Source organism: Lemur catta, chromosome 5, assembly GCF_020740605.2.
Source record: "Lemur catta isolate mLemCat1 chromosome 5, mLemCat1.pri, whole genome shotgun sequence".
Classification (NCBI taxonomy): domain Eukaryota; kingdom Metazoa; phylum Chordata; class Mammalia; order Primates; family Lemuridae; genus Lemur; species Lemur catta.
Window position 1 is genome coordinate 34,783,068 of NC_059132.1, and position 71,211 is coordinate 34,854,278.

General features: G+C 46.5%; 1 protein-coding gene, 1 non-coding gene and 1 pseudogene across 3 annotated transcripts; all 3 read left to right on the top strand.

Annotated features, from left to right (window-relative positions):
* Positions 1 to 21,022: 21,022 nt before the first annotated feature.
* On the top strand, positions 21,023 to 51,642 carry TMEM40 (transmembrane protein 40). Of its 2 annotated transcripts, XM_045551523.1 has the most exons (12): positions 21,023 to 21,083; positions 36,792 to 36,872; positions 37,498 to 37,620; positions 41,551 to 41,640; positions 42,905 to 42,958; positions 44,943 to 44,978; positions 45,342 to 45,374; positions 45,756 to 45,803; positions 49,334 to 49,405; positions 49,496 to 49,570; positions 50,236 to 50,298; positions 51,031 to 51,642. In XM_045551523.1, the coding sequence occupies exons 2-12, from the start codon at positions 36,800 to 36,802 to the stop codon at positions 51,048 to 51,050; spliced, it is 687 nt and encodes a 228-aa protein (XP_045407479.1). In that variant the 5' UTR covers positions 21,023 to 21,083; positions 36,792 to 36,799; the 3' UTR covers positions 51,051 to 51,642. The 2 variants fall into 2 exon arrangements, with proteins under 2 accessions (XP_045407479.1, XP_045407478.1); XM_045551522.1 differs by lacking the exon at positions 41,551 to 41,640.
* On the top strand, positions 40,898 to 41,037 carry LOC123638953. The gene has a single exon (XR_006735527.1). It is a non-coding gene; the product is annotated as a U4 spliceosomal RNA (small nuclear RNA).
* A 16,463-nt stretch (positions 51,643 to 68,105) lies between the features above and the next one.
* Positions 68,106 to 68,202, top strand: LOC123639029 (annotated as a pseudogene).
* Positions 68,203 to 71,211: the final 3,009 nt, after the last annotated feature.

Genomic DNA, 71,211 nt, shown 5'->3' on the forward strand with positions numbered 1-71,211 from the left:
ACATGTATATCTATAATGAAAACCACAAGTTCATACTAATATTTCTGATTTCAATCCCATACCACAGAGTTCATTCTAGCCTTCTCCATTTCCTTATTTGTAACTTCTTTGACAGTGATAAATCTTGCTCTCATATCTATAACATACTTATTTGTTCAGTTCTAATATATATATATATAGTACTTTCAGAATTGATTACCCATACCCCAGTGAGAAATAAATTTATTAACTAGAGTACAGTATTTGTATGTGATTCTGTCTTTAGCCTTACAAAATTCAGTTCAAATGCTGTATTCCATAGTTAGGTGACTTATGTATTTTATTCCCCATTCCTGTCAGTGTGGTCTGTTATTCTTTTGTAATACAGTTAGGTTTGTTTGTTAGTGTTTGTATTCCACTTTGGGTCCCAATGTTCTGGTTATTTTTGTTGTTACTTATTTGGGGAGGTAATGTGAAACTTTACCATTGTTCCAAGAGTCAAAGTTAGCCAAAAAGACATCCTCAAGAGGAGTGTGGCTTCTTCTCCCCTGGTTCCCATTCCTCTTGTCACCCTTTTGTGTCCCCCTCTGTAGGCAACCAATTTCTTTAATTTCTGTTTTACTCTTTCTAGATTTCTTTTGCACAAATGAGCAGATACATGCACATTTTCCTTTCTCCTCTTCTTTCTAACATGAGGGTAGCACACCACGGATGCTTTTTTGCACTTTCCTTTTCTCCCCTTAACTGTCTGTCTGCAAGTTACTTCATAGCAGCTCCTAAAGATCTCATTCGTTTTTACAGCTGTGTGGTACTCCATTGTGTGGCGATACCATGGTTTATTCAACCACTCTCCTATGTTTGCACATTTAAGTTGTTTCTAATATTGTGCAAATACAAACCATGCTGCAATGAATAACCTTATAAATATGTATTTTCTAATTGTTGAAGATACATCCTTAGAGTGAATTCCTAGCAGTGGGGTTACTGAGTCAAAAGGTAAGTGTCTATATAATTTTCTCAGGTATTACCAAATTCTCCTCCAGAAGGGTTGTCTAGTTTGCATTCCCACCAGCAATGTGGGAAAATATCTGTTTCCCCACAGCCTCATTAACAGGATGTGTTGTCATGCATTTTAATCTTTGCCAATCATATCAGTGAGAAATGGTATCTCAGTGTTGTTTTAATTTGCATGTCTCTAATTATGAGTAATTTTGAACATTTTTTTCAAATGTATGGGGGCCACTTTTGTATCTTTTTGTGACTTATCTGTTCATGTCTTTCCCTCATTTTTCTATCCAGTTTTTAGTTCTTTGTCCCTCAAATTTTTTAAAAGTAAACTTTTAATTTTAGAACAGTTTTAGATTTACAGAAAAACTGTGAACAGTACACAGAGTTCCTATATCCCTATCCCCAGCTCCCCTGATGTTAGCATTTTACATTGATGTGGGATATTTGTCAAAATGAATGAACCAAAAAAAAAAATGAATGAACCAATATTTATACATTACTATTAACTAAAGACCATATTTCTTTCAGATTTACTTAGTTTTTACCTAATGTCTTTTTTGTTGTTGTTCCAGGATATCAATACATTTAGTTGTCATGTCTCCATCTTGGTTGTGACAGTTTCTCAGACTTTCCTTGTTTTTGATGACTGTGACAGTTTTGAGGAGTACTGTTCAGGTATTTTGTAGCATATCCTTGAATTGGAATTTGTCTAAAGTTTTTTTTTGTTTTTTTTTTGAGACAGAGTCTCGATCTGTTGCCTGGGCTAGAGTGCCGTGGCATCCGCCTAGCTCACAGCAACCTCAAACTCCTGGGCTCAAGCGATCCTACTGCCTCAGCCTCCTGAGTAGCTGGGACTACAGGCATGCACCACCATGCCCGGCTAATTTTTTCTCTATATATATTTTTTAGCTGTCCAAATCATTTCTTTCTATTTTTAGTGGAGACGGGGGTCTCACTCTTGCTCAGGCTGGTCTCGAACTCCTGACCTTGAGCGATCCTCCTGCCTCGGCCTCCCAGAGTGCTAGGATTACGGGCGTGAGCCACCACGCCCAGCCACTTGTCTGATGTTTTTGTTACAGTTAGACTAGGGTAATACACTTGTGGGAGGAAGACTATAGAGGTATGGTGTCGTTCTCACCACATATCAGGGGCCCATACTGCCAATATGAATTGTCGCTGTTGATGTTAACCTTGACCACCTGGCTTGAGGCACTGTTTGTCAGGTTTCTTTACTGTAAAGTTATTCTTTTCTTTCCTTCCCTTTCCATACTCTACTTTTTGGAATAAGGTCACTATGTGCAGCCTGCATTTAAGAAGTGGGGAGTTATGCTCCACCCCCTTAAGGGTAGAGTATCTACACCAGTTATTTGAAATTCTTTGGCACTAGATATTCATCTATTCTCCCCCATTTATTTATTTCTTCAATCTTTTATTTATCTCAGTATGGACTCATGGATATTTATTTTATACTTTGAGTTATCATCCAATACTATTTTACTTTGTTGCTCAAATTGTTCCAACTCTGGCCATCAGGAGCTCTTTCAGTTGACTCTTGTGTCCCTTTGACATACCCCAGTCATACTGTGTGTGTGTGTGTGTGTGTTTGAATACTTCCGTATTTACTGGCACTACAAGATGCTTCAGGCTCATCTTGCAATTTCGTGACACAGTCCGAAAATCAGCCATTTCTCCAAGAAGAAATTCTTGGTTCCTTTTATTGGAGAGTGGTATTAGAAACCAAGATCTGCGTGCTATCGGTGCTGTTGTTACGGGGTGTCATTACTTGTAGGCCCTCTCAGCTGACAGAGCAAGGTGATACATGTATGTGTATTAACCCATGTATATCCATGTATCTATAAATATGTCTATATGGAACCATTTATATCTCTATTAGGGTAAACACAAACTCATACTGATGTCACCAACTCGAATCCTTTATCCCATAGTCACTTCCAGCCACCTCCCCTTGCTTCACTGGAACTCCTGCTCCGACAGAGAGAGACCTGGCTCCCACTGTCAGGTACCGTTTACCTAATTGTTCAGTTCCAGTCTGTATGTAGATTGGTATCAGAATTGTTAATCTGTTCTCTGTAGGAAACAACTTTATCGACTAGAGCAATGGTCCCCAACCTTCTTGGCACCAGGGACTGGTTTCCATGGACTGGGGGTGAAAGGATGGTTTCGGGATGATTCAAGTGCATTACATTTATTGTGCAGTCAAACCTCTCTGCTAATAATAGTCTATATCTGCAGCCTCTTCCCAGTGCTAGCATCACCACCCAGCTCCACCTCAGATCATCAGGCATTAGATTCTCATAAGGAGAGTGTCACCTAGATCCTTCACAGTTTACAGTGGAGTTCAAGCTCCCAGGAGAATCCACTGCCACTGCTGATCTGACAGGAGGCGGAGCTTATGCAGTGATGAGAGCCATGGGGACTGGCTGTAAGTACAGACAAAGCTTGCCTGTCATTCACCTCCTGCTCTGCGGCCAGGTCCTAACAGGCCACAGACCAGTACCAGTCCAAGCAGCCCAGGGGTTTGGGGACCGCAGGACTAGGGGATGGTGCTTATGTATATCTTCTTTTGTTTTCAGTCTTGCAGATTCCATTCATTTCCAAAGCTACTTAAGTCAGCACCTTTCTCCCCCATCCCATTCACTGAGGTTATTTCATATATCTATAATATAGTTAGATTATTTTGTCACACTCTATATTCCATCCTGGAATCCCCTCACCTAAATGATTTTGTAAAACTGGTATATATTAGGATTCACCTTTGTTCTGTAAAGTTCTGTGGGTTTTGACAAATGTGTAGTGTGGTGTATTCACTATTACAGTACCATGCGTAGTTACTGTATATAGCTTCACTATGCTAAACAGTCCCCCGTGCTTCACCTGTTTACCTCTCCTCCTTCCCCTGGAGCCTCTGGCAACCACTGATCTTTTTACCTCGCTGTTGTTTTGCCTTTGCCAGGATGTTCTACAGCTGCTGGCATATAGTATATAGACTTTCCAGACTGGCTTCTTTCACTTACTAATACGCATTTAAGATTCATCCATGTTTTTTCATGAGAACCACAGAACTCTTGGCATATAACAACTCCATCCAAACCCCTGCACTGAGACTGGACCAAACTCTAGCGTGGCTTCTAGAAGCATAAGAATGTGCCCCTAGGTTGACCCCAGTCCGCTATTAAAATACCTTAAGAAAGCTCAGACTGCTGGAGAACTTACTGTCTGTTCTAGCCCAACACTGTTTGATAAACCTCTGACCTCCCTTCCTTGGAATATCTGCTAAAAATGGCTTACAAGTGTGACTGTGTATCTCTCACAACTCAAAAGTGTTTCTCTCCAGGACCTGAGAGCCATTCCTTTGAAAGATAATCATCAGAAGGATAGGGCCTCTGTCTCCCAGTCGCTGAGGGAGGATAGAATCTAACTTCTATAACTGCCAATTAGCAAACACAGCTGACCCAGCTGCATTTACACTGACGAACCCTTTGTAATTTTTCACTTCTTTGACTCTACTACTGAGGCCCTGCTCTCTCCCTCCCTCATTCTCCCTTTAAAACATCCAAATCCCCTCTGCACAAATCGAAATGGAGCTCTGCTTTTCCCCCTACTGTCAGTAGTTGTTGAATAAAACCAACTTTCTCTGCTTTAACTAATGTCTGGCTGTGTGTTTTTTGTTGTTTTGTTGTCTTTAGAGATAGTCTTGCTCTATATCCCAGGCTAGAGTGCAGTGGCACAATCATAGCTCACTGCAGCCTTGAACTCCTGGGCTCAGGTGATCCTCCTGCCTTAGCCTCTTGAGTAGCTAGGACTACAGGCATGTGCCACCACACCTGGCTAATTTTTTATTTTTTGTAGAGATGGGGTCTCACTCTGCTGCCCAGGCTGGTCTTGAGCTCCTGCCCTCAAGTAATCCTCCTGCCTTGGCCTCCCAAAATGCTGGGATTACAGATGGGAGCCACCATACCCCACCTGTGTTTATCTTTGACAATAGCCCATTTCTTTTTATTGCTGAATAATATTCCATTCTATGGATGTATCATAGTTTGTTTATCCATTTGTCAATTGAAGACATTTTGGTTTCTTCCAGTTTTTAGCAATTATTAATAAAGCTGCAATAAACATTCATATAAGCATTTTTGTGTGGACCTAAGTTTCAGATTAGTTGCATAAATACCTAGGAGTGTCACTGCTGGCTGGATGGTATGGTAAGCTATGTATAGCTTTGTAAGAAACTGCCAAACTGTCTTCCAAAGTGGTTGCACCATTTTGCATTCCACGCAGCAATGAATGAGAGTTCCTCTTGCTCCACATCTTCACCAGCATTTAATGTTGTCAGTTTTTTAAATTTTAGCCTTTCTGATAGGTGCATAAGTGGTAGGTATCTCATTCTTTTAATTTGCATTTCTCCAATGACAAATGATGTTAGGCATTTTTATATGCTTATTTACTATCTGTATATCTTCTTTGGTGAGGTATCTGTTCAGATCTTTTGCTCATTTTAAAATTGGGTTGTTTTCTTATTGTTGAGTTTCAAGAGTTTTTTGTATATTTTTGGAAACAAGTTCTTTACCAGAAATGTGATTTGCAATTATTTTCTCATAATCTGTGGCTTGTCTTTTCATTCTCTCTCTTTTTAAAACTTTCTTTCTTTCTTTTTTTTTTTTTTTGAGACAGGATCTCACACTATGTTGCCCAGGCTGGTCTCAAACTCCCGAACTCCTGGCCTCAACTGATCCTCCCCCCTCAGTTTCCCAAGTAGCTGGGATTACAGGAGCAAGCCACTGTGCTGGGCTTTTCATTCTCTTAATAGCATCTTTTGACTGGGAGTTGTGGCTCACACTTGTAATCCCAGGCTACTGGAGAGGCTGAGAAGGGAGAATTGCTTGAGGCCAGGAATGTGAGGTGAGCCTGGGCAGCATAGTGAGACCGTGTCTCTTAAAAATAAAAGTCTTTTCTGGGAGGCCGAGGTGGGTGGATTGTTTGAGCTCAGGAGTTCGAGACCAGCCTGAGCAAGAGCAAGACCCCATCTCTACTAAAAAAATAGAAAGAAATTAGCTAGACAACTAAAAACATATACAGAAAAAATTAGCCAGGCATGGTGGTGCGTGCCTTTAGTCCCAGCTACTTGGGAGGCTGAGGCAGGAGGATTGCTTAAGCCCAGGAGTTTGAGGTTGCTGTGAGGTAGGTAGGCTGATGCTACGGCACTCTAGCCTGGGCAACAGAGTGAGACTCTGTCTCAAAAAATAAATAAATAAATAAATAAAAGTCTTTTGCAAAGCAGTAGGTTTTGCTTTTAATAAAGTTCAACTTATCATTTTTTTCTTTCATGAATCATGCTTTTGGTGTTGTATGTAAAAACTCATCACATTGAGTCTATTGCATTTCCCAAGATCACTGTATGGTCAAATATTGCCACTCTAACTCCTGCTTTCACATTCACATTCCAGAAAAGAAGCAAGGGGCCAAGGTCATATGGCTGATGTGTTTTAAGAAACATTCTCAGAAGCTACCACTAGATACTTTTATAATATTTACAATCCTTTGACCTCTTGTAGCTATTAGAGCACTGGAAAATGTAGTTTATATTCTAGTACTCATGTGCCCAGATATAATATTACTATGGAAAAGGGAGAAACAAATATTTGGCTTCTGCCACAAGGAATTAATACCTCCTAGTCCTTCCTGGGACATCTGTAGGTCTCTCTTTGCTTCCCCAGCGCTATGCACATACTTCAGAGTATATATATATATATATATATACATATATATATATATATATATATTTTTTTTTTTTTTTTTTTTTTGGCTGGGCATGGTGGCTCACGCCTGTAATCCTAGCACTCTGGGAAGCCCAGGTGGGAGGATTGCTTGAGGTCAGCAGTTCGAGACCAGCCTGAGCAATAGCAAGACCCTGTCTCTACTAAAAATAAAAAAAAAATTAGCCGGGCGTGGTAGCAAGTGCTTGTAGTCCCAGCTACTCTGGAGGCTGAGGCAGGAAGATTGCTTGAGCCCAGGAGTTTGAGGTTGCTGTGAGCTAGGCTGATGCCACAGCACTCTAGCCTGAGCAATATAGAAAGACTCTGTCTCAAAAAAAAAAAAAAAGTATATATTTATAATATATATTTTTTCTGGTTTTGTATTCTCCAACACCACCTGCACTTTCCTACCTTTGCTGTAGTTCAGGATTCAACAAACTGCGACCCACAGCCCAAACTCAGCCTGCCACCTGTTTTTGGAATACAGCTGCGCTCATTCATTTAGAATTCTCTATGACTATTGTGGAAGTCGAAATAAAAATGCAGAGATGAATCTCTGAAATCAAAATGTTTTATTTGGGAAGAAAGAATTGCAATTTGGGGCATACAGGGAGACCAGGTGGTCTGTAATATGTCCTAAGAACAAAGAGGAGGTTGGAGCTTTTATAAAAAGGAAAAATGTTACGTATTGCTCTTTGAAAAATTTCATTAGTAAGGTTCTGGGGAGCTGGCAAGCTCTGACTGGTGAGCAACGGCAGTGGACAAAATGAGTCCTAGAGTTGCACCAAATCGTCTCAGCAGTTACAGATAAAACTTGTCTTAAGTTACAACAGGCAGTTTCAGCAGCCAAACTTGCAGAGAATCACGTTTTTGGAGCAATGTTATGTGTCCTGAATGCTTTTTTCTCCTTGGCCTCTCAACTCTCTTTTAGTTGGATATGACAAGAATGACCCAATTCGTATGATCATCTCTCACACTGTTTTCACACTACAATGGCAGAGTTGAATAGCTGCGACAAAGACCGCCTGGCCTGCAAAGCTTAAAATATGTTCTCCCTGGCGGTTTACAGAAAGTTTGCCAACCCCTGAGTCTAGATGCTCACAGCCCTCTGACCCCATCTTTCACACAGACTGACCCTCAGGGGTATGCTTCCCTCCTCCCCCAGGGTTATTTATATTTCAAAAGATTCGAGGGAAAGCCTAGGTGTCCAATGCTAGGGAATGGTCAAGTAAACTAGGATGCAGCCATATAAAGCAGCCATTTAAAAAGTCATTATGGAAGAACATTAGCTAAAATGTCAAAATTTTCACACTATTATATTTGGTGATTTAGGTTTAGGGGTTAAATAAACCCTTTCCCTTTCACAGTTTGGAACCAATTAAGAAACAGAGACAGAAGGCAGACAAATGAAGACAAAAGTGACTAGAGAAGGTGGCTTTAGATGCTCCACCGCACGAATCTTACTAATTCTAGGTTCCTGTATAAGCGGACATCTCTGGTCCACCAGATGCCTGGGGGCTTGGCCTGCGTCCCGCGCAAGCCGGCCGGTCTGGGCATGCGCAGGTCCCTCTCCCTCCCTGCCCGCCTCGCCCCCGCCCAGGGACACGACCTCCTCCTCGCTTAGCTAGAGGCTGGGAGAAGGCTCGGCCCCTGTCGCTGGGGGGAAAACTGCCTCCCGACCTGGGAAGCAGCCTCCACGGGCTGCTGTCACACGTGTGAGAAATGAAGTATTCACAGATGGAAAAAAGATGAAGGCTGTAAGCATACACCCGTCTCAACAGTCATTTCTGGGTGGTGGGAATTCCAGGAAATTTTTTTCCTTTTTTTGCTTATCTGTTTTTTACTGAAGTTGCTGTAAGGAATCAGTGCTACTTCTGTCAGGGGGTGGGAGAAGTTATTTAAAAAACAGCAAAGTCACCAAACAGACCCCAACCCACCTACAGAACCAGCTGTCATCTCCTTGGAGCCTTCCTGGATGTCCCCTCCCGCGCCTGCTTTCGCACCGCTCCTCTCTGCCACCCCCAATCTCCCTGCCCGCTGTCTCTCCATATCCGCGGCAGACTGGGAAATCCTCTTTTTGACTGGGAAAGGGAGAGTAGCAGAAGGAGGCTGGGCGTTGAGAGTCAGAGTCCCTGGGTTCAAACTCGCCTGGCTAACAGCGATCGCTCGGCGGTGGCCTCCGCGCGCCGGCATAATGGGCCGCACCGAGCCCCAGGGCGGCGCGAAGACGGAAAGGAAGGTATGATCTGCAAGTGTTTTGTAGTCTGTGAAACCAGAGATTCATTTATGCCATCTCCCACCCCTAGGCTGAGCGGCGGGGCTGGCTCCTTCCCGGACCCTCCCCCTCTTAAGTACCCCTAGGGGTCTGAAGGTGGGTTTCATCGTCCGCCTTCCTCGCGAGGGTCCACGGCCCAGGCCCGACGTGCTGCCCGAGGAGAAGGCCCGGGTACCAGGACCGGCCTCTTCCCCAGACACAGCCTCCTGCCCCTGGAGTCCTTCCGCCTGGCCCGGTGGGGAGGCCGGCGGCTGCCTCTGGGCCCCACTTCTGCCTGGATCTCGGCAGACGCTTCTGTCCATGTCCAGGAGCTCCGTGTGTAAGATCCAGCCCCTCACAGGGGCGCTGGAGGAATTCCTTAACCCCTTCCTGGAGAGCTAAAAAGGGAGCATTTGCTGAGCACTCTCTGACGCCTTCCCCTGTGGGGTGTAAAACAGGAAGGAGAGCAGGAGTGACTCCATGACAGGCTGAACGTCCTGGAATAGGCCTAAGTTTTGGTTTCCCTGACGGGGGTCCTCCCCTTCCCCGAAATGATGCTGATAACAACTAAAAGGTTCCAAGACTTGGATCCAACCAATCAGGAGCCAACACGACCTTGGAGCCAACCAATCAGGAGCCAACACGACCTTGGAGCCAACCAATGAGGAGCCAACACGACCTTGGAGCCAACCAATCAGGAGCCATCACGATCAGCCACTCTTGAAGGAGCAAATGAACCAAGCGGGGAGGCGGATGGTGTGCCAAGGGTATGTAACCTACTGAAAAGTATAAAAGCTTGACTCTCACCCCAGGGCGGGGTCCTGGTTCGTGGAGAGGTCACTGCGTTGGTGCTCTGGGACTTGGACCCTAGCTCGAGCTAGCCAGTAAACTCCTTTGCCTTTTGCAGCCTCGGTGACTCTGCCTCTCTGTTCCTGGGGCCCAGGGGAACCCGTTCTAACAGGGTAGGCGGTTTCCGCGTTTGACCTACGAAGGAGAAGCAGAGGCTCGTGGAGGTTAAACGATTTGGTGCAGGTCGCGCAGCTGGAGCCGGAACTCAAATCGGGGTCTCTCGGCTCCCAGCTCAGCGCCGTTTATAAGAGTGAGCCACTTCTCTCTGGGGTGGAGTACGATGTTTGCAGCTTGAAGAGAGCAAGGGCAAGGTTGAACTCTTGTTCCATCCCCTATTTTGGGAGTAAGTGAGGCAGGCAGGTTGCTGGGAGACGTGGCAGACCCCCAGCTTGCGGGGCAAGTACGGTCGGAGTGGTGAGTATCCTTCAAGCACTGGCCAAGGAGCCAGGCCATTTACTAGGCCCGGTGTTATAGAAGCCAGCTGATTAGAGATGTCATTAAGAACAACTGCTCTGTGAACAGACACCCTCCAGCTGTGTGATCCTGGGCAAGTAACTCAATCTCTCTGAGCCTCAGTTTCCACCTCCATAAAATGGAAATAATGGCACCCACCTCATGAGGTAAAGCCCTCAGGAGAAGAGCTGGCACGTGGCGAAGCTGCGGCAAATGGCAGCTGATAGTTGTTTTTCTCATTGTCACACCTAGTTGGGCAGACACACACTGACCGATGATTACCACACAATGCAGTACGTACCATCGTGGAGGGAAGAATCATGGAGACTGTGATGGTGAATTTTGTGTCAACTTGACTGGGCTAAAGGATACCAGATGGCTGGTAAGACATTATTTCTGGGTGTGTCTGTTTCCGGAAGAGATTAGCGTTTGAATCAGCAGATGGGGTGAAGAAGATCGCCCTCCCCAATGCTGGTGGGCAGCATCCAATCCGTTGAGGGCCCAACAGAACAAAAGAGTGGAGGAAGGGCAACTTCACTCTCTGACTGAGCTGGGACACCCATCTTTTCCTGCCCTCGAATGTTGTAGCTCCTGGTTCTCAGGCCTTCAGAGCTGGGCTGGAACCACACCACCAGCTGTCCTGGGCCTCCAGCTCACAGATGGCAGATTGTGGGACTTCTTAGCCTCTATGATCACGTGAGCCAATCCCTCCCAATAAATCTCTCCCTATATATCTATATATATATTCTGTTGGTTCCGTTTCTCTGGGAACCTTGAATAATACAGGGACACAGGGGAGGAAGAGGGAGGGGGGCCTTGTGAGCCAGGCCTTGAGGAGCAGGCACTTTCTCCAGGCAGAGCAGAGGGTTGGCATTCTGGGCACACATGCTTGCACCGTCACATCCTCAGGCTCCCATCACTGAGTGCCCTGCGCCTGCCTCTCACACCCATGGGACAAGTGTGTCCCGTAACATCTGCCTGGGCTTGAGCTTGGCTCAGACACCGCTCACAGAGGAGTCACTTCCCAGAGTTCTTGGGAGAATGCCCAGGCTTAAAGCCACTGTCTCCTCCCAACAGAGAGAAGCCCATTCCAGACTTCCGGGTCTTAGGTCTCTGGATGCTCTCAAGAGCCTTCTCTAGATCTTCCTTCCTTCCTCCCCTTCCCATTTCCTTCCTTCCCTCCCTCTTTCCTTTCTCCTTTATTCCCTCCCTCCCTCTCTCTCTTCCTTCCTTTGTATTTGTCATAAAACAACCCACGCTATTTATTCATAGAGCTTGTTGAACACCTCCCAAAGAGCAGAACTCCACTAGCAGCCCCGACAACTCCAGGGTGGGATCGCCAGGCCTAATACAATTCCCGGGCGATGATTCCCTAAGGCTTCTAGCCAGAGTCTCCTGATGTCTGATTGCTGAATGCTTCCATTCCAAGTTCAAACACAGAGATGGAATCCACAACCCGGACATTTCTGGAGAACAATAGTGCCTCTCTGATGCCATGGAGCGTGGATCCAGGGACATGCCACATCCTTCAAAACTTATATTATGAGCCGGGTAAGGTGGCTAACGCCTATAATCCTAGCACTCTGGGGGGCTGAGGCGGGCAGATTGTTTGAGCTCAGGAGTTCGAGACCAACCTGAGCAAGAGCGAGACCCCGTGTCTACTAAAAATAGAAAGAAATTATATGGACAGCTAAAAATATATATAGAAAAATTATCTGGGAATGGTGGCGCATGCCTATAGTCCCAGCTACCCAAGAGGCTGAGGCAGAAGGATTGCTTGAGCCCAGGAGTTTGAGGTTGCTGTGAGCTAGGCTGACGCCACAGCACTCTACTCAGGACAACAGAGTGAGACTCTGTCCCAAAAAAAAAAAAAAAGTTGTACCATGGAAACTTTCACACACACACAAAGTTAGAAAGAATAATACAGCGAATCACCAGCTTCCGCGGTCGGCTGATCTTGCATCACCTCTGCATTTTTCCGGCTGCTGGAGTCCTTCGAAACAAATCCCAGACGGGGTGTCACGTCACTAGTAATCACTTCAGCCTGCATCACCAAGGGATGGCATAGTTTCTACATAACTGCCACGCCATTATCATACCTAAAAAAACCCAGTAATTCCTTAAATAATTTAATACTTTATATTCAAATTTTTCAGATTGTGTCAAAGATGTCTATTTCTAATTACTTTTAAGATGAATATTCACAAAATTCTCTTGAATTTCTCCCTGCCTACTGTCCCTGGCCCTGCTCAGCCCCAGGCTCTGTTCCTCCGTCCCAGAGCAGCCTGGCCCCACGCCCAGCAGGCAGCCGACGCGCAGCTTTTGTCCGAATGTCCTGCTCAAACCTCTCCACGGATTCTCATCTTCAGCAGGGAAGTTCCTACATGTCTTTCCCCCCGTAGCACTTCCGGAGCCTTTGCCGCACCTGTAACCACCTGTATCATTGTTTATTACATAGTTTTAATTTTTAACATTACATACTTTAATATTTCAGATTTTAATATCACATTATAACTTTTCTTTTTAACTCACATCTTTATTTAAAATAACATATTTTCAAAGGAACCCTTATGTTACCACCCAAGATGAAAACCCAGTACTATCTGTCATAAATTGAAAAATAACTATTGAAAAAAAAGACAAAATACAAGAAAAGCAGGGCAAGGTTATTACCTTGCAATGAGATACCACTGCCTGCTGAAGATTTTCAGCTCAGGACCCACACTCACTTTATTAAAAGAGAGGGATGAACAAATGGGTAAGACATGTTAAAGACACATTAGCGCCACACTGAGACTTTCTCTTAGATATAATAATAGCTAAGACTGTTATAAGCACTTTAAGTGAACTTAGTTAATGTTCACAGCAACCTAATCAGGTAGGTACTATTGTTATCCTCATTTTATGGATGAGGAAACCGAGGCTCAGAGGGCATAAGTAACTTCCCTTAGGTCACACAGCTAGCAAATCAGAGAGTCAAGATTCAAACCCAGAGTCATACCCACTATGTTATATGAATCAGAAGACCCAGATAGTTTGAAAACGGGGCCTCCTTCTGACTATGCATGTCAGTGTTATTGGCGCCTGGTCCTGCACCAGGTGTGATTATCTCCTAACCCTCCAGAGTGGGGCTGACTCGGGTCGCCTGCTCCTGTGGGGCAAACTCTAAGTCCTTTTCACAGCCAACTCCCCAGCCTCATTTCATTGCCTCTCCACCCTCACCTGCTCCGGAAAGGCAGAGACCCCTTAACTGTTTAACTACACGTGGCTCCTGGTGGTCTCAAGCTGAAGGGCAACAGTGGCCCTTAGTGTTCCATTTGCTCTGAATCCATAACCAGGACACCACAGATTTTGCTCCCTGGACCAGCTGTAGGGGCACGGAGACAGGAGCTGCCTCATATCCCTTCTTAAACAGCCCAGCTGTGTGCGGGACACAAACTAGCCCACAGGAGGCCCCCAGATGAGACCAGGCCTTTGACCCTCCTAACCTCTTTGCTGAGTCCAGGAGTGCTGGGTGGGAGGTCAGCCCTACCTGTCCCGTTTTCCCATCCCTTGGAGACCACCTTCTGGTGCCCCTGCTCAGAGCATTGGAGCTCGGAGGAGTCTTGCCTGTGCTTCTCTTGCACTGTGAGTGGAGGGCGTTTCTGTGCGGCCAGGCCCGTAGGGATCCGGGGCCCGGATAAACCCCCATCTGATTAGAGACATTTCTTCATTTCTGCCTTCACCCCAATTCTCTGACTGCAGGTAAAGTAAACCCTAAGGACCTCAGCGCCCATACGTGGCCAGGGAGAAGTAGACCAAAGCCCCCACCCTGCTTCCTCCCCTCTCTTCTAGGGCTGCCATGGTCCCCAGGAAAGAGGATACCCCCAAGATTGCCCCCATCTGCTCTTTTCCAAGGAGAGCCTTTTCACCCCTTTTTTGGAAACCGAATATTTATTCCTCTGGGACCCACTGAATATATCTGATTTCTCTACTTTGCTGCAGGGAGGACCACTTAATCACTGTGTGACCTCAAGCAAATTATTTAACCTCCCTGGGCTTCAGGGTCTTCCACAGAGCTCACTGTAGCTGCTGCAGGGCCAAACTATTCCCTCATGTGGAGAAAGATACCTATTTTCTGGACACAGTTTCTTTTTTCTGGAGATTGGCCCTTCCCCAGGAGCAAACCTTCCTCTCCCTTGTCAGACTTCAGCGAGCTCAGCTATGGCGGTGACTGCTGAGTGTGTGGTGAGATCCATCTGAGATGGGTGGGGGGAGAGGCACAGGGAGGTTCTCTCCTCCCCCAAAGCGTGATTACTGAGGGTCAGGAGATCTGGGTTCTGGTCCCACTTTTGTCCCCAAACTCCTAGTGCATCTATCAGCAAGTCCCTTTAACCTCTGGACTTGGGTTCCTTATCTGTGAAATATTCTCAAGAATGCCTGCTCAGCTGGCCTCTCCGGGTCCTGTGAATTAGACAAGAGATTGACTGTTCAGCACTTTTAAAGGGTGGCCCATGGACTGGGAGAAAATATTTGCAAACCACATAGCTGACAAAGAGTTCTTTATAGATTGGCATATATAAAGAACTCTTGACATGCGACAGCAAATATATAAACAATTCAATAAGAAGATGGGCAAAAGATGTGAGCAGACATTTTGCTAAAGAGGATATGTACAGATGGCATATAAGCACATGAAAAGGTGTCTGACATCATTAGCCATTATGGAAATGCACAATGAGGACAGGAAGAATGATTAAAACAAAAAACAGTGACAATACCAAATGCTGGTAAGGATTCAGAGAAACTAGATCGCTCATACATTGCTGGTGGGAAGGTAAAGTTGTATAGCCACTCTGGAAAAACAGAGCTTGGCAGTTCCTTAAAATACTAAACATGTAGGCCGGGCACGGTGGCTCACACCTGTAATCCTAGCACTCTAGGAGGCCGAGGTGGGTGGATCACTCGAGGTCAGGAGTTCGAGACCAGCCTGAGCGAGACCCCGTCTCTACTAAAAATAGAAATAAAAATTATCTGGACAACTAAGAATATATATAGAAAAAATTAGCCGGGCATGGTGGTGCATGCCTGTAGTCCCAGCTACTCGGGAGGCTGAGGCAGGAGGATCGCTTGAGCCCAGGAGTTTGAGGTTGCTGTGAGCTAGGCTGACGCCACGGCACTCACTCTAGCCCGGGCAACAAAGTGACACTCTGTCTCAAAAAAAAAAAAAAAAATACTAAACATGTAGCTACCATAGGACTCAGTAATTGCACTCATGGGTATCTATCCCAGAGAAATATAATCTTATTTTCATGCAAAAACCTGTATAGGAATGTTTATAGCAGCTTTATTCATAATAGCCCAAACTGGAAACAAGCAGATGTCCTTCAGTGAGTGAACAGCTAACCCGCTGTGGCACAGCCACGCCATAGAATGCCACTCTGCGATAAAAAGCAACATGCTATTGATACGTGCAACATCCTGGGTGAATCTGCAGAGAATTATGCTGAGGGAAAGAAGTCAATCCCCAAATTGTATGATTACTGTATGAATCATGTACATTAGCATTCTTGAAATGACAAAATTACAGAAATGGAGAACAGAGTCGTGGATGGGGGAGGTGAGAAGGGAAGTAGATGTGTCTACAAAAGGGCAACGTTGGGGTGGTGGAAATGTTCTGTATTTTGACAGTATCAATGTTAGTATCCTGAGTGTGAAATTGTATTACAGCTTTTCAACATGTTACCACTGGGGGAAGCTAGGTAAAGGGCACATGAGATCTCTCTATTATCTCTTAAAAAGTCATGTTATTGTCTCAAAAAATTATCTCAAAAGTTTAATTTTTTAAAAAGTGGTCAGAGAGGCGTTTTCCTCTAGAAGCCAAAGGGACAATTTTCTGGACCTATTGATTTCCCCTCAAATGGATTTCCAGGGATGGTTTGTATTGCTGCCCTCCAGCAAATGTCAAACTGGGTTCCCTGGAGCCCTTGGGTTCTTGGTCGGCACCCCAGGGGCTAGGTACAAGGCCAAGGTAATGCTGAGCAGGTGTTCCCATCAACAGCCCATGGGCCCTACTTCAACCAGAAAAAAACTCCACTTTGATCTGATAGGATGTCTTAAATTTTATTTGTCAAAAGGATTTTTCTGCTTAAAATATTGGACGTTTGTTGAGTGTAAATCCTTCATTTTGCACTTGTCAGAATGAGCTAGGATTGACTTTTCCTCATTCCCTCTTCTTTTTTTTTTTTTTTTTTTGAGACAGAGTCTCGCTCTGTCTCCCTAGGTAGAGTGCAGTGGCGTCTACATAGCTCACTACAGCCTCAAACTCCTGGGCTCAAGTGATCCTCCTGCCTTAGCCCCTCAAGTAGCTGGGACTATTGGCAGGTGTCACCATGCCCAGCTAATTTTTCTATTTTTAGTAGAGATGGGGTCTCACTCTTGCTCAGGCTGGTCTTGAACTCCTGAGATCAAGGGATCCTCCAACCTCGGCTTCTCAGGATGCTAGGATTATAGGCATGAGCCACCATGTCTGGCCCATTCCCTCTTCAATTTTTAAAATTTGACTTTAGTCCTTGCCTTTCAAACTAGGCACAGGGGTGCTGGTGTCTGAGAGTTGGGAGGGCTTTTAGGATCACCATTCCAGCTTCAGCCATGGCAGGCTTGCATTATTATGCTCGTTTTGCAGGGGAAACATTTGAGGCCCAGAGGCCCAGAGTGAGTCAGGCTTAATATAGATTTAGGAATATTTAAACTCCATCTCAAATAGCATCTGCTATAGCCATTGTTTCTCAAAGAACATAGAGTTGCAAAGATTCCAACATACACCAGAAGATAACACTTCAAACATAGATTTAAAAGGCACATGCAGGGGCTTCTAAACCTGTGGGTTAGCTTGGAGTTTCTCCATGGAGGAGTGGAAACCGTTCCAGTTTTCAAGTCAAGGAGAGCCAAGTGCAAATCTGACTCAGCCACTTCCCAGCCATGTGACCTTGAGCAAATCATTTCACCTTTCTGAACCTCATTTTTCTCATCCATGAAATGGGCATAATACTCCCTGATTTAGACAGTGCATTTAATAGATGCTTTATGATGGTTAAGATAAGCCCTCACAGACATCCTTCTGGTGACTAAATAAAAATTCATATAAAGGACCCGGCTCCTGGGTGCTCACAGCAGGTGAACAGTCTTTCCCCCTATACCTACAGGGAATAATTCTCAGGCCCAAGAGGTCACTGGGGAGTTTTGATCAGCCCAGGGATCCCGTGGTCTCATCAGAAGAGCACCAACGCGTAGCAAGGACACACATGTGCCAACCACTGCCCTGAGCATTTTATACAAATGTCCTCGCCACAGATAGGGGCTGCTGTCTCCCCGCTTTTATGGCTGGGGAGACTGAGGCTGACCTGTCTAACTGATGCATCCAGAGCACACGTGCCTGCTGAGTCAGGCAGGGCCGGCTGGCAGTTCTGGAATGCAGGGAAGCTGGATGCCATGCTCAGCTGCTGAGCTGGCTCCCCGGGCTGTCAGCTGTGCCCACAGGACAGTGGGAGGCTGTCCATGAATCATCCTCCGCACACAAAGGGCAAAGGGGTCAGCCCAGGAAGGAGCTGAGCTGGCGCCTCTCTTACACCTCTGGCAGCTCTGTCATGGGCTTTGAAATCTGCCCACGGCAAACAGGTAGGAAATGCCTTGAGGTCTGCGTCTCTCCTGGGCCAGGTCCACACACAACCAGGTGCTGCAGGAGGTGCAGAGAGGGAAGTATCTTAACCTGGGACTGTGAGGCAAACAGAAGGTAGTGAATAGTTTTTTAGTCGTGAAGAATTGTTCATGTGCCAGGCATTTAAATCTTTAAATGATAAGAGGCATCATCTAAGGCCAGGCGCAGTGGCTCACGCCTGTAATCCTAGCCCTCTGGGAGGCCGAGGTGGGTGGATCGCTGGAGGTCAGCAGTTCGAGACCAACCTGAGCGAGACCCCGTCTCTACTAAAAATAGAAATAAATTATCTGGACAACTAAAAATATATATAGAAAAAATTAGCCAGGCATGGTGGCGCATGCCTGTAGTCCCAGCTACTCGGGAGGCTGAGGCAGTAGGATTCCTTGAGCCCAGGAGTTTGAGGTTACTGTGAGCTAGGCTGACGCCACGGCACTCACTCTAGCCTGGGCAACAGAGTGAGACTCTGTCTCAAAAAAAAAAAAAAAAAAAAAAAAAAAAAAAGAAGCATCGTCTAACCTAGTGATTCTCAAACTTGAGAGGCCGTCAGAATCACCTGGGAGGGGTCTTGTTAAAATACAGATTATGGGTCCCCCTCCTGGAGTTTCTGATTGAGTAGGTCTGAGATGGGGCCTGAGGATTTGCATTTCTAACAGGTTTCCAGGTGATGCTGAGGCATCTGGTCCAGGGACCACACTTTGAGAATAACTAATCTAGTTCAACCTCCTACTTAATGGTGGCCCTCAATTTTCTTCTTCCATACCTCCAGGGACAGAGAACTCATTGCCTATTCTGTCAATCTAGTTCGTTTCTTACTTTGAAGGTGTGAATGTGTCCGTGTGCTTGTGCGGAGCTGAACACTGACTCTGGGCTTCCCCTGTGGCCTCTGGACTACATGGTCTCATCAGAAAGGAGCAACTGGGGGAGTGAGGAGGCTTCAAAAGTTAAATTTAAAATTTTTGAGTAGCTGCGTTAAAAATAGTAAAATGAAATAGGTGAAACTAATTTTAATAATATATTTTATTTAACCCAATATATTAATAATATTATCATTTAAGCAGTGAGCAATTATATATATATATATATATATGAATACCAAGTCTTTGAAATCAGTGTGTATTTTGCACTCACACCACACCCCAGTCCTGGCTGGTGGTTACTGTTTCCGACAGTGCAGCTCAAACCTTCCCAAAACCCTGTCCCTTGTCCCCATGTCTGCTGCCATGCCTCGTGCTCACCTGGATACTTGCGCCTCAGTTTCCCCACCAATCCACAACATGGCAGCCCATCATCTAAAATGGAGATCTGATGGTGGCTCCCCATTGCTCTCAGGATAACGTCTGACTGCTTGGTCTGGCCTCAGAGGCCCTGCCTTACTTGCCGCCTGGCTGCTGCCCCCACCTCCGGCTGCATGGAATTATTCACAGATCGTCAGCACCACAGCGCCTCAGCTACCTAAGCCCTTGCACGTGTGGCTCCCTCTGCCTCGAATGCCCTTGGAATGCTTCTCAGGCTAAGCTTTCAGGTCACTCATTCATTCGACAGTTTATTGAGCACCTACTCAACAAATCATGTTAGACGCTATCCCGGATCCTGGAGCGCACAAATACCTACCGAGGAAACACGCATAACAAGAGAATATGTAGCACAGCAGATGGTGAGAAGGAAGTGGAGTGAGAGGGAAGCTGATGCCAGGTTACTGCTTTACACAAGCCGGTCACAGGAGGCCACTCAATGAAGGGGACTTTCGAGTAGAGATGTGAAGAAGCGAGTGAGGGGCCGGGTGGCTTTCTAGGGGGGAATCATTCTAGGCAAAGGGAACAGCCAGTGCAAAGGCCCCGAGGAGGGAGCCCACCTGGAGTGTGTGGGGCACATCGCCGTGTGGCCGGGCAGAGTGAGAGAGGAGCTCCCAGGAGTCAAGGCCAGAGAAGGCGAGCGGTGTGGGCAGATCGTGCAGGACCTTGTAAGAGCTTATATTTTATTCCCAGTGCAGTGGGAGGATGGGAGGGCGTTAGCAGGCAAGGGGCATGAACTGGCTGGGGTTTGAACAGGATGCCACTGGCTGCTGTGATGAGAACAGCCGGGGGAGAGGGCAGGAGCAGAGAGACCAATGACGGCGCTGGCAGGCCCAGGGTGGTAGCCGTAGGAGTGGAGAGAAAGGACTAGATTTGGGGTATATTGAAGGTGGGGCCAAGAGGATTTTCCAAGTGGGTCAGTATGAGAAAGCAAAGAGTCAGGGATGACTCCAAGATTTGGGGCCTGAGCTTAGGATATGGGTGACCCGTCTTCCAAAAAGCCCTCCTGGAAACCCACAGCTCCCTGGCTTTTGCCTGCTCCTTTGCAGGCTGGGGCCCCTGGGCAGTGGTAGGACTTGTTTCCTGCCCTGCGCCGGAGTGTTTGATGAGTGAGTGAAAGGGGGAGGCAGGCTGAGCCGGGGCTACCACCTGGCCTCAGCTGCGTGAGGTCAGTCCCTGCCCCTCTCGCCCCTCTCACCCCTCTGGCCCCCTCGGGACCTGTGTTTTCCCACAAGTGCTCTCCAAAAGCGCCTCGAGCTTTAGCCGGTCTCCTCCCTAGAAGAGGACGCTGCCAGCCCCCTGAGCCCCCGGGGCCTCCTCTCCCCACCCTGCCCAACCTCAGCCTCAGGCACTGCAGTGTCCTCCTTCCCCACGGGGACCCACGGGGCAGGTTGGGACACATGGCTGGGGCGTGAGTCGGCCTCACCAGTGAGGGTGGAGGGGGTACCTGGGACACCGCACAGCCCAGGGTGGCACAGCTGCCCCCGTATCACTGCCTCCCAGAGTCAGAGGGCCTGGCGCACAGCCAGCCAACCTGCCCCTCCTGGAGTGTTGTGGGGAAGAGTCAAGTCAGACAGGAAGGCCTGGGGCTGCTGGCCCCCCGCAGGAAGGAATGCCACCCGGGGGGAGCGGGTGGGGCCCAGGGCAGCGTCATGGCTGCCCCGCCCTCCTCGCTGCCACGGGTGTGGCCTGGCCTCTGCTTCCCATGCCCAGCCCGGCGTCCACACAGTCACACACAGCTCGCCTCACTGCCGGGACAAGCCGAGGGACCACAAGCACAGGTAATGGGACCTGGGCTGGGTTAGCCATGGGGTGGGGAGTTAGCTTTTGAGGGGTAGGAGGAAACAGGGTCCTCAGTAGGCTTGAGGCAGCGTGGTTCCTCGGTGCACCTGGGTTTGAAGCCCAGCTGTGCACCTTCGCAGCTGGACGACAAGCTCAGTCTCTGTCTCGGGAGAAATCAGGGGAGGATGACAAATATTCACCTCCCAGGTTGTTTGGAGGTTTCTACCAGCCTATGCCTGGCTGTGGTAGGTGACCAACTGCTGATTTTGTCACCAGCTTGCTGCGGGACCTTCAGAAAAACCCTTGCCTTCTCTGAGCCTCAGATTCCCGATCTGTGCAGCGAAGGGTTTGACTGGCTCTCTGAGGGCCCCTCTCACGCTGCCGTCGTGGAACCTAACAGCTTAGGAGAGCGAGGTGTCCCCCAAAGGTCTCAGCCTCTGCACCTTGACCACCCAGTGAAGGCAGCTGCCCACCCTTGTCCCTCCTGGAGGAAGCCACTCTGGGCCCGGCCAGGCCTTGTAGACTTGGGAGGAAGAAGAGGCCAGTTGTCGCCTGTGGGCTCAAAGGCACCCTGGGGAGAACGTGCTGGACGGAGAGCTGGGCCGTGGGAGGGCCCCGCTGCCTGTCACAGCCTCACACAGTGGCGTGGCCCCAGGGAGGGGGCTTGACAGACCCCCCCAGAGCCCCCGTCCCCCAGCGCCAACCCTCCCTCCAGGGCTGTCATCCTCATCCCGGAGCCGCGTCTGCTCGGAGCACCCTGGCGTTCAGGCCTCAAGCCAGACTGTTTTCCTTCTAGGGGGATGAGAGAGGCCAAGGTCTCATGCTTATTTTCTTCTGTCTTGTTTAGAAACAGCCCAGAAGAGTTCAGAGCCCTAATTAGGGAGTCAGGAGTGTGCGTTGGGGGGAGCGGGGGGGAGTGAACTCGGGCCAGCATAGCCCCGCTGGAAATCAGAGAGACAGAGATCTCACCCAGGGCTCGTGCTGGGCCCTGCCCTGCCCTCCACCTTATTTCACCTTCACAACAACCCTGTGTGTGAAATCCAAGTCCTTTTTTTTTATTAGCAGCTTTTTCTAGATACGATTCACATACCATAAAATCCAACCTCTTTTAAAGCATACAATTCAGGGTTTTTAGTATATTCACTGAGTTGTGAAACCATCATCACTACCTACTTAGAACATTTTTATCCTCCCCAGGATGGACCCTGGGCCCTTTAGCAATCACTACCCCTTTTGCCTGCCCGCTGGTAACGTGTCCGCTTTGTCCCTACGGACCTGGCTGTCCTGGACATTTCCTATGAATGGAATCATGCAGTGTGTGGCCTTTCTGACCGGTTTCTTTCAGTTAGCGCAATGTTGCAGGGCTCACCGATGTCGCTGTGTCAGCACTTCCCTCCTCCTCACGGCTGGGTGGTACTGTATTGCATGATTGTATCACATTTTGTTTGTCCATTCGCCATTTGATGGACGTTTGGGTTATTTCCGCTTTTTGGCTGTTCTGAGTAATGTTGTTATAAACATTCATGTACAAGTCTTTGTGTCGATATAGGTTTTCAATTTTCTTGGGTATATTCCTAGAATTGGAATTGCTGGGTCATATGGTAACTCTACGTCTAACATTTTGACAAACCGCCAAACTGTTTTCTAAACTGACCGTCATTTGATACTGTTAACCAGCAATGTTACGAGGGCTTCAGCTTCTCTGCATCCTCAGCAGCACTTGCTATTGTCTGTACGTCTTATTTTAGCCATGCTGGTGCGAAGCGGTATCTCACTGTGCTTTTGATTTGCATTTCCCTAATGCCTATAATGTGGAGCATCTCTCCATGTGCTATTGACTGTTTCTTCATCTTCTTTAGACAAATGTCTATTCAAACCCTTTGATCATTTTTAAACTGGGTTATTTGTCACTTTACTATTGTGTTGTAGGCATGCCAATTTTCCCAGGTGAGGATTCTGAGCTTCCGCAAACGGACATGGCTGCCCCGGGTCTCACAGAGAGTGAGGGGTAGAGGTGGGATCTGAATCCAGGTGTGTCTGATGTTTGAGAACAGACGAGCTCTTGCACTGGACTCCTGTTTGGTTTTTGTTGTTGTCAACTGTGTGTGTGAAAAACAGAGAGAGAAAGATGGAAAAGAGACGAGACAGAGACTGAGATTCGAGGATGTGAGAGCCATGGCTGGCTCTGTACCTGGGCAGCGACTTTGGTGCCTTGGTGTTTAACTCAGAGCTCCACCAACCTAGGATGACCAGAGCCAGGGAAAGCCTTTAAAGAGTTTTTGGTTTCTGCCCATTAATCTTCAAACTTATCATGGACGACTCAGGAAAGTTTTGTTGAGAGCATACTCCCTCCCACCCTAGTTTACTTTGTTCCTAAATCCAAAACAGATTCTGATTAGAACCAAAAGCCCAAACCAGGACCAGCATCCATCCCCTGGTGCCGAGCTAGGTCTGAAGATCCAGAGCAGTGGCTGTCTCCCTTTGTGATGAGCACCCTTCGCAAGAAAACGGCTTTGGGCACCCCCAACATATACATATGTATAGACACATAAATTGTATACAAGTACAGTGGCCGTTAGCTCATGTCTCAAGGCTCAATATACGCTTGCAGTGAATTGCATCACCAATGAGAGTGCACGGAAATCCACCTTTCCAATGGTTTCTCATCATTCTTTCAGTAAGCAATTGTTTTGTGTGTGAGACTCCCCTCGACTGTCGTTTTCAGCGTGGTAACACAGCTGAGCTAGGAGCCAGAGCGAGTCTGCCCCGCACTTTTCCTGTTGCTGGTTTGTACTTTCGTGATTAGAGTTATCTCCATCCGCAGTTTCTTTGTAGGGACTCTCTGAAGCCACTTGTCCACACCAGGGGGGCTGATTCAGCGAAAGCTGTATCCTTTGAGCCTCAAATCCACCCAGTGGGTTCCTGCACACCACAATATACGGCCATAGTCTGAATGTGGCGAAAAGGGAGCCGTGGCCACAGCAGACCTGTCTGCGTTGCGAGGCTCCCCACTTAGTGGGCACGACATGCAGCGTCTGACACGGGCCGGGGTGCACGTCAGGGTTAGACCACATACTGTTAACTATTTTTAGGGAAAAATTACATAGAAATAGATGAACTGATATTTTCCTCCTGCACTCTGCCGATTATTGCTTGAGAGACTAATCGGTTCAGAGCTAAGAACATCTAAGCCATCTGCTGCCACTCACTCCTCCGCTTGCCCCTCGCATGGCAGGGTGCTCAGGCCCACCCCAAAGCAGGCGTCAGCTTTAGAAAATTCTTTTATATATTGAGCTGGCAATTACCCTGGTGACTCCCTCAAGGTATGGACCCCTCCTTTTGGCCCACAGCCTTACCTAGTCCCCTGCCCTGGAGTAGCCCTGCAGAGACTTGGGGACTGTGACCAGGTCCATCCATGTGGTGCTCATTCCTAGGCTGAGTGCCCTGCTCCTCCAGCCACTTCTCTTGGCGTGGTTCCTGTACCCCAACATCTTGTGGATTCTGTTGGTCTCTCCAGACCCTATTCTGTGCAGGACCCAGGAGTGAACCCAGCATGGAGGACTGGGAGGATTGGGGATGGTGGAATGTGGATCACCTTCTTCACTGTAGACCCTGTGCTTCTGTTAATATGACCTAAGGCTGTGTTAATTTTGCTCTGTAGCCATATTACCTTGTTGGCTCGTATCACCATTTTAACAAACATTGGTTGTGCACCTACTATGTGCTAGGCACCAAGCTAGGTGCTTGTGGTAATATTTTCTTATCTTCCAGATTATCTTTTGAAAATCCTAGATCTTTCTGTATGGACAGAATCTAAGCTGGGCCCACCCATCCTCTTTCTGCACAGGTGTTATTTTGGAACTTGGGCATCACACTTGCTTTGGCCCCTTTTCATCTTCTTATTTCAGCCTAGGTGCATCCTGCACTCCTCGGGGGCAACCCTCAGCCCTGGCTGCATACTTGGGTATGCTGTGGCCACAAGGCTCACCCCGGATTCGTGGACATTCCACCCGGCGTGGTCAGCTGGCTGGGCAGTGTGAGTTGTTATCCCACCATTGAACTGCCCAGACTGACATGGGCCACAGGAACCCTCTGCACGCTGGACTCTTTGTCCTTAGATCTAAGTTCATATCCAGATTCCTCACTTGTGGTCTTGGGCAAGTCCTTTTCCTTTCTAGGCCTCAGTTTTGATCTCCTGGGTGCAACACTGTGGAATTCTAACTTGGAGCAGGGGAGAGCCCCTCAAGCCTGGGGAGTGGCCCTGGGGAAGGAAGGAAAGGGGAGAGTGGTGAGGAAGAAGAAGGGGTATGGACAAGTGGAAAGTGTTATAAAGGGAAGGGGAGATGCTAAGAAACTTTGCAGGCCTAACACTATTTCTTTAAGCTCTTAAGTTCAGCACTTAAGTTTATGACTTCTTTTTATGAAGTGCTTTTTCTAAGCCAGGGGCTAGAATATAGCAGGGAGCAAGAAAATACAATTTCTACTCCCAGGGAGCTCAGGGTCTAAGTCCTTTCCATCTCAATCCTCACAGCAACCCTACTAGACAGTGCCACTCTCCCCATTTTACAGACGAGGAAACGGAGGCCGAGCGAGGTAAAGTGATTGGAATCATGGAGCTGGGAAGCCAAGTGGAGAAGCATGACTTGAAGCAGGCTCTGTCAGACCCATTGCCCGAGTGGCATAATCAAGGCACCTCTAGTGCAGCATCCTGACTAAGGACATGATAGTTTCGCCACACACTTTCCTATCCACAACCCCGCTTGAGCTCCAGAACCCTAAGTGAATGATGTTATTCCTGCTTTATGGATGAGAAGGACCTAGAGGAGGGAAGTGATATGTCCAGGGGTCCAGGGTGGGTTAGCGGCAGGCCAGTACCAGACACTCAGGCTCATGGCATCTAGACTCAGTCCCCCCGACCCAGTCCTGCTGTAAGACAGGCTCGGAGAGTAACTAAGAGGATACGCTGCCCACAACCTGCAATTCCAGAGCTGGTGCGAAGACCATTTCTGTTCCATGCCCCAGGTTCCCAGAGTCTGTTTTTGCCTCAGTCCCCTCCCCAACTGTCCTGATTGAGGGGTGGACGAACTCTGGCCCCGGGAGGTTGGTACTGTCCAAAGTGGGAAGTGAGATTAGATTGCCCAGGCCTGGATTCTAGGACAGAGAGGCTGACCCAGCACTTCAGGGACCGAACAAGATGGCATTTCCCAAAATTGTGCTGAAGAATTTCTACTCTGCCTTCTGAACTGCATCCTGGAGAAAAGGACTGTGTTCTTGCACAGTTTGGGGAAGGATTGGATTAAAGAAAGTGAAAGAGCTTTCTCTCCTACAGGCCTTCTCAGAGCCTTTAATACACTATTGCACATCGTGGGGCTCCAATAGGAGGACTGTGGAAAGCAGTGTTGCCCAGACTTACTTGGACACATGATCCCCTTTTTCTTGGAGCATTTCAAGGGCCTACAGTTGCACCAAAAGATACTATAGGTACGTGCTGTTCTGGACCCTCTTGCAGGTTATGTCAAGCCTGAGTCCCAAAGTTTTTTGTTGATTGAGTGGATTAACCTTGAACGCTTTAACTGAATACTAACTGCATTAGTATCCTATTAATAGAATGTCAGAGCTAGAAGAACCTTACAGAATGCAGCCCAACTTCCTCTACAGATAGGGAAATTGAGGCCCAGGGCAATCCAGCAGTATTTGGAAGAGAGAGGCTGGAGGCAGGCCAGCCAGTTGGGAGACTATTGTAACACTCATGGGAGAGGTTCTGGTGGTCTGAGTGGACCACACTCTGCCTAGCCCTTGTTAACAATACAGATTTCTCTGAGCTATATCCTAACCCTAACTCTATACCTAACATCAGAGCCCTGAATAAGAACTTCCAAAGGAGAAAGTCCTAGGAATCTGTACTGTCAACATTGCTCCCAAGGAAATATGATCCTTAGCCAAATTTGGGAGACAGTGTGCAGGCCTAAGGAGAGGGGAAACTCTCATTTACTAAGTGCCAATATTCTAGGCTTGTTATGGGCACAGCATTACTTAATCCCCACAATACTCTGGAGGACAGATATTGATATCCCATTATATAGATAGGAAAACTGAGGCTAAGAGGAGCCAGGCAGTGGTAAGAATATAATTATGGCCAGCTTGTTCCCTGGAGGTTCTCTTGGGAGGGAGGCAGTAGAGAGAGAGAAACCAGGCCTTCTGGAAGGGAAACTGGGGTAGGCTTGGGCTTTAACTGCTGGGGAGGAAGGAGTTAGGACGCCCTTTCTACCTTCAAAGCTTGGGGGCTCGGATTACAGTGGAGTCAGAGAGGGAACCTGGTTTAGGAAGGAAGATGTTCTGCATTTGCGGGGCTGCCGCTGTGCCAGGCCCTGGGGTAAGAGCTTGTGGTAGGTAGAATAATGGCCCCCGGAGATGTCCACATCCTAATCCCTGGAAACAGACTATATGAGGCGCATGGCAAAGAGGAATTGAAGCCGCAGATGGAATTAAGGTTGCTAATCAGCTGACCTTAACACGGGAGGTTACCCTGGGTGGTCTGGGTGGCCCAGTGTGAGATTCCCTAAGAGCAGAGGAGGGAGGCAGCGGGGAGAGGTCAGACTGATGCCATGTGAGCGCTCACCCTGCCACTGCTGGCTTTGAAAATGGAAGGAGCCACGAGCCAGGGACTGTGCCTGGCCTCTAGGAGCTGAAAAAAGCAAGGAAAAAGAAGAATAAGGAAAAAGACAAGGAAACAGATTTTCCACTAGAGCCCCGGAAAGGAACGCAGCCCCTTGACACCTTGCTTTTAGCTCCGCGAGACCCACGCCGGACTGTCTAGCTGTGAGATATTAAATCTGTTTTAAGCCGCTAGATTTGGGAGTGTTTGTTAGGGCAGCGATAGAAAACCAGTGAGGAGCAGAACCAGGTCTAGGACGGTTCGCCCCTGAGCCAGGGCACAGGCCTCCAGGGCACCGTCTTCAAGGCAGCTACCGCTCAGCGGGTCTCAGTGCTGGGGGCTGGGGAAGGCAGGGGCTCGGGAAACCCGGAGCGACCCCAGCCCAGCCTGGAGTTCAGACACAACACCGGGTTTGGGGGGCTCGGGGACCCTGCCAAGTCTCGCCCCAGAGGCTGGCGTGACGCCCGGGGACCCTGGTCTGCCCGCAGCCCTGCTGGGCTCTGCGGGAGCTCAGCGCTTGTCTCAACTAACGTGCTTTCACTGCAAGTCACAGAAACCACCTCCGGCCACCAAGAAAGGGCTTCCTCGGGAGGACAGGGGCTCTCACAGAATGGAGGGAATGGGTAAGGAACCAGACTGCAGAAGAGACCATGGCGGGGGCGGAATCCAGAGCACAGCCTCCGCAGGGCTCTGCCTCAGGGCAGACCCACGCCAGCCTTCAGGCTCTGGGTCACTCGTGTCACAGTCAGGTTCCCGGGGCAAGATGCTGATGCTCTAACCTGCGTAAGGGGCAGTGAGCACCCCAGAGTTTCCATGTAAAAGGGGCGCAGGGAGGGGTGCAATCATTTCAGGGGCTGCTCATCTTGGAGCTGTGTCTCCCTGACAAGGATCTGTTAGAAACTGGGGACTGCTAGTTTGGGGTGCCTTGGGAAACCGGGGAGATTACTGAGAGGACTATGCTGCCCCCTTGGCTCTGCCCCTGACCTTGTGCCTATGCCCTCAGCCAGGAAGGGCTTGGCACATTGCGGGCCGGTCCCAAGCTGTGGTTGGATTTCCTCAAAGCAGACTCTCTCGAACTCACCAGAAGATGAGAGCTTCACTGCCAGGGGTGCAAGGACAGCAAGTGTCCACCCTCCGTCCGCTCTGTCCCCCTCCCAGCTGCCGCTTCTGTATCCAATGCCCTCCTCTCCCTATTTCCCACCCTGGGCTTGTTTAGCTGAGCTTGCCCTGTGCTTCCGGCTCACAGACGCGTCTCTCTCGGTGCACCTGCAGGAAAAGTTGGTGGTCTTTAGCCCGGCATTGACCTTCCCCACCCTCCCCAGCTCCTGGCCCTTCAGCTGCCTCCCCCCAAGCCTTCTATCCTACTCTGCCTCTTGCCCCCTGCGGCCATCCAACTCAGTCTCAGTTGCCTCAGCCTCCTTCTCCAAGGTGGGACACCGAAGAAAGGTCACCAGCCCCTGAGTCAAGAGAAGAGGTTCTGGAGCCTGCCTTGCCCTGAGTCTCTACACCACCTTGTGAAGGTTCCTCTCCATTTCAGGGCCTCAGTTTCCCCATGTGTAAAATAGGGCAATAATCCCCATTCTGATTCCCTCCTGGTGGGTTGAGGGTCAAGTAAGCTGGGAGGTGGAGTGCGGTGAGGCGGGTGGCTCGGGGTGCCCTACAGCGCTCCCACCCTGGGCCCACGCCCTGCCACAGCAGGAGAAATCCAGTTTGGCAAGACCTGTGGGTGCAGAGGCCCTGGCCCCATGATGACTAAGCAGGGCTGGGCTTTTCAGAGAAAAGTGCCAGAAAGCTGGGCATTCCATTTCCTTGTAGGATCAGCCTCAGATGTGGGGGCCGCTGAGAGAGGTGCCCAGAGCCTCTGAGCATGGGGACAGCTGGGGAACGGGGCTTCTCTGTTGGGGCAGGGCGTGGATTCGAGTCCATCTGTAAGCTGGGAGACCTTGGACAAGTCACTTAGTCTACCTGAACCTCAGTTTCTTCCTGCATAAAATCAGACCTGTGTGGATGAAACAAGATCACAAGTAACATGCCGTGTGCTCTTTCCTCTCCCTGCTTTCTTCTTTCTTTGCTTCTCTTTGTCTCAGCTCCCTGTGGTCCATCTTGGCTCCAAGGAAGTCACTTGCCATGAACTTGAGATTTTAGAGTTTCCTCTCAGCAGTTCCTCTGCTAGTCCCTGATGTCCCACTGCAAGTGCTCTGTCCCTGTGTGTTGAGTATTGCCCTACAGACTGATCCTTGGTTCTTACATTTTAAAAATCAATTTATCCTTCCTCATAGCAGAAAAATGGGTGGAGCAGAAGAAAAGGTGTGAACAAGGCCATTAAAAGGAGAAACAGGGCTCCCACAGCTCCATCCCCCTCTTGGTGGGCCAGTGTGCTCCAGAACTGCCCAGGAAGTTCCCTGGCTATGAGGACGCTTATTCAGGGCCCCACCAGAGGCTAAATATAAGCTGAGTCAGCATCATTTGCATAACACTCCGATGACTTGACTGTTAATGGCCTCTTTCCTGGTGCTAATGACAGGAGCCGGGAAAGAGATGCCAGCGTCACCCCTTTAGTCTCCCAACATGGACTGAGCCACTACCCGCATTCAACCACTTACTGGCTATGTGGTCAGCTGGGCAAGTTTCTCAGCTTCTCTGTGCCTCAATATTCTGACCTGTAAAATGGGCACAACCACAGTGAGCCTTTATAGGGTTGTGGTGAGGAATCCATGAGTTACTACAGGTTAACTGTTAGAACATTGCCTGGTACATATTAAGTACTTATAACTGCTTGTTATCGTTGTCATCACCCTCATATCATCACCACCATTTTTGCTTTGTGCCCAGCCCTGTGCAGGGTATGTGTGACACAGAGATGACTCAGCCGTAGTCCCTACTTGGGCTGGGTTCATGATCTAGTGGAGGAGATAAGCCCTGGGTGTGTTAGACCCTCTGCTGAGCCCTAGGCACAAAACTGAAGGTGACTGCCCCCTGGAGTTGTAGACAAGGTGCCCTACGCTGAGGAAGAAGAGTCAGGTATCAGCCAGCGTCGACTAAGCCCCAGGAGAATAATGTGCCAGGGGACGGTGGGAGTGGCCTCTGGGCCTCCCCAAATCCCGTTCCTCTCTAGAGCCACTTTCTGCTGTTTCCTGTGTCAGCCCCAGCCCCTTGCCTCTGTGCCTTTGCACATACTGTTCCCTCTGGCCCCTCCAAACTTACCCCCAACAGTCCCTCCTTCAGGAGCATTTACTGACTAAACCTGGTCTCATTTGGCCCCTGGGCTCCCATCTACCTCGAAATTCTTTATGGACAGGTTTGTAACCTGTTCACTGCAATATTCCCTGTGCTAGCACACAGTAGGTGCCTAATTAATAGGTGCATGTAGGAGAGGACGGTATATTAGTCAGAATTGTGTTCAGCTACATATGCCAAAAGTCCTGACTATAGAGGCTTAAACAAAAAGTTTTATTTTTCTCAAATAATAAGAAAACAGGCATCTTCTGGCAATGGCTCAGCAGCTCAACAATGTATCTACATTGTCACTGGCTTTCCCTCATGGTCACAAGAGGACCATTGTAGCTCCTGCCATCACATTCATGTTCAAGAAAGAAGAGGAAGTAGGGCATGGCACCCACCATCTGCCTCTTTTGCCAGGAGAAGCAAAACCCTCCCCAGCTAACTTCCACTCAATTCTCATTGGCCAAAGCCGGGTCACATGGCCACCCCCAGCTGCAAGGGAGTCTAGGAAAACAAATAGACTGGAGCTGGAAGAACAAAACTGTAGTTCTATCACCAAGAAAGAAAGAAGGCCAAGGGTGGTGGCAGGAGGAGGATTAAGGGAGTGGGGAATATGGGTGGTGGGTAGTAATTAGGCAACTAACAGAGGGCTTCCAATTTTGACAATAGGAAAGAATGGTCCAGGCCTGAAGATGCTGTTTTCCCAGGGCTGCAGAGCCGGAAGGAGATGGGACTAGAGAGAGAGCTCACCGCTTGGTGAACTTTGGTCTACTGGACATCAGCCAGCAGCTCTCTTTCCCCTGTATGGCTCTAAAACTCTTCCTCCACTCTACTTGACAGATCATCTCAGCCAGTGACCATGCACTGATCACCTGCTATGTGCAAAGAATCCTTTTCAATATATAAATATGGCCTGGAGGTTTACAATTATTAGTCATTCATACCTTGATATCAATTCATTATAATGGCTAATGACTTCCTAATGCTTAGCTGAATTCTGCCCTGAGAAATGGGAATTTTTTATTCTAGAAAAGGGCAATCAGCCTGGGGCCTGGGAGATGGGGTAAGAGCGAGGTTGGGGCTGGACACTGAATATCCAAGGGCAGCAGGAAGTCTGTAGAGGAGGAAACTCGCATCCGCTGAGCCCGGCTGAGGGCTGTCCTGCCATTTTCACAATGGCATGAGATAGGCATTGGTATTGTCTCCATTTCACAGATGAGGAACTGAGGCACAGCAAGTGGTTTAGTAACTTACCCAAGCTTCCACAAAGCCTGGGCAAGTGGCAGACAGGACTGCAAACCAGGCAGTCTGATTCTAAGACACAGGGAAAAGACATTGCCTTGCCAAGGTCTTAAGGTAGACTCTCTAGACCAGTGGTTCTCAGTTAGGGGTAATGTTCCCCCCAGGGGACATTTGACAATGTCTGGAGACATTTTTGATTGTCACAGTTGAGGGGGAGAATGCATCTGGGGGAGACTGTTAAGCATCTTACAATGCACATGACAGCAAAGATGAACTGGTCCCAAATAAATGTTGGTAGTGCTGAGGTTGCGAAACCCTGGATTAAATGAGTCAGAAAATAGTCAACCTATGGCCCCTCGGATTTGAAGCCTTAGACTCAGACTGGGAGGAGAAGAAATAGGGCATGGCAGGGTGGGGACTCACTAGGTGCTCACGGCACGGGTGGAGAAAGATTTCTCATACAAAGATTAAGATACAAAAAAGTAAAAAGTTTATTTACTTTCCTGAGAAGGAAAGAAAGAAAGAGAGAGAAAAAAGAGAGAGAGAAAGAGAGAAAAGAAGGGCAAATGGCATGGCACTGAAGAAAGCAGGGGAAATGTGGCTCAGGCTTTTAAAGGGTAAAAATGGCTTTTTTTTTCTTTGCTGCAGACTGATAATGGGAGGCAGCTGGCAGCTGTTTCTAGTTTTCTCTCTCTCTTTTCTTTTTCCTTTTCTCTGTGAGGCCGGCTTATCAGAGTCCTTGGGATGTGGTCCGGAGAGAACTGGAGCGGGGAGTTTGCACCTCTGCTGTCTGCTTAAGGCTCTTCAAGGTGGTGAAAATGGCATCTTAGAGATAATGAGTTCATCTTAAAGACAACAAGTTGAGTCCCAGGTGTTTAATCAAACAAAACAAAAGGGAGTTGTGTTGTGAGTTAATTCCTCTTACTTTCTGTGTGGTAGTTTATCTTTCTCTGTTAGCTAGTTTATTAACAAGGCCATCCTTTTAGGGCAAGAATCAGAATGAAGCCTGCACCTCTTGCTAAGCGACTCAAAACACAGGGGGTGCAATAAAAGTGGAGTTTATTTCCGGTGCACTAGCAGTCCATAGGCAGGCAGGTCCAGGTAGACAAGCAGCTCTGTGAAGGAGGCCTTGTGGGGACCAGGCTCCTTTGTTTTTTTTGCCAACCATTCCCTGGGTGTTGGCCTTGTTTGCATGATTTGAAGTTGGTTTCAAATTTGCATTCAAGCATACAAGAAGCAGGAAAAAGGAAGTAGAGGACAAGTAGAAATTGACATACTCAGAAGTGGAACCAGGTCAGATTGGTTGTAAGATCTAATTGTTAAATTTTCAGGAATCTTGGTCAGTTGTTAAACACAATCTTTATTAAAAATTGAATTATATAAACATACAATTAAATAAATTATATTAAAAATAAAGGTAATTAAGTACTCAAAATATATCGCTTCCTAATTTATTTTACTACATTCTGCTATCATCTACATTCTTGAGATTATTCACATCTATTTTATCTGTATGCTGAACATAGTGCATAATGTTGTGTGCTACTGTGCATCTCTTCCCCACTCTGTGCTCAGTGACATCACAGTGGTAGCTTGAAATCAGTCACAGTGGGAGTCTTTACCCCACAAAAATCAGTAAACTCTATAAATCAGAGCTTGTTTGGTTGATTGTCTAAATTTAAGAAAATGATCAAGAAAAATGTTAATAATGCAGGTTAAACCTAAAACTGTGTTGCACCCATAGCCATTACATTGTGAATAGCACAAGAAGTTGAGGAAATAGTCTCTCTAAATTTGAAAACTATTATTTGATTCAGCAAAGAAGTTGCTCACATCACTGACAAATGAGTGAAGTTACAACAAATGTCTTTGTTGTTTCACTTTTGTCTTGCTCATTAATGTAAAAGAAAATATCAGCCAATATTCACATTGGAAGTACTCTCATTCATCCATGATGCGAACAACTTCCTTTCTGAATTTGGTAGCAATCAAGCATTTAATTGTAATCTGATTTTGTGACACTATTGTTGACAATGGATTTATAAAACCTGATGGTGGATTTTGCTCGAGACACCAAGTTGCACTGATGTTCTAGGTGTATGGAATTCACAATAAAGAGCACTGTATGTTTTGTTTTTTGTAAACTGTGTGCCATGCATTCTTTACATCAGCAAAATTTATAGCAAACATATGTGTGTATACATATATATGTATACCCTCCCACCCCCAAAGCCATTGAACATTTCTCAGCACACCGCTGCACAGATCCCATCCACTCACATTCCATTGGCAAGAATGTAGTCACATGGCCACACCTAGCTTCAAGGGATTCTGGGAAATGTAGTCTCTAGCTGGGTGGCCATGTTCCTTGCTAAAATGCAGCCTGTTGGGGAGCAGCCCCACCACGGCAGCTTCATGTATTTTATCCAGGGGAGAGCACCATCTCCCGGAGGTTAGAACCGTTTGGACTTGCCAAGGCCACAGTTAGGGGCCTTCTGGGCTCACCTGAAAGCCCACCTCTAGAATTACCTCTGGCTCCCTTCAGGAGCTTGAGAAAGCACAGAGAATGGTGTCCTGAAGGGGTTTTGCTTCTGCGCCTTCAAGGGCTGCTTCCTGCCCTCACCTTCACTTTCGGGGTTGTTAAAAGAAAAACTTTAAACAAATTAAATTTAATTGAGTTTAATTAAGCAAAGAATGATTCTCCAATTGGGCAGCCTCCAGAACCAAAATAGGTTCCGACTGCTTCTGGGCTGCCACATGGCCAAAACACTTAGGGACAGAAAAAGGAAAGTGGAAGCGAGGTACAAACAGCTGAACTGGCTATGGCTCGCATCTGCCTTATTTGAACACGGCTTGAACAGTTGCCCACCTGTGACTGGCTGAGACTCGGCCACTTGTTACAAGAGTAGGTTACAGTCTGTTTCCACCTCCAGCATGCATGGAGAAACCTCCAGGCCCAACTTAAAACATGTAAGGAGGCACCTTTAGGCTAAACTTAATTTAACAGAGTGCACTAAATAGAATGTGGGCTCGGGAGTACCAACTCAGTGCAAGTCATTTCACCTCTTTGAACCTCAGTTTCCTCCTCTATAGAATAGGGTAATAAAACTCACCTTGCAAGATGATTGTAAGGGTCAAATGAGACAATATTTTGGGAAAATGTTCTATTGTCTAGCAACTGCAGTTCAAATGTGAGGAGTAATTAATCCCAATTCTTACTTGACTGGCCTGTGATCGGGCTCAGATGGAATTATGGACACATACGCCCTTTATAAAACTGTTAAGCAGTCTATGTACCGATATTAGGCAGCATCTTACATTTTTAAGTAATGAAAAATTATTGGTTATTTTATTATAACACAAGCAATGCTGTATTCATAGAATTTAGGAAATGTAAAGTAAAAAAAATAAGTAAATAAAAATACCCATTAACAACCCAACATAAGTGACTGAGGCAAAGATCTCAATCAATGGAGGTTTATTGAGCCAAAGTTTGAGGACATGCCCAGGAAAAGCACAAACCACACAAGCATCTCTGGCCTGTGCTCTCCAAAGAGAGATTTGGGAACTTCAGTATTTAAGGGGAGCGGGCTCACAGAAAGAAAAAGAGGAGGGCATGGGCAGTGAGGCAAATGGTTACATTCTTATGAGGCCCAGGAAAGCTACATTTTACATAAGATAAGGTGAATGTTTGAGAAGAAAAAGGGAGTAAAGAGAAATCAGTTATGTCCATATCCCTTCCAGGTAGAAGAATTATTGATCTTGTGTTGTCTCTGTTCTGCACCTGGGAAGACAAACTTGTAATCAACAGTATTAGTGTGGAATGAACAGACTTTAGCTTTAGGAGCTAGACAGCCTGCAGAGCTAAAGTTACAATTTGCATGTTCTTGTTTATGAAAGTCCAGCAAGGAATTTCCTTATGAATGATCTTTGGGGGAAGTCCTCATGGATCCCTGAGGCCTTTTACCTTTCCATGGGGGATCTGGCTAATGCACGTTGTTAGGGACAGCTATGCATTTGGAATAGGGTGTTGCATGACTCAGCCTCCAGACTTGACTTTCCCTTTGGCATAAGGAATTGGGGGGTAGTCGTGTGATTTTTATTTACTTTACACTATAATACCACCCAGAGATAGCCACTATTTATATTTTGATATAGCTTCAACAATTATCAACTCATAGTGATGTTTGTGTTTTTTTTTTACTCACTTCTCTTTCTCCCAACTCCTCAACAAAATTTTTTTGAGGCAAATCCCAGATATCATATAATTTTATCATAAATATTTTTGCATTTATCTCTAAATTTAAGGATACTTTCAATAAATATAATACCAATATAAATATCACTTAAAAATTAGTTCTCAATATTATCAAAAGATGATTGTTATTCAAATTTCCCTAACTATGTATTTCTTTTTTTGTAAATTGTTTTTCTTATTCCTTCAACTATTGAGTGTTTATGAAGGAAGAAGATAGCAAGCAAAAATGTATATATATTGTTTGTCTTTTTATTTATCTGCCAAGCTCTTTATATATTAAGGATATTAACTAAGGTGATATTTTATTACTTATTATTGTTATTCCTCCAGAGAAAGCCATGGAGACTTCAGGATCCTTCTCCCAATCTCAAGACAACAGTCAAGTCCACAGAGAAACAGAGGATCTAGACTGTATGTTTGCCTTCTCTGACCCTCTGGGCAAAGCTAGATGGGAGGTGGAGTCTAACTGTGAATGGGACAGAAGACCCGGCTCAGCTTATGTAGCACAATGGCTCAAATAAAGTTGAAATAGGGAAGTAGTGATTTTACATACATGCACAAACACATAGATGCTTGGTGCAGTCTGTCCCCAAGCCCCTTCTAGCTGTGGGGACCCTCTGTTGCTCCCCAGACCTCATGAAGTCTCTAGGGGCTTGAGCTGGCACTCAGGAGAATCTCCAGAAGGTGGGAAGGGTTCTTTGTGGCCTCAGAATGAGGGATGGGAACGTCTGGGGCTTGATCAGATCCCATCTTCCCAATAATTTGCAGAGAATCCAAAATTGGCAACTACTCCACAGAGTCTAGCAGTTTCTGGGCAGGGCAGGATGCTTAAAATCCCCTTTTCTGAGGTCCATATTCAGGGGAATTTCTGCCTTGGGCCTTCTTGAGCCCCTGGGATCTCTGACAGCCTTGGTCTCCGAGAGATAGTTCAGTCTCCTGTCTCTCCAGATCCAAGTAGAACCCTCGGGAGGTTTTGGTGGTCCCTGGGGTGGGAAGAGTGGGGAACGCTCATCCGTTGCCTACATGTGCCTCACAGATGCAGAGACAGATTTGCATAAGCAAGATGAGAAGGCTGGACTCGTATCCCAAAAACAGTATGAGAGAGACAAGTCTTCTTCCTCCTCCTCTTCTTCATCCTCTTCCTCCTCCTCCTCCTCAGGTAGAGCAAAGATCTAAAAATATATGTGTGTGTGTGTGTGTGTGTGTGTGTGTGTGTGTGTCACAATATTATTCAAGAAAAATATTTACATGGAAAAAAATCCCGCATACTTCAGGCAATTGAAGTACTTGATACTTCAGTGCTGTTTTCCCACACTCCCTGCCTGCTAGAGCCCGTGTCTCTGTACACACACTTGTAGTACACAGTTATCACCAATCCTATAGGCAGTTTTGTCTTCCGTTTAAAAGTTTTTGCCATCTTATCCTAAGCGTTTTGCCATGTTATTCTGTAATATCTTTGCAGCTAATTTTAATGCTTGCCAACCAGCCCCTCAAGTAGCTGCATCTTGTGTAAAGTAATGTTTAAGTTTATTAGGGGTACTCTATTGCTGTAGCCAAAGCATGCATTGTAGGTTCAAATCCTGTCTTTGCCACTAACTAGTTTTGTGTTCTTGGGTAAACTGCTTAACCCCTGCATGCCTCAGTGTCCCCATCTATAATATGAGGGTGATAACAATAGCTAACACCTCGTACGATTACTGTGAGGATTAAATTTGTCATACAGGCAAAGTCTCAGCACCTAGCACACAGTAAAAGCTCTAAAAATAGCTGCTACTGTTAAAATATTCCTCCTCCTAGGTTTTTCATGCTCATGAGCTTCCTTGTGCAAAAGCTTTTACTTTTTGAATTTTTTGTACAAATTGTGTCCCAAGTATTGATTTCCCACAAGTACTTTAGTGAGTTTAGAGGAGTAACATCTCCAGTAGGGTTTTGCTTACAAATTTACCACATTATCCCCCAAGAAACAGCAGAATGTTCTTGCATTTTAATTCTTTTAATTCAAAATGTGCCCAGGTATGGTGGCTCATGCCTGTTTTCCTAGCACTCAAGGAGGCCGAGACAGGAGGATCGCTTGATGTCAGGAGTTTGAGACTAGCCTCAGCAAGAGCGAGAACCCGTCTCTACTAAAAATAGAAAGAAATTAGCCAGGCAACTAAAATAGAAAAAAATTAGCTGGGCATGGTGGCACACGCCTCTAGTCCCAGCTATTTGGGAGGCTGAGGCAGGAGGATGGCTTGAGCCCAGGAGTTTGAGGTTGTTGTGAGCTAGGCTGACACCACTGCACTCTAGATCGGGCAACAGAGTGAGACTCCGTCTCAAAAAACAAACAATCAAACAAAAAGAACAAAATGTAAGGCTGAATTTATAGCAGCAGCAGCAGCATTTACTGAGTGCTTACTATGTGCTGGGTACTGTTCCAAGCACTTGACATGTAATAACTCAGTTAATTCTCACCACAACCCATCGAGGAAGGTACTATTACTATTCCCATTTTACAGGTAAGGAAACTGAGGCACGGAGAAGCTAACTGACCTGCTATAAGAAAGCTCGATAACTAGCCTGGGATTCCTAGTTCTTTCCGGAACCGGGGAAGCTAATCCTCCTCAACCAGAGTTCCTGTACTAGGATCTGTTTTACATCGTGGTCTTGGGCTCAAGATCTTATTTGATAAAAGGTTCCCTGGGCAGGAAAAACAAAAAAACCTCTGGTCTTATGTCCTCATGTTGCAAATGATGGGACCGAGGCTCCCCAAATCAATGCTTACTTCAGTAGAGGAGGGAGAGTGGTGGGTAGGTCCGGTGGGTTTGTTTGTAGCCAGTCTCCACATAGTACTGGAGAGGAAGCCACCTCCCCATTTAAGAACAAAAAACAAAACCTCCTATAAGGTTTAGCTCTGGAAGAAGAGTTTCCAGGTGCAGGGGGACTGATGCCTGTCCCTTTGTGTCTCCTCCCTGGGCAGGAGGGAATGTCTGCCCTCTGGGGTGCTCAAGGGGTGCTGCTCCCCTGCAAATGCTCTTCCCCCGGTGTGGCCAGGAGCCCCTTCCCTGGAGTGTCCGCGGCATACATGGCACTGGCTGGAATTAGCAGAATTGAATGCTAAGAGAAAGCAACAGGGAAATAAGCTCAGAGGGAAGCACAGGGACAGACTGACATTCAGGGTCCTGGTCCTTGCTCCTTCCGTGGCTGACCTGCTGCTAGAACCCGGAGCCTGGCCCTTCTCCAGGCTCTGAGGGTGACCTGTTGCCCTAGAGGCCCCCACCTTCCTCACACGCAGGACCCCAACTCATCACCTGGCGTCAGCATCTGTCTCCACACATGCCTTTTTGTTTTTAATGTATTCTGTTATTTTTAGATGAAGTTTAGTTTTCAATTGTAAAAGACTACACATAGGCACACTGTAGAAAATATAGAGCATACAGGGAAACAGAAAGAAGAAAAAAAATGACCCTTTGCTCTGTCACCCAGAGATAGCCACCAAAGATATGCTATGGATTCCCTTACATTTATCCAATAGATACTGACTGAGCAACAGCTGTGGCCCAGCCTTTGCAGTGAGTCCTCAGGACAGTAGCGATGAACAGTGAGTCTTTCTGCCACGGTTAATTTTTTTTTAATTTATAAAAAAAGTTTATTTAGCTCACAGTTCTGCAGGATGGGTAATTTTTCAAATAATTGAATTAGAGAGCATGGACAAAAATTATCTCCATTTTAAATAGCATGTATTCGATATCTCTTATAAAAATGTATATTATGAATATGTCATAGAGAATGCTAAAATAATGTTCGCTCACAAGTTGATGAAAGCTGTCCCTGGCTGTTAGAATTTGGAGTGATTTTTGCTTTCTTTATTTTCTGTACTGTTTATTTTGCAACATGCATTATCTTTGTAGCGATAAAAAAAAAGCTCTTTTTTTTGCATTGATGAATATTGTAAAATATAGAAAAGAAGAAAATAGAAGTCACCCCAAATCCTCTCTCCTGAAATAAATACCACTGGTGTTATTTTGACATGCTTCCTGATCCCTCTTCCTCTGCGTCCAGTTAAGATCACACATGTGCTGCTCTTTAAGCACAGTCAACTTGGTTTTCTGGAATTGTTTTTATTTATCCTGGTTGACCACGAGGTCTCCAAGCATACTGAAGAAGACTCAACACTGCTGGGGCCATCTTGGTCGTCCTGAGGAAAGAGGAGTCTTCTGGACCTGGACAGAAACTCCTAGACCTGAGTTCTTGGAATGCCGACTGGCCCAACAGCACAAATGACTCAGTCATTCTTCAAGTCCCAAGCAAGCTCCTGCTCCAGGCTGAGAGGTGGAGGACCCAGGCCATGTCCTTTGGGAGCCCGAGATCGCTGGGAAGATGAGGTCATGAGACCACTGGCCCTCACATCCGGAGTCAAGCACCAACAGCTGGTGCTATAGAAACTCCAGAAGGGCATTTTTGCGCAGTGGCAGTATCAAAGCCAATGAGGTTTATCCGAGGCATGATTATTGCTAATTGAAAACTTTTCCCAATACCCCTCCATGACAACTTGCAAGATAGTTGGCATTGGCAATTTTTGATGGTCCCTATGGGACGGAATAAAAAAGAAAAAGAAAGAAAGAAATTCAAGAAGGGGAAAGGCAGGACCAGTGTGAGCTGGGGCAGTTGGGAAAGGCTTTCTACAGGAGGCGTGACCTCAGCTTAACCTTCACGATAAGAGAGACAAATAGGAAGGTGAGTGGGAGGTGGGTGGGAGACACAGCAAACACCCAGAGTCAGCGTGACGTGGGGAAACAGGGATGACACAGCCCCTGCGCTTGGTGGGATGGAAACCACCTCAGTAACATGACACCTCACGGGACTTATCCTCCTGAAAGCCTTATGAAGTAGGCAGGGCAGCTACAGAAATACTAAGCAGACACGAAACCAACAGAGCTATTAAGTGATTTGTCCAAGCTCACACAGAAAGTTAGTGGCAGGTCTCCTGTCCCCCAATCCCCAAAGCAGAGCTCCTTCCAGCAATGAACGGAGTCCCAGCTTGTTCCAGGCTTATTCCAGGCTTGTTCTAGGCTGAGGTTCTCCTACAGCTTGTGTTTCTTCCCTGCAGAGAGCGGTGACGAGGACAAGCAGCCCAAAGTAACTGGAAGACGTCGACGGAGCCTGGGGGCCAGACACCCCCACAGCGACGGCTCACCCGGTAGGCAGCAGGCCTTACCACTTTTCTTGTGCCGACTCGGCTCACTGTGGAGTTTCTCGGTGGGGCTGAGCCTGTCTGTGTGAAGATGTTCTTCACAGCATGGTTTATGGTAGGGTAAATATAGGAAATGGCAACAGCAAAATAGACAAAGGATGCTACACCCTGACCTGGTGTTAGCTCTGTTCTTCATCCGTCTCTAAAGTGAGACAGATTGTATAATTAATTCAATCTCATATATACTTTGTAAAAATCCACACATACATGGTTATAAACTCACCTGGAAGGAAAACTACCAATATGTTAATATTGGTTACCTCTGGATGATAGAATTATGAGTGATTTTTATTTTCTCTTTTTTAAAGTATCCTATACTACAAATAATTTACAGTGAACATGTCTTATTTTTACAACCAAAAGGAAATAATTTTTGCAAGAAAATAAACCACAAATTTTGTGGGAAGGAAAAAGAATGGGGGAAAGAACCTGATTTAATGCTAGTACAGAACCTGGCACACAGGAGGTGATTAATAAATGCTGCCCATGAAGCTGGAGCTGAGCTCTGGGTTCCATTTCTGGACATGAAATGATTAGGGGCCGGGTGAGGTGGCTCACGCCTGTAATCCTAACACTTTGGGAGGCCGAGGCGGGAGGATTGATTGAGCCCAGGAGTTTGAGGTTGCAGTGAGCTACAACGACACCACTGCACTCTAGCCAGGTGACAGACTGAGACTGAGACTCTGTTTCAAAAAAAACAAAGATTATGAATGCAGGCTTTGGCAACAGACCTGGTAGATTTGCCACTTACTAGCTATGTGACTTTGGGAGAATAACTTGACTTTTTGAGCCTCAGTTTCCTTATCTGTATAATGGGTGGGATTAGGTATTAATACCTTCTTCAGAGGACTTCTATGAGAAGCTAATGAAATATTAAATGTAAATTACTTAGTACAGTGTTGGTGCATAGTAAGTGCTCAGTAAGTGAAAACTATTATTATTGACCTTGAGCAAGGCCCCGGTCCTCGCAGGTCCCAACTTCTTTCTTAGTAAACTGAGCATGTCACTTCTGGAGGTGCTGGGGAGGGTGTGTGTGTCAGACAGCGTAAAGGGAAAGCACTTGTAAGTCTGTTCTGTCTCTTGAAGACCTTCCACCGCTCCCCAGCGCAAGGACTGTGGTACTTGTTAAGGTTCCAGACCCATGAGGGGTGGGGGTGGCCCAGGGTCGCTGTATCTGGGGAGAACTGACCAACGGGTTTGTCTCCATCAGATGCTGCACAAGGGGAGCCTGACGTTTTGAAGGATGAACTTCAACTCTATGGAGGTAATTGGTTGTCCAGCAGCTTTGGAGAAAACAGAATTACACTAAGGACATCAGGGCTTAGGGCTTCGTTGGGCAGAAACAAGATCATGAGGGTGTTTCATGAGCTGAAAAGTCCCAGGCAAATACAGGAGATGTGTCAAGCTGAGCGGTTATAACATTGGCAGATGGGGATGGGGGCATCTTCTACCACGATGAGACTGTGTCAAGGAAATGCTGCATTCTCTCTGAGCTATAACCTTGACTTGTGGATGACCTTGACAAGTCACCCAACCTTTCTGGGCCTCAGCCTCCCAACCAGCAAAATGGGACATGATCAGTACCCATCTTCTCTTGGAATACTGGGCTATTTAAGTGTGCAAGGAAAAATTAAGGATCTGTCCCTACAATACCCATTTTATGGGATAAGTGTTTCCAAGCACCCGGATTCCTACAGGGAGGAAGCATAGATAATCCGGCACTTGAAGCACTAGGATGAAATGGGAGAATTTCTAGGCATAAACCAGCTTGCCAAAGAGCCTGACAAATGCACCAGGTAAGAAAGCCTGTTTAACTTTTTTTAATCCGACATTTCCAAAATCTATGCAGTCTCCTAATGCCTGGTAATAACCCAAGAAAAACAGCGGAAAATGCTTATGTATACAGTCATAGAAAAAGACCGACATATTATGTGGTGTTTTATCGCGTTGTATTTGCTCATCTGAATTTTTTCTTTTTTTTAACAAAAATAAGTATTACTTAGTTTAGAAAAATGCTTAAACTACTCAAGTAGTTTAAGAAAGTTTTCACTGGGTATAAAATAAGAGAGAGTGTTATGTTTACACGTATTTGAAAATATTTTTTCTTATGAAAAAAGTAATTCATATTCACTGTAGAAAATGTAGATGTCGTCACTTACTCGTGAATGACTCTTCCCCCACCAAGAAATTGGAGGTGCTCAGTAAATTACATTGTTTGAGTCTCATTTCATGTTACTTTTGTCACGTTCTCTGCACTCCGGTATTGGCTGCTCTCCGGTCACTTCGCAGATGGTGTTCCCTCTTTGGCCCTAAGAACACTTCTGTGTGCTGAGTGTTTGTTGCCATGTGCTCAGCTGTGTCCTGGGGCTGCTCTGAAGGACAGGAAATGTACAGGCATGGGGGTCGGGTGGGGAGGGGGAGCTCACACAGGGTCCTGCTGCCCTTGAGGGAAGGAGATGACAGGCTGGGAGGGAGGTCACCAGGGATCTGGCGGTAAGGCCACCCAGGATGGGATTATTAAGGATAGGGACCCTGCAGCCCAGGGCAGCTCTGCAGGGCTCAACTCACCCTCGGCAGCCCAGACGAGTGGCTCAGCTGCGGTGGGGCCCGCAGCTCCCGGTGTACAACTCATCTTGGCTCCACCCACTCAGGGCTGGAAGCCACGTGGCCAGATGTCATCACCTGTGTGTGGACAGCCTTGAAGCAGGCACATTGCAAATTGGTGGCCTGTGTGTGCAGATGCATTTTATCTGGCTCAGAGTGTTTTTTAAAAATTATGATTGTGAATATATTTCATCAATTCTACATTTTTTCTCATTTGAACATCTCTGAAATCAGGATATATCTTACAATCACTAGCAACTTATAACTGCAATTGGCAGGGATTTTCCTTACATAGCACATAAAATAATGTGATGCCTCATCAACAATGGCATCTCTGATTTGTGGAATACAAGAGTTGCCAACTTTTTTTTATAAATGAGAAAGTTTACATTAAAATCTGGTTTCTTGTTGGAACTTGGAAAACCTGTAAGGTTGGGCGGGCGTTCCCACAGCAGGTTTCCGTGGGTGGTGGCTGATGGCTGCCCCTTTAGACGCGGCAGGAACCCTCCAGCCCGCTGCAGTCCCCACCTGGCCTACTCCAGAGCAAGGGAGAGTCTCCGAGCAGGGTCCACCTTCCCTGAAGTGTGACTGCTCCCCACCCAAACCATGATGGATGTGTGATCACTGGTTTTTCTCCTGTGCAGATGCCCCTGGAGATTTGGTGCCCGCTGGGGAAGCAGGTGAGTGTCCAGCTGGGAGAGAGGGACCGTGGTTGTCAGTGTTGAGTCAGGTCTGGCTGTCCCCTCTCCCCCGAGGGAGCCAGCTAGGGTCAGGGTGCCTGGTTGGGGCTCTGGCCCCGGGGTCAGCAGGCAGGCGGTGCCAGCTGCAGGAGGCAGAGAGCCAGTGGCGGTCGGACAGGGGTTTGGGGAGGAGGCGAGGGGATTCCAACCAGCCATCGACAGATAGATAGCACGATCCCTAGCGATCGACAGGGCATTCGACGGGGCATTTCTTTAGGTCACCTCTATCCTCCCCCAGGGTGGAGGCATGGCTTAAGGACCCCAAGCTGGCCTGGACACTAACGTTGAGCTTCTCATTTTCAGGACTCCGAAGGAGCGGCTCTGAGCCAGCAAGTGGTAAATACGCAAGCTCAAATCAGGGCACAGGAGGTGATCTGGATTCCAGGGCATGGGACGGGACCACGGACAGCCTGAGCGGGTGGGTCAGTCCCAGGAGGGATGCCATCACCAGCCAGAGTGAGACGGTGACTCAGGAAAGAGACCTCAGTGCAGGAGAAATGGAACAGAGGGCAGGCTCAGGCCTGTGGAGGGAGGAGGGATTGGTGGGGGTCTCAAGGACAGCACCCCCATTTCATGATTTTACTTAACTGGTCCCGCAGTGAGCACCCTCTGACCCCGGAAGAAGCACCCAGTTCAATTCTCGGTGAGGCAGGAAGAAAAAGTCCCACCTGCTGTCCCATGCCGAAGTTGAACACTTGTCTCTGTCTTATTCCTAAGGAGAAGTGGAGGCGTCTCAGTTAAGAAGGCTGAATATAAAGAAAGACGGTAAGGAAACTGGTGTTGTAGCGCCGCTTCCTCCCGTCCGGCCCACGTGTCTATGAGTGAAAGGCAGCCCGCGGCCTAGAACATAGTAATCACAGCCCACCTCTGCCGTGTGCCCTGCAGTTTGCAAATTCCTCGGCTCAGATCACCTTGAGAAGTGGGACAATGATTCCCATTTTGTAGATATGGAAACTGAGGCTCAAGGTTGGGGAGTAGCCTTACAGCTCGGGAGTGGCACAGCCTGGGCTCGAACCCTAGTCCTCTGCCCTTTCTGCTACAAGCAGAGGCGCTAGGATGATAAACGCCGTCCAGGCCTCGAGGCCAGGATGGGGAGCTGCACGTGGGCCGGGCTGGGGGAGCTGAGAAGCTAGATGAGACCAGGCTCTGGGGAAGGAGCCAGGAGAGCTGCAGGGAGCTCCTCTGCTCCAGCGCTGGGAACACCTTGCCTTGTTGCAAAAGCCCCCCCTTCAGAGAGCGGGGGACCTGGGGCCGAGAGCCCCGCCCGCCTCTGTCCAGCGGGTGAACCAGGCCGCTGCTGGACGTCCCCGGGCTGTAGAACGAGGCTCGCTGGGCCAAAGCCGAGATTCCCAGCGCGCAGGCTGCGGCCAAGTTGCTTCAGGACATGGCGTCCAACCCCAAGGCAAGAGGGCGACTGCTCTGCTCATTCTCAGGGCCCGGTCTCGGGTTGGGGCCTCTGGCCACGGAGCACAGGCCTCTCCCTGGGCAGCTCAGGCTGCCGGGAACGTCACCGTCTTTTGTTTGCCTTGTGTGGATTGTTAAGTTAGGGGATCCTGGTTTTCCACTTACTGTTGTGACATAAAGTTTCTTCTAAAGTAAATGTATTTCAGGAAAAGGAATCTATTTAAAGAAAAATGTGAAGTAAATACTAGTACAGATGATCCTTGGGTTAGCATGAAGCTGTGCAGGTGGTAAGTCCGAGAAAAACTGAACGAGAATGACCCCAAGGTCCCTTCCAGCTCCATCCTTACTCCGCGTCTGCTGACCTCTTCAGCCTCCAAGGCATCCCCTGAGTCAACAGCTCCCCACTGCTGGAACCCTCCCCCCACGGCCTGCGCCTGGTTTCTTTCTGCTCCCCGTGTCTCGTGCTCCCTGCCCAAGCATGCACAGACACACACACCCAGAGATACACGCATGTACTCACAGAGACACGCGTACATACACGCAGACACACACACACACACATGGGCACACACGTGTACTCACACACATACACACATGTACTCACAGACATACATACATACAGAGACACACATGTACTCACAGAGACACACACATGTACTCAGACACACACACATGTACTCACAGACACATACATACACAGAGAGACACACATACTCAGGCACACACACCTATATACACACAGATACACACAGACAGACACACACCTGCTCTCCTGTCATCGAAGTCCCCCTGCCTCGGCTGTCTTTAAGGCTCAGCTCAAACTCATTCTTCCACCAAGTCCTCCCGGACTGCCCTGGCCATGGCGACTCCCGAATTTTTATGACATCTTGACAACTACATAAAATTCCAAGTATGAGTACATAATATTGTGCTTTCTATGCTTCGATTGATGGACATTTGAGTTGTTTCTGATTTTTCATTTTCACACTAAGCCGTCCTCCCTCTAGGCCTCTATTTGATCTTGCATTGTGTTGCTATCTCCTTTTTAAAGAAAAAAACTTATATTTTCTAAACATTTATTCACAAGATGACTGGAAAACAGATCCAGGGAGAAATTCTCCATTGGGAATTCATTTTGCATTTCTGAAAAATTAATGAGGAAGAGACTTTCCATCTCTGGAGGGACCTAGGCCTGATGCTTTCTTGCACAGTGAGTCTAGTTCTGCATCATGTCCTTTTCTCCCTGAAGGGTACACTGACTTCAGAGCCAAGAATGTTCTAGAAATACTCATTTTGTTTGTACCACTGAAGCAGCACTCTGCCATCCAAGCGCCCGCCCGCCCCATGCTCCTCTGTTACTAAGGAGAACTCTGAGGCCCAGAGGGGTCAGGACACCTGTCCAACGCCTCTCAGCGCATTGGTGGCCAAACTGGACTGAACAAGGCACATTCCCTGCAGCCTTGTTCCAGGAAACCGTCTCTGGATTGTCTTGTCTTGTGTCTCTTCCTTCCTTTCTTTTTAAAATCTCTTTTGCATCCCCTCTAATCACAGCTGCTCGACCGGGTCGAGGCCCCTGGGAAAGCAGGAAAGCTGTGCTCTCTCCCCTGACCCTCCCCACAGTGCCTGGCAAAGCGCAGGGGGCTCTTTTACAGAGCACCCCTGGGTTCCTGCCCGAGGCACAGGCCCTGCTCTCAGCTCCTCTCTAAGCCTCCGTCGAATTCTTAAACCCTCCAAGCCTGCAATGCCACTTCCAGGCACCAGGCCCACAGAAATAGGTGCACGAGTGCACGGCGATCCTTGGGTAGTAATTTTGGTGCAGCATCAATAGGAATAGGAAAAAACCAAACACCTCTAGCTTCATCAGTGGGGGTCTAGTTCAGTTAAATCAATTAAGATAAATATATATCACGGAACACTGCACAGCTATCAAAAAGAACAAGGCGGACCTGTGTGCTCTGAGATGGAAGATGGTCTTCTCTAGCAACGAGAGGGAAAAAGCAAATTATAGAGCAGCAGGGATACAGATCGGTCCCATTTACGTTTTACAAATGTGCATATATATGCCTGGAAAACTTTGCCAATCACTGCTCACTTTTAAGGAGGGAGAATTGGGAGGGAGAATGAGGCAATGTGAAAGTTTTGACTTTGAACTTGACACATTTGCATTTTTTATTATTGTATTTAACACTCATCTGACAAATACAGTATTGAGCACCTGTGTGTGCCCGTTGCTGCTATAGCTGCTGGGGGTCCCACAGGGGACAAGACCAACTAAAATCACTGCCCACCCCGGAGCCACATCCTGCGGTGCGGAAAGAGAGTAAACACAGAAAGGAAAATATAATCGGTTGACTAGTGACAAATGTTATAAAAATAATAAAGTGAGATAAATGGTGGTTTTGGGGGTGAGGGTTTTTTTTTTCCTTCTTATTTTTTTTTAATTTTATTGCTTTCTAAATGTGCCTTTGTTTTCTTTCTTTATTTTTCTTCTTCTATTTTTTTTTTTTTTTAATTTTTGAGACAAAGTCTCACTCTGTTGCCCGGGCTGGAGTGCAGTGCATCATCATAGCTCACTGCAACCTCCAACTCCTGGGCTCAAGTGATCCTCCTGCCTCAGCCTCCTGAGTAGCTGGGACTACAGGCGTGCACCACCACACCCAGCTAATTTTTCTATTTTTAGTAGAGACCGAGTCTCACTTTTGCTCAGGCTGGTCTCCAACTCCTGAGCTCAAGAGATCCTCCTGCCTCGGGCTCCCAGAGTGCTTGGCTTACAGGCGTGAGCCACCGCACCCGGCCAGCATCTCTGAATAAAGTTACATTTGAGCAGAGACTCAGTGTAATTTTAAAAAGAGAGAAAGAGGCAAATAGCCATCCCCTCTCTGCCTTTACAGATGAGTTTTTCCATTTCGTCCTCCTGTGCTTTGCCATCGGGGCCTTGCTGGTGTGTTACCACTATTACTCAGGTGAGCTGGGTCTTGGGGAAGGCCAAGGAGGTGGCATGGCGGGAGTTGTCCAGACCCACAGGCCAACTGTGTCCTCCCTCTGCCTTGCAGACTGGTTCATGTCCCTAGGGGTCGGCCTGCTCACCTTCGCCTCCTTGGAGACGGTCGGCATCTACTTCGGGCTGGGTAAGTCCCCTCAACGTGTGTGTGCACGCACACACACACACACACACACGCACACAGTTTCAGAGGGGTGGTGGCTGGGCTGGCCATACTTGCTTGTCAAGGGCCAGAGAGTCACAACCTAAACGTTTTTTTTTTTTTTTTTAATTTCCTTATGCTCATGTTTTCTTCCTGACCACTTTCAAGGTCAATGTGAGGTCATTGGCAAAACCCTGTGGAAAAAATGGCCAGGTCCATAAAAAACAACAAAAATAGTTTAAAGTGGCAAATAAGTCAGGTTTGGTGGCACATGGCTGTAGTCCCAGCTACTCGGGAGGCTGAGGAGGGAAGATTGCTCGAGCCTTGCATCTCTAAAAAAAATAAAAATAAAAATGTAAAGTCGCAAACAAATAGAATTAGCCAGATGCTGAAAACAAGTTAGCTAGTGGAGCTGGGAACTGAATCTGCCCAGTGAATTTCCTGCCACCGTTCTTTTTGTTCATGGTGGTTGTTTTCAGTGACAGTAACTCTGGTACTATTCCCTAAGCTCAACCTGCTGCCTGAAATTCCACCATTAGAGCTGTGTGTGCAGGTTAGGCCTTTGTCCAAGGGTGGCGGGTGGGGGGTCTGACCCTACAGCCCTGGAGGGGGCACAAACCTAACTCGCCTTTCTCTTTGCTCCCGGGCAGTGTACCGCATCCACAGCGTCCTGCACGGCTTCATCCCCCTCTTCCAGAAGTTCAGGCTGATGGGTAACTTTTAAACGCTTCCCGTGTCCGCTGTCTGTCCCTGTCAGGGTCTTCCGTTTTGAAAGAGGCTCAGCCTGTGGGAAAAGCACGGGGCCTGGAGGCAGAGCCCCGGCTTTGAGTCCCCGCTCCGCCAGTTCCCCAGTTCGCTGACCCGGGGGGAGGGGGGCCCTGCAGCCTCTTTTAGCTTCAGTTTCCTCAACTGGAAAATGGGTGTGATGCTTTCCACTGCACAAGGGTGTTCTGAAAATCAAGTGGGGAACAGATGCCAGAGGCCTTCAGGGCGAAGCGCTAGAAAGGCGAGGGGAGTCTTCCTGTCCCTCACTCTGTCACGGAGCCTTACGCTGCCCCAGACGCTGTCGCGACTCCGGTGGTGTTTGTGCAGTAACACCGGGGGAGGTGGGTTTGGTCATCTTACGCTGGATGGATGAGGAAACTGCGGCTCAGAGAGGTGCGTGACTGGCCCAGAGTCACGGCTGGAGTGGCAGGGAGGGGCTAGCTCTGTGCCCACCCCACACCGCACAACAGAGAGGCCAGGCAGCTGTGTGTCCCCTTTAATCCATTCATTAATAAAACAGACATTAGTTACTATGACTGTAGGCCACGGAGACCTGTGGCTTCTGGGATGACTGTCTCATGCCAGCTGTGAGGGTTCGTGGGCATCTGGGGTGACGGTGGGGACGAGGCCTGGCTGCCTTCAGACCAGGTGGGGACCATCCTGCGGGCTTTGCCTTCCAGGGTTCAGGAAGACCGACTGAGGCCACTGCCAGGTGGGCAGCCATGTGAGGCCCCAGTTTTACCACTGTTGCAACCCCTGAGCCCAAAAGGACAAGACAGCGACGTTCCGGGAGACACACGGGAGACCAAGCCAGAGCAATAAAGAGCACTTTTCCTTCCATGTGGTCTGACGTTGGCACCGGCCCAGGCGGGGGTATCATTCAGGCAGCAGTGGCAGGCCACCGCCCGCCTAGATGGAAGGCAGAGGGAGGGCACGGGGCTGAGCCCATCGCGGTACTTGAACCAGCAGGAAGATTCTGAGAGCTCACTGCTCCCGGGAGACTGCAGGAGACCGCCGGCCCTGCACGCTGTAATCTGCCTGGGCTTGTGGTTTCGCTCAAGTCCCCAGGCTAACTCGGTGGGCTCTCAGGACCTACAGGACCATCCAGGGACAGACAGACAGTCCAGAGCCCTGAGGCACAGAGCCACCAGGCTGGGTCTCCCAGGTGAACCTGACGCAGGTAAGATGTGGGGACAAAAGCCACAGCATCTGGTCATCTTCCCTGAGCCCCATCATCACCCAGTGACAGCCCTGCTGCCCTGGACTCCATCAAGATTCAAATAAACATTCTCTTCTCGGTCTTAAAAAGAGTCAGCTAAATATTGCTTTAGCTTTCTGGAGCACGAGAACACATTTGGGGTCTCTTTGAATCTAGGTATCTAGTCAAGGCAATACCTTGTCCTGCCAGATGAAATATAAAAGGGGATAAACGCAAAGCTCCTCACTCTAGGTCTAAGATTTCAACTGCACAGGTTCACAGTGGGAGACAGGGCTTTGCAACCACTCTCGTGAAAAATATCCGGGGCCGTAAGTATTCTCAGTTCAACAAATACCCAAGAAGTGAGATGAGGGCACAAAACAAAAACCATTGCCAACTTGGGCTGCATTAATAGAAGCATAGAGTCTAGACTGAAGGAGGTAGTAGCAAGTCCCTCTTTGCACTGGCCAGGCCATGCCAAGAGCACGTGTCAGGGCTAGACTTACACGCTAACAGCAATAGTGACAACTTAGAAAATACACAGAAGAAACCAGAGTGGGAACATAAAAATGATTGAACGCCAGGTGTGGTGGCCCACACCTGTAGCCCCAGCTACTTGGGAGGCTGAGGTGGGAGGATCATTTGAGCCTGGGAGTTCGAGTCCAGCCTGGACAACATAGTGCGACTGTGTCTCTTAAAAAAAATTTAAAAATAAATAATGATTGAAGAAATGAGAATTCTTCAACTTGCGGAAGAGAAAAGTGGGGCCTCCATGAAACTCAGAGATTCTTGGAGGACACTCCTTAAGTGCTTCCGATGGCCAGGGACAGTCACATATGCTGTTTGATTCAATTCGCACAGCAGCCTTGAGCTAGACGAATCATCCTCATTTTGCAGATGGAGAGACCGAGGCTCAGACAGCTTCAGTAGCTCACTCAAGTTCACACAGCAAGCCAGTGGCAGAGCTGTGGTTTGAGCCCAAACCTGGGCGAAGCCTACCTCGTGGCGCTCGGCTTGCTTAGTCCCTAGCCAGGCAGAGCATCCCTGAGGGAGCTGGGGTTGTTCCCAGTGTTTCCCAGACTTTGGAATTTCTCCGAATTACAGAATATTTTTTTAAAAGTGAGAGAAAGCCTGGTATGGTGGCGCATACCTGTAGTCCCAGCTACTTGGGAGGATCACTCGAGTCTAGGAGTTCAAGGCCAGCCTGGCAAAATTGTGAGACCCCCCCCCCCCTTGAAACATTAAATAAATAAAAACTTTTAAAAAGTGAGGGAATGGGGGGCTGTCAATGCTTTAGTTTTCTAATTGAGGACAATAAAAACAAAAATCAACTATCAGCATCATTTTACAGAAGAAACGACAGATTTTGTACCCAAAAAGCAGGAAAATTATCATCAGAAACAAAATGGAGTTTAAAGTGGAATAAATTAAGCTTTGTGAAAGTCTTACTGCCTGTCCTTTTTCCTCTGATCATTGTGGTCCGATAAACATTGTATCTTTTGTCCACCTGGATTATTGTTTTGGGAAATTTTTTTTTTATGTTTTGGAAACTGCTAGACTAGAGGATTCCTAAGGATTTTTACCTTTTTCGTTTCTGGGGTTTTCCAACCTCAGCTCCGACATCCCAAGTGGCGAATGGCTCATCTCCTCCCAGAGCAATTCGTCCTCCAAGAATTTTTTCCTCATGTTCTAAGACACATCTCTTAAGGTATTCTTTCAGAAGAATAAAGACTGACCTAAAAGTAGGGAATGAGATTTTTTTTAATTGGCAAATAAATATTGTGTGTATTTATGGTATACAACATGATATGCATCACCTCATATACTTACCAGTTTTTGACCGTGAGAACACTTAAAATCTACTGTCTTAGCAGTTTGCAAGTACACATACATTGTCAGTAACTGTGCAATAGGTCTCCTAAACTGGGACTGAGTTCTTGATGACTACGGCCGTGCTGCCCTCAACCCTCAGCTGTTGGCTCAGCCCCGGCGCCAACGCCTATGGCACAGAGCACGCCGACTTCGCTCTTCGTCTTCCAGATTGTTTTGGCTGTCCCGACTCCCTTGCATTCCACACCAACTTTGGGATCAGCTTGTCAACATCTACAAAGCCAGTGGGAATTCTGATGGACGGCATTCAATCTGTAGATCAGTCTGAAGAGCAGTGTGCTTCCTTTTTAGTAATTTATTATTGTTTTTACATTTTATTTATTTATTTTTATTTCAGCATATTATGGGGGTACAAATGTTTAGGTTGCTTACATTTATTTTTACATTTTCTTAGAAAAAAAAAATTGGCCTAAATCCCAATACCCAAAATCATCCACGGTTAATATTTTGTTGTGTTTCCTGTGAGTCTTTTTCTGCATGAGTTCATTTATTTTTGATTCTGAGCCGTTTTTACTTTCACATGTAATAAGCCTCTTTTCCATTGCTGCGTACTCTGCACAAGCATCCCTTCCAGCTACTGTGTATTTCTCGAGTGACTTAACAGTCCCTCTGTATTTGGTAATGATATTATTAGCTGACATTTATTCAGTGCTTTCTACATGCCACGTGTGGAGCTAAGGACTTTACATTAATTGTCATTTAATCCTTGTCACAACTTTGTGAGGTAGCATCTGCCATGATCCCCATTTGACAGATGAGAAAACTAAGACCCAGAAAGCTAGTTTCTGAGGTTTTGACTTCAAGCTGTTCTTTATAACTTATTTTCCTCTAAAAGGAGCCTGGAGTGCATAGATCAGATATTCATTAAACATATAAATAAAGCACAAAGTTTCAGGATAGAAGCATGAACTAGCTGACTTGAGAACAATGAAGTTGCATAGGAATTACGGGTCCCTATGGCCAATTCTGGCACTGCCTGGCTGTGATTTTTGGTCAAGTCCTCCCCTCTCCCAGCCTCAGTTTCCTCATCTGTACAATGGGAGCATAATAGAGCCCACTTTGCAGTGTTATGGCAAGGATTACATGAGATAATTACATAAAGTCTTATACACAGACTCTGGCATGTAGTAGATGCTCAATAAATGGGAGTTATTAGATTAGAGCGGGGGCACAAATCAGATGCTGTTAGGGTCAGGCAGGTAAAGTCAGTTAGATGTAGAAAAACGGGGAGCAGACAGACAGAAGGGAACTAAAGAGCCTGGACATGACCAAAGGGAGCAGCTGCTGTCTGGTAGTGCCAGGCAGGAATACCAGCTGAGCGGTATCAGTCAGCCAGGAAAACGGAAACCACAGCAGGTATTTTAACAGAGAGAATTTTAGAGAGGGGCATATAAAACAGGTACAGGAAGGCTGAAAAGGCAAAAAGACCCACTGAAGTATCACAGGGCATAACCGAGGGAACCACCTAGGGCTGGGGGAACAAAAGAAAGAGGTTGGAGTTATTAGAACCGGGAAGCTTGGGAGAGTGCCCTATGGAGCCGGGACCCAGACCTCTAGGGAGGGGGCCCTGCCTGGCTGGGGCTGGTGTCTCAGCGGCTGAGGAGGCTGTGAGTGCAGGGCCAGTGATGTCAGGCCTCCACTTTCTCAGCAGAAGCCCCAAATCCAGAGTTTTAAAAAATGTTGGCAACTAAATTTTTTAAAATTTCAACTCTGTTATGGAAAACAGTATGGTAGTGCCTCAAAAAGTTAAAAATAGAATTACGGTATGATCCAGCAATTCTACTTCTGGGCATACACCCAAAAGGGGCGTGAAGAGGTAACTGCACACCCATGTTCAGAGCTGCGTCATTCCCAATAGCTATGCAGGGGAGCAGCCCGAGCGCCCGTCAACGGGTAGGTAGATAAACAAAAGGTGGTGTCTACATGCAGCGGGATATTATCCTCCATGAAAACAAAGACACTTGGTACCACGTGGATGAAACTTAAGAACATTATGTTAAGTGAAATAAGCCAGTCACAAAAGGACAAATACTGTCCTGATTCCACTTATGTGAGGTCCCTAGGGTAGTCCAATTCATACAGATAAAAAGTAGAATGGTGGGTGGCAGGGGCTGGGGGGAGGGAGAACAGGGAGCCAGTGTTTCATGGGGGCAGAGTTTCAACTGGGCAGATGAAGGAGCACTGGAGGAGGATGATCATGGTTGCACCACAAGGGGAACGGACTTAATGCTGCTTAAAAATGGTTAAGGTGGTAAATTTTGTTATGTGTATTTGACCACAATTTTTTTTAAAATTTCACATTATTAGTGGCCAAACAAAACTAGATCTGGCCTGCAGGCCATAAGCTTACAATCTCTTCACTGGGGGCTCTTCACCGTGTTAAGCTGCAGACAGGAGCTAGAAGTGATACACGCAGAGTGGGAGAGAAACCAGAGGAATAACAAGGACACGATCATTGCTGTTCTACTTTTCAGTTTTTGGTAGCCCGACTGCATTGTGGGGACACAAGTTCTACCCCAGTTCTGCTGCTGGTAACCTTGGCCTCTCTGGGCTCCAGCTGTCAAAAGAGGGGCTCAGGTGAGTTAGGCTGTAGGAGCCCCTCATGCCCTGGGAGAAAGCTCCCCAGCCCCCCACTCTCCGCTGAGGCTCTGTCTGCCCTAGGGCACCACCTCCCTGCGGCCCGGCCCCCTGCGCTGCCCTGGAACGCTCTCCTGGCTCCTCTGCCCAGCGCTAGCCCAGGGTCTGGTTACACCTCGGGCATCAAGTGGATTCTTGGAGCCCCAATCCAATGTGTGGTCTAAAAATAAAACCTTGAATCCTGAGCCCAGGAAGCCAGGGCTGCAGGGTGGAGGGGTGAGGAGGAGAAGGCGTCTGTCTGACTGTCCTGGACTCTGGCTGGATTTCTGCTGAACACAGCGTAGGGAGCACCGCGGTAGCAAGGGTGTTTTGAGGCCACATAAGCCAGCATGTGCTGGGAGGAAAGGAGAGAAGTTCAAGAGGACTGTGGCAGTTGTTGGTCTCGTTCTCCTGACACAGCCCCAGGAATCCTCTGTCTACTCCAGAGGCTCTGAGCCTGGACCAGAGAGAGGGCAAGGAGGTGCTGCCAGCCGAACCTGGGAAGCTGGGAAAGCACTTGACGTTGGAGCTGGGCTTTATCGAGGGAGATGCAGGGAAGGGTCGTCCAGGCAGACGGCCGGCGTGGGCAGAGGCGTGGAGGAATGGAAGAGGAGATGTCTACGCACCAGCAAGTCGTCAGCCCTGGGGAGCCTAGGCATACAAGGTGGAAGTGGGGGTGAGGATCGGTGGGCAACAGAGCACACAGGGGAATCACTCGTCCCCCAGCAGACCCTTGAGACCTGGGATAAGGAGCTGGGACTTTCGTCTAAGGACAATGGGGAGCCCTGGAAGGAGTATGAGCGAAAAAATGGCACAGGAAGATTGCACTTCAGAAGCATCGCTGAGCTGCTCTGGTAGCCTTGTGGGGGCTCTGGGGGGCATGGGAATGAACCTCCCAGCCCCCCAACTACAGGGTTTGTAACTGACCAAGGGCTGCTGTGCCCTGTGTTTGCACCAAGGCCACACTGCCGTTGGGACGCTCCCAGCTGGCGGGTTACCATGAGAGGGCTACGAAGGCAGGCCCATCCCCAGGAGACAGGGGCTTCCTGTGACAGCTGACTTTGGCTTAAGGACTCCTGACACCTGCCAAACCTTCCTCAGACTGCACAGCAGACTAGGACTCTTCCACCCAACCTCCTTCCCTCCCTTTTCCACCTGGGGCTAGACTTATGTTGCAGTTGGATGTAAGTCTAACTGGTTCCCTCCCCATTTTTCTCTCACACATGTCTTCTCTAATAAAATCCTTGCACATTTAACGTTGTCCTGGCTTGAGCTTCTCAGATGGCTCAGACCAATGGGGTAAGATTAGAGACAAGTGGTACCAGAGGCCACAGGAACAGAAAGGAAGGGGGAAATTAGAAGACATTTCACAAGTCTAGACCAGGCGTGGCGCCTCACGCTTGTAATCCTAGCTGTCTGGGAGGCCAAGGTGGGAGGATCACTGGAGCTCAGAGGTTCGACACCAGCCTGAGCAACAGTGAGATCCCGTCTCTACCAAAGAGGAAAAGAAAAAGAAAAAGACAAAAAAATAGTACACCAAACAAGAAAACCCAGCCAGGCATTGTGGCACGTGCCTGTAGTCCCAGCTACCCGGGAGACTGAGGCAGAAGGATCTCTCATATCCCAGGGTTGGAGCTTGCGGTGAGCTACAATGACATCACTGCACTCTACCCAGGGCAATCGAGTGAGACTCTGTCTCAACAACAACAACAAAAAGTATAATCCACAGTATGACTTGAAGTGCACACCTGCCATTGGCTTTCCCCATGGTTAGAGTTCTTAACTCTCAGCATGGTAATCACCTATTTCTATGTTGGTCACCCTCACTAGACTCTGAGTTTGTTCAATGATTGAGTAAATAAGTGAATGAACATGGTGAAAGACAGAGGGAAGTGTAGGATGATCGCAGAGCTCCAGTTTGGGCCACTTGGTGGATGGTCGAAGTCGACATTTGCTATTTGCCTCCCTGGTGTATTTTGTCAGTCCAATTTCCCTTTGAAGAAAAAATCTTGCACTCTTTGTGCATCAAAGGATGCCATTAAGAGAATGAAGCCAGGTGTGGTGGCCCATGCCTATAGTCCCCGCACTTTGGGAGGCTGAGACAGGAGGATCACTTGAGGCCAGGAGTTTGAGGTTATGGTGAGCTCTGATTGGGCCACTGCACTCAAGCCTGAGTGACAGAGTGAGACCCTATCTCCAAAAAAAGAAAAAAAAAAGACAGAGAGAGAGAGAGTGAAAAGCCAACCCACAGGATGGGAAAAAGTATTTGCAAATCATATATCCTATAAGAATTTAATATCCAAAATATATTTTAAATTTCCTGCAACTCAACAACAACAACAACAAGAAAAAAATCAAACAAACCAAATTAAAAAATGGACCAAAAAAAAAGTAAAGGACTTAAATAGACATTTCTCCAAAGAAGATACATGCAAATAGCCAACAAGTATATGAAAAGATGCTTAGCATCATTGTTCATTAGAGAAATGAAAATCAATATCACAAAGAGATGCTACCTCATACCCATTAGGATGACTATTATTAAAAAATAAAAGCCAGAAAATAACAAGTGTTAGTACGGATGTGGAGAAATTGGAACCCTTGTGCCTTGCTGGTGGGAATGTAAAATGGTGTGGTCACTGTGCAAAACAGTTTGGCAGTTCCTCAAAAAGTTGAACTTAGAATCACCGTGACCCAGCAATTTGAGTCTTGGATAAATATTCCATTGAAAATACAGACTCCAGTAGGTACTTGTACACCAATGTACACAGTAGAGCTATTCACAGTAGCCAAAGAGTGGAAACAACCCAAGAGTCCATCTGCAAATCAGTGGGTAAATTACAAAATGTGGCCTATACATACAGTGGAATATTATTTATCTATAAGAAGGAATAAAATTCTGATACATGCTATGACATGGATGAACCTTGAAGACTTGATGCTAAGTGAATTAAGCTAGACACAAAAGAACAAATATTGTGTGATTGCATTTATAGGAGGTACTTAAAATAGGCAAATTCATAAAGACAGAAATTAGAATCGAAGTTACCAGAGGCTGCGGCAGGTAAGATAAGGGGTGTGTTAATGAGATATCACCTAACCCCAGTGAGATTGGCCTCTATCAAAAAATCCCCAAACAACAAATGCTGGCGAGGATGTGGAGAGATGGGAACACTCTTACACTGCTGGTGGGACTGCAAATTGGTGCAACCTCTGTGGAAAACAATTTGGAGATACCTCAAAGAGTTAAAAATAGAAATACTGTTCCATTCAGCAATAGCACTATTAGGCATCTACCCAAAAGAGCAACAGATATTCTATAATAAAGACATCTGGAACCGAATGTTTATGGCAGCACAATTCACTATTGCAAGGATGTGGAAACAACCCAAGTGCCCGTCAATCCATGAGTGGATTACTAAAATTTGGTATATGTATACAATGGAATATTACTCAATTATAATAAATGACAGTGATCTAGCACCTCTTACGTTTTCCTGGACTGAGCTTGAGCCCATTATCCGCAGTGAGGTATCACAAGATCGGAGGAATAGCCTCCACATGTATTCACCGTCAAATTGGCACTAACTGATCAACAGTATGGTGCTCACACAGTAGTAATATTCTCCAGGGATTAGGGTATTGGGGGGGTAAACTCACAACTAATGAACACAGTGTGCATTGTAGAGGGGAAGGGCATGCCTGTAAACCTCACTTGGGTGAGGCAAAGACATAAAATGTAATCAAAACGTTTGTACCCTCATAATATCTTGAAATAAATAAATAAATAAAGATAAGGGGTGTGTTTAACAGGTACAGAGTTTCTGCTTGTGGTGATGAAAAAGTTCTGAGATGGATAGGGGTGATGGTTGCAAGACATTGTGAGTGTACTTACTACCACTGAATTGTACACTTAGAAATGGTTAAAATTTTACATTATGCATATTGGGCCACAATTTTTTAAAAAGTAAAAGCTGCACACACAACGGGCCTTGGGAAGGTCCACCCCATCGCTAGCTCCAGGGGTGGGTTCTGACCGGCATCAGCCAATCAGATAAGCATATTCCAGGCATCAACCTGGGGATGGGCAGGTGGCAGGGACACTAGTTGTCCCCCACTGTCTGTGCTTCCCCGTTTCCTTTGTGGGTCTCCCTGACACAGCAGCACAGCCTGTCAATCAACCCATTCAGGCTCTGAACTCACCAGAACCAACAGTTCACCAAGTGACTAGTCTCCAAAGATGAGCGCCAACGATCTCTGCTCTCCTTGTATGCCCGTGCTGCCCCTGCCATCAAGAGGTAGGGACCGCAACTGGACAAAAGCAATTCGTGTAACCAAAACATTTGTACCAACATAATACTCTGAAATAAAATACAATAAAAATGAAAACAAATAAATGAAATGCTAATATAAAATTAAAAAAAAACAGACATGGGATCCGCTTCCTCCCCGCTCCAATCTCAGATGGAATAGTGACGTACCTTGCCCAGTGGAATATAGCATAAATGACACGTGACTGTCCCAGGACTAGCCTGTAAAAAGACTGGCAGCTTCTGCTTTTCCTCTTGGAATCCAGCCTCTGTGTAAGAAATCTGACTGTCCTAAGCTGCTCAGACTGGGACAAAGCCCAAGAGAGCCACAGGGAGAAGCCAGGTGGAGAGAGGTCCAGCCAGCCCCATGCTTTGCAGCCATCCCAGCTGAAGCACCAGACATGTAAGTGGAGAAGCATCTTGAGTTTTCCAACCCCAGCAGACAACGTATGAAGCAGAACTGCCCAGTTAAGCTCAGACCATATTGAAGAATCATGAAAAACAATAAATTGCTGTTTTAAGCCACTAAGCTTTGCAATGGTCTGTTACATTGTAATAGATAATTGAAAGAGAGACTTTTGCTGGGTCTTCTGAGAAATGCACCTTCTCCTCTGTTGTATTTCATGGTGTGAGGGTGTGAAATTTGGAACCACAGCCACCATCTTGCTACCAACAGGGGCCAGTCAGAGAAGGAAGCCTACAGGAAGTTGAGAAGACCCCAGGGAGGCTGAGAAACCAAGCCCTGATGACAAATGTCACCTTCTGGATCAAGCTGCCCCTAAAGCTAGCCCCGTTTTATGAGGCAATAAACTTCCCTCTTTTCTTTCATCCAATTTGAGTTGGAATTTCTGTCCCTTAAAGTCTCAGAAGCCTAACTGTCATATGGCAATGATGGTATTTTCCCCTGTGAATTGGATGGGAAGGCAGGTTTGTGAGTAGATTAGTTAGGAATAGAGCCTTCTCTGTTATGACAAAGAGATCCAAAAATACAGTGACTTAAATGAAATAGGACTTTATTTTTCTCTCAGTAACATTTTGGAGTTGAGCAGTTCAGGCTAGAAGGACAGCTCTGCTCCACACAGTCACTTAGGAACCCATATGCAGCTCCATCATGTCCTATTGTCCCAGTCCAGGGATGGGGAAACTTTTCATGTTGGAAGGTCACATTAACTTAGCTATAATCAAATAAGGCTGCCTTCAAGAAACTTCAATTAGATATACTTAAAAATGTACATTATTTTGTAAAACTCTAACTACTGTGTACTTAATAATTTCAAAAAATGAAGACTATTTGTTAATTTTAAAGTTAACTAACCTTTTAATGACTTTGTTGTGTCTGATTTTTGTTGGAAAGCATGTGAACATTTGGTAGCAGCATGGAGGTCTGCAGTTTCAGTTGATCCTCTAGATGGGTGTCAGTCATTTTTAACCTTAAGGGCATTTTGATTTGGGTTAGGTAGGAGAATGTAAATTTGCAGCAATAAGTGCTTGAAAATCAAGTAAGCATTTTTCAGGCATGTTGCTAAAGGCATGGGTATTCTATTGCACTTTCCCATATTTCACTCGGCTCTTTCTTAGCACCAATGACTTTAAAATGTTATCTACTGAGAGCTCGATCAATTCCATCTGTAGTTCTTCAGGTGCCTTGGTGATATCAACTAATTGAGGCTGAAATGCTAATTTGAGTGTGATGCCATGATTCTCAAAGTCAATGAACCTTTCATTGTATACTCCAATTAATAGGTCTATAACAGCTGCGTATTCTTCAAAGTATTTGCATATCGTCTTGCTCATCAATGACCTTTGTTAACAGGGAAAATGTTCATCTAAAATTTCCTTTCAAAGAAAAAGTGTTTTGAAAAAAAGATAGCTTTTTATGAAATGCTTGGATTTTTTGCCGTATATCATATATAGACTTAGTTTTACCTTGTAAAGAAATATTAAAGCCGTTTTGATTTGACATGGTATCACATAGAAATGCTGTATTCCTATAGAAATCTTCTTTCAATAATTCACACTGATGATTCCGTTCTTCATAAAATTTAACTATCTGTTCTCACAGAGGTAAAATTTTGGCTAGCACCTGTCCCTGCAATAGCCAACACACTTTAGAATGATGTGTCAAATCTGGAAACTGACAACGCTGTGTTGCATTTGCAGGAAATATAGTTAACAATACTTATAACTTGTTGCAAAGTGTCTCTTAAAATAGTAGTTTTAGCACAGAGATTTTGCTGACACAAGATACAATGAAAAGAAATGAGAGCACCCAGATCTGTTAATCCTTTTTTTAATCTGTGTGATAAACCCTTCGTGTTTTCCTGTCATGAAAGGTGCACCGTCTATACAAACACTCATGAAATTTACCCAATTCAGTCCAACTTCACATTTATCTTGAAAGTTGTTGAAGATATCTATTCCCCTGTGTTCTATTGCAAGAGTGCCCAAAGCAAGTAACTCTTGTAGCAAAGAAAATCTTCTCTTATGACCTGAATGAAGTATAAAACCTGAGCTGAGTCAGTTGATTCAACCAAAGCGATTGAATAATATATATTTTTCTTCTGAAGTATTGCATGAAGTTGTTCTGTTAAGTTGAAGGCTAATTCATGCTGCTGATCAGTTATAGTTCTCCTTGGAAGAGGCAATTGTTTTGAAACGTTATCTCGATCCAAGCATCCTACAACTTCAACAATGTATTCTTTCGGAATTTCTAGGTCACTGAATGGCTTCCCCTCTCCTCCCCCCTCCCATATAAGCTACTTTATAAATTGCTTCAATGGCATTATTTCCAGGTCTTATTGCTGCTTGAAAGAATTGTCTTTGCTTTCATTTTTCGTCTTTGAATTTCTGCAGTACAGCCTTTCGCACCTCTCCCTCTAAAATATTTGTGGTCCTTATGAGTGTTATAATGCTGATGAGCACTGAATTTCTTTAATGTTGATACTGTGGTATCACAAAGCAAGAAAATCATCTTATCTTCAGCAGAAACAAGATAATAGCACAATTCTCAGTACTCATTAAAAAATCTGTTTTCTTCCTTTAGCGTTTTCTTGGTCTTCTTTGATGTGATGAGCTGTTAAACAAACAGAATTAAAAAGAACTGTCAAGCTGTGCAACTGTTCACAAATTCCACTTCAAACAGAAACACAGCACACTGTTGTCAAAAGCTGATGACAGACTGGTGTACTCGACCCCCATAAACTCGCGCCAACCAGCCTCATGTGGTAGTGGTGCCAGTCAAGCAGGGGAAGTTAGAAGTAAATCATGAAAGAAGCAACTGTCAATTTAGCCCTTATGGTTTAATAATGTTCTAATTGTGCCAGTCAATCTGGCAGGATTATTTCACTGAAACTTATTTTATTCTTTGGTATTTTGAATATGTTCATTTAAAAAAAATGAAAATATGAAAGACGAACAAAAATGTATTAATAAAAATAAAAGGATTTGCAGCCAGGCTCGGTGGCTCACGCCTGTAATCCTGGCACTCTGGGAGGCAGAGGCAGGAGTATCGCTTGAGCTCAGACCAGCCCGAGCAAGAGCGAGACCCTGTCTCTACCAAAAATACAAAAATTAGCTGGGTGTGGTGGCACACACCTGTAGTCCCAGCTACTTGGCTGAGGCAGGAGGATTGCTTGAGCCCAGGAGTTTGAAGTTGCAGTGAGCTGTGATGATGCCACTGTACTCTACCCAGGGCAACAGAGAGAGATTCTGTCTCAAAAATAAAACTAAAAATATAAATAATAAATAAAATGATTTGTTCTATAAAATTTGGATCCAGTCAAAGGCTGCACTTAAGGATCTATAAAACCAAAGGTGGCCTTAAGGCTGCAGGTTCCCCACCACTGTCCTGGTCTATACAATCAAAACTGGGTGAGATTAACAATAATAACTAATAGTAAAATAGAAAAATTTAACAATATATTGTAATGAACATTATGTGAATGCTGTCTTTCTCTCAAAATATCTTATTGTGCTCTACTCACCCATTTTCAGACCGTGGTTGACTGTGGATAACTGAAACCTTGGAAAGCAAAACTCCCAATGACCAGGGGCTGAGGGGTATTACTGTACTGTGATTATATAAGAGAAAGTCCTTGTTTCTAGTAAACACACACTGAAGTATTTGGGGTAAAATGGCATCATGGCTGTAACTTGCTCTCAAATTCAAGGGAAAAAAGGTACTTAGTGACAGAAGGATAAAAGAAGTGTGGTACTATATTAACATTTGGGAATCAGTGAAAGGGTTATAGAATTTTTTTTATTCTATTCTTGTAACTTGTCTATAATTCTGAAATTATGTCAAAATAAAAGGTAAAAACCAAACCAATCCAAACTCTATCCCCCACCACAGCTGCTGAAATCAGAGGTGAACCAAGGGTAGGAACCAGAGGTTTCTGCTAAAAACACAAGCAGCCCAAAGGAAAATAAGCAAAACAATTTTAAGAGACACTTCACACAAGAAGAATTCCAACTGGTCAATGAACATATTGAAACGTGCTTAATCTTACTAATTACCAGGGAAACGCAAATTAAAATAACCATGAGATACCCTGCACACCCACCAGACTGGTGAAGATTAGTGTGGGATAATACCAAGTATAGCCCCGTGGAGGAGTGGGAAAGAGTATGCCTTGCTGGGTGGGAATGTACATTTATTTGTTCAACCGTTTTGGAAAATTGTTTGGCATTATCCAATAAACTCAGAGATATGCATATATTCTGTGGCCCAGCAGTTTCACTCTTAGGTACAGAGCCTGGAGAAATGCATGCATTTGTGCAGCACAACATGTGAACCAGAATGTTCACAGCAGCACTGTTCAAAATAACCCCAATCTGGAAACAGCACAAATGTAGAGCAACAGGATAATGATAATTTGTGGTACAATCACATACTGAAATATTATACAGCAATGAAAACTCATAAACTACATCTGCATGGGTGGCCCTTACAAATATAACATTGAGTAAACCATATGGTTTTATTTATATAATGTTCCCAAACAGACAAAACCAAAACCATATTGTGTAAGGATACATTTCACATATACGGGCAATAAAACTATGAAGGAAAGAGAGATGCACACCTGCTGGGTGGGTACACCGGGGTTCACTTTATAACCACTTTTCAAGCTCCATGTATATCCTGAATACTTTTCTATGTATTCTATTCCACAATAAAAATGATTTAAATCATGTGATAAATAAAAATAAAAAGTAATCTTTGCTCAACTATAGGTGCTATTACAGCGTATGGACACAAGAGGGGGCACTAACCAATGAGCAGCGGAGAAGCGAGGTTTCCTAGCAACGGAGAAAAACATTGAGGAAGAAACTGCCCGCGAGTGGTTAACTGATGGATTCTGGCTCCTGAACCTGCCAGGTCAGCCAGGGTCCGCCTCTAGCACCTGGAGCATCTCTGACCTTCCATGGGGAGTGGCGCTCTTCTCCCAAGCGCAAGACCGGGTCTGCAGAACCCGGGAAGCCGCGCCCTTGCACCGCTGAGCTTTCTTCTCCCTCCAACAATGATGACACCCTCGCTCTTTTCCATGACTCCAAACACGTCGTGGTTTTTCCCTCCCAAAACGGAGAAAATTAAGGAATGGAGAGAAGGGACTTTGCCTCCGGCCTTGTGAGACCTCAGATAGAGAAAGAAAGAGGAGAGAAAGAGCTTTCAAGATTTGGGATGTGGTGGAAGTTTTCAGGATTGTTGACAAAACAGAAGGTTTTGTACTAAATAGGTAAATATTAGGTAAAGTTGAGCCTGAGTGAGGTAATAATAATGAATACATGAAGAATACACTATTAAAAGGAGCTTTCTCATATTTTCTCTCCTTTGATTGCCCGATCACTCTGGTATCACTGCCTTTTACAGATGAAGAAAGGGCAGCTCAGAGAATTTCCATCTTTAACAAGTTCCCAGGTGATGCTGATGCTGCTGGCCCCCAGGCCACACTTGGAGAACCACTGCCTTAGTGTATAGCCTTATAAAGCCTAAGTGTCACACATAGAAATTCCTCACCAAAAAAATGACATTTATTTTTCCAGGAGCAACTTTTTTTTTTTTTTTTTAGCTAAATCTTTGGTGCGTTCTTACTTATCAATTATCTGAATAACCAAGATTATCGTAATTATTATTCTCTTACTTATTAAAATTATTGGGATTAAGTTTCCAGTTCCATTGGCCAGGCGTGGTGGCTCACGCCTGTAATTCTAGCACTCTGGGAGGCCGAGGCGGGTGGATCATTTGAGCTCAGGAGTTCGAGACCAGGCTGAGCAAGAGCGAGACCCCATCTCTACTAAAAATAGAAAGAAATTACATGGACAACTAATAATATATAGAGAAAAAAAAAAGAAATTCAAGTTTCCAGTTCCAGAAATGGAATTGTTTAGGTCAAAAGATATACGTGTTTTTCAAGCTTTTTATTTTTAAAACATTATTTATTATTTTACTTTGTTTTGTTTGTTTATTATTTTTTAGAGACAGGGTCTTGCTATGTTGCCCAGGTTATCCTCAAACTCCTGGGCTCATGTGATTCCCCCCACCTCAGCCTCCTGAGTAGCTGGGACTACAGGTGTATGCCACTTTGCCTGCTCAAACTTTTAATATATACTATCAAATTGCCAGCGTAGAATCTAATGTTTGCCATATACCATGTGTGTCAACTTATTTAATCTTCAAAATATATTCATTCAGTCATTCAGCATATATTCACTGAATGCTACTTTGTGCCAGGTATTTTGGGGACTCAGAGATGAGCAAGACACAGTAACCCTATGAGGTAGAGCCTATTATTATTCCCATTTTATGGATGAGGAAACTGAGACCCATGAGATGACTTGCCTAACAATAGAAAGATGCCAGGCACAGTGGTGCACACCAGTAGTCCCAGCTACTTGAGATGTTGAGGCAGGAGGATCTCTTGAGCCCAGGAGTTCAAGACTAGTCTGGGCAACATAGGAAGACTCCACCACTAAAAAAATTTTTTGAAAATTTAAAAATTAAAAACAAAACCACACAGAGGGTAACTGTTCCTTGGGCTGCTTCATAATTTGCATGAGGTAAATCTCTTCTGGCTCTCAGCAGCCTCAAGTTGCATTGTTCCATATGGAAGGGAATGTTTTAATTTTGGGTGGCAACTCTTTTTCCTCTGTTCTTTTTTTTTTTTTTTCCCCCATTACAGTCCTGGAAAAATCAAATGAGGAAATATCCTGGCATATAGCTTAGGAAATATAGCTTGTCCAAAAGCTGCCAGGAATAAAAGCTAACAACACTTTCTCCACTGTGTTTCATTCCCCACCTCAAAAACTTAGACAGAATTGGCTCCTTTTGATCCCAAAATTAGATTGGTTAGTAAAATTTCTAAGAAAAAGCATGGTAGATATGTGTGGACAAGTAGCAATTTAGTCAGATCTTGTTTTTCAGTTTCCTGAACCAACTATAACTCTAATTACAATTATTGGCTCAATAGCTTAGTGGTTAAGTGCAAAATATTGTGAGTTAAACAGATTTGACAAAGCAGAAAGTTTTACAATAAATATTGTTATAACTCTCTAAGCTTCAGTTTGCTCATCTGTAAAATGTGGAGCAAGAATACTTCCTTCCAAGCCAGGTATGGTGGCATGTGCTTATAGTCCCAGCCACTCTGGAGGCCAAGACAGGAGGATCCCTTGAGCCCAAGAGTTTTAGTCCAGCCTGGACAATGTAGAGAGATCCTATCTTTAAAAAAATAAAATTAGGTTGTGCTTGCTTCAGCAGCAATATGCTAAAAAATTAGAACAATACAGAGAAGATTAGCATGGCCTCTGTTTTTTATTTTAAAAAAACAAAAAAAAAAATTAGGACTGGGCATCGTAGCTCGTGTCTGTAATTTCAGCTACTTGGGAGGGTGAGGCGGGAGGATTGCTTGATCCCAGGAGTTCAAGTCCAGCCTGGATAGCAAGCGAGACCCCATCTCCACAAAAAGGAAAAGAAAAGTAGTAGCCCCACCTGCAGCTGCTGTGCTTGAGGCAGTATCTCCCTGCACCAGGTTAACATAGCTTCGAGTCCGTGGTATCCAGCCATTGATCTGGCTTATAAATCCTTTTCCATCCCTACAAGAAAAAGGACCAGAAACAGTTCACTTTTTCCCCCCACCTCCTCAACAGCTCACTTTTATGTGGGGCAGAAGACAGTATGCACTTATTGTTTACTTCCAGGTTATGTTCCATCCCGCCCTTTGGCATAACATAGTCTAAAGGGACTGAACCATCTGGCCATTCTGCAGAACATCACGCTGGTCCACTCTCCCAGGGAAATAGTGTTACCATGCTGGATGAGCAAGGCCTGGCTCTGGAGGAGTAGGAGATAAACCCTGCAAGAACTCAAGGGACTCCAGAGGACGGCCGATTGAGTTCAGGGGCTGACCACAGCAGTGAAGTTTTCAGTGGTCTGGGGCATGCTGAGACATCTTCTCCAAAGTAATGGACAAGTATTTATAAGATATCAAGAAACTACTAAAGACCAAAAAAAAAAATAAAGTACAGAAAAAGATACAGGTGATTATATCTTATTCTTTCTTAAGAAGGAAGCACAGGCATTAGCTCTGTGCTTCACATTCTGGAGTTAGCATATTTTATACTTGGGAATATTGCTCCAGCCCATTTACTCAGTGATATGGAAGGCTGCCAACTTTGAGTGGGTCCCAGGGCAGAAAAGAGTTGCAGCAGATCCAGGCCGTTGTGCGAGCAGCTCTGCCTCTTGGCCCATATGACCTGGAAGACCCCACGGTGTCAGAGGTCTCTGGGGTGGGAAGAGATGCCACGTGTTTATGGCGAGCCCCAGTGAGAGAATCACCACCCAGATCCCTACAGTTCTGTAGCAAGGCCATTCAGTCTGCAGCAGAGAACTATTGCCATTTGAAAAACTCCTCCTGGGGTGGGCCTCATAGAGATGGAGTACCTGACCGTGAGGCATTAAGTGGCCCTTCAGCCAGAACTGCCCACCACAGACTGGTATCTGTCATACCTACCAAGCAATAAGGCCAGGTAGGCTCAACAGCAATCCATAGTAAGGTAGGACATCTGGGATCAGGCACAAGCAGGGCCAGAGAACATAGCTGCACAAGACCCCATGTCACCCCCAAATGTTGCAGCAGTGTGCCTCCATCAGCTCACACCTGCGGCTGCTTCTGGGCTCCTTTTGACCAGCTGGCAAGGAAGAAAAAGGCCAAGCTTGATCCACAGACGGGTCTGCTTGGCATGTGGGCACCTGCTGACAACGGAGAACAGCTGCACCACAGCCTCGCTCAGAAGTAACTTTTAGGCTGGGCGCGGTGGCTCAGGCCTGTAATCCTAGTACCCTGGGAGGCCGAGGCAGGGGGATTATTTGAAGTCAGGAGTTCGAGACCAGTCTGAGCAAGAGAAAGACCCCATCTCTACTAAAAATAGAAAAAATTAGCCAGGCGTGGTGGCACACGCCTGTAGTCCCAGCTACTCGGGAGGCTGAGGGAGGGGGATCGCTTGAGCCCAGGCGTTTGAGGTTGCTGTGAGCTAGGCTGACGCCACAGCACTCTAGCCCGGGCAACAGAGTGAAACTCTGCGCCCCCCCCAAAAGAAGTAACCTTTAAGACAATAATGAGGACAATAATCTTCCTAATGGCCATGCACCTGCTCATCCACTTTGTGGACAACGGAAACGGCCGGAGGTAAGAATAAAGACATCTGGACAGTGGAAAAACAGGAAGGATAAATACAGGAAGATCAGGGACAAGGAGGTCTGGGAAAGAGGGATGTGTATCGACTGTGGGAATGGGCACAAAGTGTGGAAACCTTTGCATCACATGCTGATGTCCACGGAGAGCATCCATCACAGAAGAGGAACCACACAGCCAAACACACAGAGTGACTCAGGCAGTTCCACAGTCCGCTTCTGTCACTGGCCACCCCAGTTTTGGCACAATGGGCTCACAAATGGAGACACTATTTGGCAAGCTTAGAGGTCCTGCATTCGCTAAGATGATCTAGCTACTGCTGCTGTTTTTGGTTTTTGTTTTTTTTACTATAATCCCATGCCAGATTTTTTAACTTCACACGTTTCTTTTTTTTTTTTTAATATGATATTTTACTTGTCTCAAACTCTTGGGCTCAAGAAATCTTTTTGGCTTCAGCCTCCCAATTAGCTGGGACTATACCACCATGCCCGGCTGCTGCTACCACTGTTGGATGTCCAGTCTTCCAGCGGCAAAGGTTAACAGAGAGCTCTCGACGTGGCAGCCATCCTTCGAGGAGCCCACCAGCCCCTTGGTGGCAAGGTAATTACATTGGACCTCTTTTACCTGGAAGGGGAAGCAGTTCATCTTGACTGGGATTGACATAACTTTTGGTGTGGGTTTACCTTTCTTGGCTACAGGGCCTCAGCCAATCTGAAGACTTCTTTTTTTTTTTTTTGAGACAGAGTCTCACTCTGTTGCCCAGGCTAGAGTGAGTGCCGTGGCATCAGCCTAGCTCACAGCAATCTCAAACTCCTGGGCTCAAGCAATTCTCCTGCCTCAGCCTCCCAGGTAGCTGGGACTACAGGCACGTGCCACCATGCCTGGTTAATTTGTTCTATTTTTAGTAGAGACGGGGATCTCACTTTTGCTCAGGCTGGTCTTGAACTCCTGACCTCAAGTGATCCTCCCGCCTCGGCCTCCCAGACAATCTGAAGACTTGCAAACTGTTCGACCACTGACATTTGGTCTCAGATAACTCCCATTAGACCAAGGGACAGCAGAAGCGGAGCAGCAATTTGGGCATAACTGTGGAACCCACTGGACTTACCCCACACCACACTGCCCAGAAGCTGCCGGCCTGAAAGACTTTGGAGGACG

Excerpts from the sequence above, each read along its gene's own strand:
- TMEM40 (XM_045551523.1), top strand. The coding sequence starts at position 36,800 with ATGGAGACTTCAGGATCCTTCTCCCAATCTCAAGACAACAGTCAAGTC. Across the intron at positions 44,979-45,341 it reads GGTGCCCGCTGGGGAAGCAG|GACTCCGAAGGAGCGGCTCT; the intron begins GTGAGTGTCCAG and ends TCTCATTTTCAG. Across the intron at positions 45,804-49,333 it reads GCTGAATATAAAGAAAGACG|ATGAGTTTTTCCATTTCGTC; the intron begins GTAAGGAAACTG and ends CTGCCTTTACAG.